Source organism: Phocoena phocoena, chromosome 2 (assembly GCF_963924675.1).
Source record: "Phocoena phocoena chromosome 2, mPhoPho1.1, whole genome shotgun sequence".
In the NCBI taxonomy this organism is placed as follows: domain Eukaryota; kingdom Metazoa; phylum Chordata; class Mammalia; order Artiodactyla; family Phocoenidae; genus Phocoena; species Phocoena phocoena.
Genome location: NC_089220.1, coordinates 177639275 through 177711363, shown reverse-complemented (window position 1 = coordinate 177711363; position 72089 = coordinate 177639275). Strand labels below are relative to the sequence as shown.

The 72089-nt window shown below is 38.4% G+C and overlaps 1 protein-coding gene across 3 annotated transcripts; it reads left to right on the top strand.

The window, feature by feature from the left end:
- The first annotated feature begins 26091 nt into the window (after positions 1-26091).
- RAB18 (RAB18, member RAS oncogene family) lies at positions 26092-57272 on the top strand. 3 transcript variants are annotated; one of them, XM_065871463.1, is made up of 7 exons: positions 26092-26339; positions 30551-30606; positions 46847-46908; positions 50804-50876; positions 52199-52317; positions 52391-52457; positions 55968-57272. In XM_065871463.1, exons 1-7 carry the CDS (start codon positions 26272-26274, stop codon positions 56141-56143), a joined length of 621 nt encoding a protein of 206 aa, XP_065727535.1. In that variant the 5' UTR covers positions 26092-26271; the 3' UTR covers positions 56144-57272. The 3 variants fall into 3 exon arrangements, with proteins under 3 accessions (XP_065727535.1, XP_065727536.1, XP_065727537.1); XM_065871464.1 differs by lacking the exon at positions 52391-52457 and having other exon boundaries at positions 26272-26339; positions 55968-56367; XM_065871465.1 differs by lacking the exons at positions 50804-50876; positions 52199-52317 and having other exon boundaries at positions 26272-26339; positions 55968-56367.
- The last annotated feature ends 14817 nt before the right edge of the window (positions 57273-72089 follow it).

Sequence of the window (72089 nt, the reverse complement as noted above, 5' to 3'; positions counted from 1 at the left end):
TATTCAAGTGACTCTCACAAAAAATTTTAAAACATTAGCTGTTTGGGCTTCCCTGGTGGCGCAGTGGTTCAGAGTCCGCCTGCCGGTGCAGGGGACACGGGTTCGTGCCCCGGTCCGGGAAGATGCCACATGCCGTGGAGCAGCTGGGCCCGTGAGCCATGGCCGCTGGGCCTGCGCGTCGGAGCCTGTGCTCCACAACGGGAGAGGCCACAACAGTGAGAGGCCCGCGTACGGCGAAAAAAAAAAAAAAAATTAGCTGTTAAAATGATTACTTCAATTCTCCATTTATTAATGTAATGCTGACATATCATTTATAGAAAAAATTATTTATACTCCAGTTTTTATTTCTCTGGTTAAATATTTTTATTATTAATATTATAAAGCATATTTAATGCTCATACATCCTGAGAATGTGCATAATACAGTCTGCTTAAATTAAATTCTATTTTTTTGTGTGTCTCAAAATGAAAATTTATCATTAATAAGCAAAATCAATACTTTAGTTATTGAATCTAGGTGGAAGGTGTATGGACATTCCCTGTAAAATTCTTTCAACTTTCCTGTATATATGAAAATTTAAGTCATAAAAAGTTGTCAGAAAACAGGCTAGACTTACCTGATGTGACCTCTCTAACTTTCTCATCAAAATACCCGAGAAGATACACAAAAGGGCAACAGCTGGAAAAGGTGCTGGAAAGGGGGGAAAAAAGCTGTTTACAAAACTGAAACGCAAGTACACTGACAATTATTGTGTCACTGGGGGTGGTCTAAGGGACACATTCTGGGGCTCCATGTGCTGTGAATTCTACACTAAAGCAGCAGGGATAACAGCAATAAGGAAAAACACATTGATTCTCCTCAATGGCCTGCCTAGAACAAGGGATTCTCTTGGACAGAAACACCAAAGAGGCATTCAGCCGCTGGGCTTCTGTGTATGAGCTCTGTTGTAAGCTGGTCAGAGCGACGCCCCTTCTCCACTTACCCACTCCCAGCCCTGCCAAACCTCTCTTTTCTTTCCGTATCTATCTAGACTTCTGATAGATAAAACTTCTGGCACACTGCTGGCAGGGAGTGATCTGTTTCAATATAAAATGGTTTTTTTTTAAAGAGTATAGTCAAGAGGAAAGAGATAAAGAGCCCCAAGAACAACATTTGTAGGGGTAGGCTTTCCCAAATGTCACCTGAGAGCTGGAGACGGTGGCCACCTCTTTACTGCAGGTGGAGAGCCCACATTCTGGGTGGAGAAGCCCCCCTTCCTTTAGGGCAGAGTATTGGTGACAGTGACATGGGTTTCAAAGCCAAGCTTTTACGCCGAGTGAGTCTAAAGCTACATATTTAGCTTTTGGTCTCTTCATTTGTCCTAAGATTCTTGCTTCCACTTGGTATCATTTCCCTTCAACCTAAAACCTGTTAACGTTTTCTGCAGTGACTGTCTGTTGGCTGTGAGTTCTCTCAGCGTTACTCTGTAATGCCTTTACCTTGCCTTCATTTTTTTTTTTTTTTTTTTTTTTTTTGCGGTACGCGGACTTCTCACTGCTGTGGCCTCTCCCGTTGTGGAGCACAGGCTCCGGACGCACAGGCTCAGCGGCCATGGCTCGCGGGCCCAGTCACTCCGCGGCATGTGGGATCTTCCCGGACCGGGGCGCCAACCCGCGTCCCCTGCATCGGCAGGCGGACTCAACCACTGCGCCACCAGGGAAGCCCCCTTGCCTTCATTTTTGAAGGGTGTTTCCAGTGGACATAATATTTTAGCTTGCCGGTGCTCTTTTTTCCTAATTCTCCTTTCAGGACTTTAAAGATGTGGTTCTAGTGTTTTCTGGTCTTCATTGTTCTGAGAGAATTCAGCCATCATTCTTATCATTGTTTCCCTGAAAGTAAAGATATTCCCCATCTGGGTGCTCTTAAGATCTGCTCTTTGTCTTTGTTTTTTAGCAAAGTTTGACTCTGATGTGTCTAGGAGCAGTTTTCTTTGTGTTTACCCCACTTGGAGTCCACTGAGATTCTTGAATCTGTGGATTGATATCATAATCAATTGAAGAAATTTCTCAACCATTATTTCTTCAAATTTTTCCTGTGTGTCACTCTCTCTCCTCTCCTTGGGCTTCAATTACATGTACAATGTTAGGCTATTATTGTTATTGTCTGGCAGAACTCAGATTCCATCTCTTTTTAACCTCTTTAGTTTAGTTTTGGACCATTTTAACTGACTTGTGTACAAGCTCAATGATTGTTTTCTCTGCTGTGTCCAGTCTGCTAAGTTCACTGAATGATTCCCATACCTGTTATATATTTTCTATTTGTTTCTTTTTTACAGCTTCCGGCTCTCTGTGGATTTTGCCCATCTACTTGTGCAGTGTGCATTTTCTACCCACTAGTGCCTTTAACATATTTATTGTAGTTACATAAAGTCCTTGTCTGATAAGCCCAACATCCGGGTCTTCTCTGGATCTGCTTTTATTGACTGTTTCCTTGTTTTCAACCCTAGCTCATATTTTCTTGCTTCTTTAAATATGTCATAATTTTTGCAATTAGATGAGATATTGTGTAGAAAAGATAAATGGAGAGGAAATTAAATAATATTTATTCCCAGAAAAGTGCATTTCAGTTTTTCAGTCAGGCTCTTGGTGTAGGGGACTGAGCTCATCTAATCTGTAGTTGAGATGAGTGTGGACTTTGTTGCAGGTTTGTTAGATTCAGGTCATCACTAGCTTTAAATTTTTTGAGGGAAGAGCTAGCATTTTCCCTTTAGCAGAGCTTGGGACCCTACAGATCTCTTTATGTTCTATAGACAAGTTACCAACTTGCTAAACCACGGGAGATATCTCTCTGCTTGGGAGATCTCTCTCTAGCTGCCAGCTTTTTGTGTCCATGGGAAATTCTCTTTGCTTTTCAACTATGACCCCAGTCAGGGCCTCACGAGGTCTCTCTGCAGCCTACCCTCAGGCTTTGGAAAGTGCACTCAGTAGGGGATTTCTCTCAGCCCTCTGACATCCCTTAGCCATAGGAAGCTGCCAGGCAATGCCTTGCACTGAATGAAACATTCAGAAGTTTCAGCTCTCCTTACCTGCTCCCAGGCTTTGGATTACCACCTCTGCATATTCAGTGAAAGCCCATGGGATAGAGTTGACAGGTGGGTGCAGACTTGATCTGTGGACAAGGCTCCTTGGGATTCTAAACTGTCATGACAACTCACGTGAGGCATTAATATAATGGGATACAACTAAAGTAGCCTTCAAGGAAATACTTTGCCTTAAGGAATATAATAGAGAAGAAGGAATGCTGAAAACCAGTGAAATAAGGCTCCATCAAAAGAAAATAGAAAAAGCCCATTGAAATAAATCTAATCAAGGAGAAGTAAGGAAATAAAAAAATAATAAAACGGGTAATCAACAGAATAGAGGGGATTTAAAAAGACCAAAGTTGACTCTTTTTAAAAAGATATAAATTTGATAAATTTATGGGAACACCAACTGAAGAAAAGAAGAAAAGTTATCAGTGATCAAGAATGGAGATGAAACACCTCCCAGATGTTACAGAAATGAAATAGATTAAAAGATATTATAAAACAAAACAAAATATACATCATGCCAAAAACATAGGAAAACAATGGACAAATTCCTAAAACAAACAAACAAACCTTAAAACAAACTCAAAAAGGAAGAGAAAACTTTAATAATCATCAAATAAACAATTTTTAAAATCTAAGAAATCATATCAGTCAAATAGCTACAAAACACAATACTCTAGGCCCCTGTGATTTCACTGGCAAGGACTACCAAGAATTAAAGGAAGGAATCACACCAATCTTGCACAAAATGTTCCAGATAATAGGAATAAGAAAAGGGAAGACTTATTTTTGTGAGAGTAGCATAACTTTGATACTAAAGCCTCACATGGGTAATACAGGAAAGCAAAGTCACATGCAAATCAAATTGAGTAACACGTAAAAAGGATAATCCATCATTACCAAGGAGGGTTTATATGAAAGGGACAAATTTAACATTAGAAAATCAATAGGGCTTCCCTGGTGGCGCAGTGGTTGAGAGTCCACCTGCCGATGCGGGGGACACAGGTTCGTGCCCCGGTCCGGGAAGATCCCACATGCCGCGGAGCGGCTGGGCCCGTGAGCCATGGCCGCTGAGCCTGCGCGTCTGGAGCCTGTGCTCCACAACGGGAGAGGCCACAACAGTAAGAGGCCCGCATACCGCAAAAAAAAAAAAAAAAAAATCTATAAATGTAATTAATTGACAAATGAAAGAAATCCTATAATAACCTCAACAGATCCAGAAAAATGTATTTGATAAAATTCATTTCCATTTATGATTCAAAACTCCCAGCAATTGTGGAATAGAAGGAAAATTATTTGTAGACCCAAACACTTTCCATAAGCTTCAGATATAATGGTGAGTCACTGGAAGTTTCCCTTGAGTTCAAGGAAAGACAAGAATGTTCATTATCACCTCTTCAGTTCAGCATTCTAGTAGTGCTCCTAGGCAGAGCAATGAAGCAAGGGAAAGACACAGAAGTCTGATGGTTGGAAAGGAAGAAATAAAATTGGCATAACTCACATGTGACATGGTTGTGTTTGTAGATAAAACAATATAATAAGCGAATAAAATATGAGAGTTAATAAGAGAGTTTAGCAAGGTAGCTCTATTTAAAATCAATACACAAACTCCAATTGTATTTCCATAAAGCAGCAAATTCTTAAAATCATGATTTACAATAGCATCAAACAAAGTCAATTATCTAGGAATAAATCTCACTAAGGATATACAAAACCTTTAGAGGAAGAAATGAAAAAGTTAAGAGACATTTATAGATTTAAATGAATGAAGAGAAATACCATGTTCATGGATTAAAAGATTCAATAATGCAAAAATTTTAATGTTCACAAATTGATTTGTAGATTCAAAACAATCTCAATAATATTTTTTTTCAGTGAAATCTCATGAAAAGTTCCAACAGGTTGTTGTATGTGTGTGTCTGTGAAACTTGACAAGTTGATTCCAAAATTTATACAAAAAAGAAAAAAGCCTAAACTTAAAATGTATATGAAATTTTAAAAGGCCAAAAGTAGCCAAAGTATTCTTGCAGTAGAAGTGTAAGGTGTCAGGATTTCCTCTGCTAGATGTCAGGACCATTTCCAAAGCTCTACTAGTTAAGAAGCCTGCTATTAGTGCAGCAATAGATGAATAGTAATTGAATCAAAATAGAGAGCTCGTGGACAGTCCTATGCATATGTGGACCTTGCTGTATGAAAGTGGTAGGCAGAATAGAAGGAAAGTTCTTTCAATAAAAGTGCTGAGGTAATTGGATATCCATATGGAATAGAATGAAATGAAGCTGAATCTCTAACCTCACATCATATACTAAAATTGAACTCAATCTGATTAAGACCAAAATGGGAAAGGTAAAACTATAGTTTTAGAAGACAGTAAAGGAGACTGTCTTCACTGCCTCAGGAAAGGGAAGAATTTCTTTTTTTGTTGTTATTGTTTAATTTAAAGTTTTTTAATTGACATATAGTTGATTTACAACGTTGTGTTTGTTTTTGGCGTACAGCGAAGTGATATATATAGATATATAATACTCTTTTTCAGATTCTTTTCCATTATAGGTTATTACAAGATATCAAATATAGTTCCCTGTGCTATACAGTAGAACCTTGTTTTTTATCTAGGGAAGAATTTCTTAAACATGAGAAATAACAACAAAGCACCTAAAGTAAAATATTTATAAGTTCAATTATATTGAAATTAAGAATTTCATTAAAATAAAAAATAAAAGAAGTGAAAAACAAGCCACAGTGTGGGAGAAGACTTTTTAAAAACTATACAACTGACCAAGAACTAGTATTCAGAACATTTAGAGAACTTCTACCATGAGAAAAGGACAGAAAGCCCTAAAAATGGACTTATCCCTTTTAAGTATCTAGACACGTGGTATGTGGAGCTCCACTTGTTGGACATGTGAGCTGGGATTGAGCATAGACAGCTTTTTGATAAAAACTTTGAATTTCCAGAAGAGTTGCTAGAATGGTACCCCTCCCTTCCAACTTTGTTTTTCCTTGAACCTCCTGGCTGCAACATGTAAGTTGCTACATGACTGAAAATTGTTTAGTCTCACAATACCAAGAGTTGGCAAGGCTGTGGACCTACAAGAACTCACACGTAGAATGAAGGAGTGTTTAAACCGGTACAACTATTTGGGAGATGGTTTAACGCTATATGGTTAGGGTCAGGATATGCCTACCAGAGATGACTCAGAAATTTCACTCCTAGCTATGTCCTGGACACATATTCAAGGATGTTCACAGCAGTGTTCATAAAATTACCCCGAACTGGAAACAACACAAATGGTCACCACTGAGAGAAAGGAGTAAGAAATTGTGGGATTTTTATGACGTAAAATATTCATAGCAATGAAATTGGATGAATCACAGCTGCACACAATATAGGTGCATCTTATTTTAAAAATTAAGAAAAGAGCAAGACAAAATATATCATCCCACTTAAGAAATTTAAACACAAGCAAAAGTAAACATTATTTATGGATGCATGCATGTACGATAACAATATAACGGAAAGCAGGAGATGATTAGCATAAAAGTCTGGATAAATGGTGTCCTCTCATGGAAAGGAGGGGTTGGGGATAGGAAAGTACACAGGTGGGTTGCTGCTGTGTTAGAACATTTCTGTTTCCCTGCGTGATGGTTGCACTGGCGTATGGTTGTTAACTATTTGTTAAAATATACATGTACATTTTAGATGTAGGTAATAGTTCACAATAAAAATGTGTGTGTATGTGTGTGTGAAAGAGGGAGAGAAAAAGAGAGAGAGAAAGTTATAAGAAAAGCAGTGTATATTTCAAAGATAGACAAGGATTAAAATGCTAAAGAGCTGATGAACTTAAGCAAATCAGTTTCATCCGGTGACATTCTTGTCTCTCTTGATCTGTGCTGAATATTTCTAAGTTCATAGTGACTCTTAAAATAACTGTCTCCCTAGGGCTTCCCTGGTGGTGCAGTGGTTGAGAGTCCGCCTGCCGATGCAGGGAACACAGGTTCGTGCCCCGGTCCGGGAAGATCCCACATGCCGCGGAGCGGCTGGGCCCGTGAGCCATGGCCGCTGAGCCTGCGTGTCCGGATCCTGTGCTCCGCAACGGGAGAGGCCACAACAGTGAGAGGCCCGCGTACCACAAAAAAAAAAAAACCCAAAAACCAAAAAACAAAACTGTCTCCCTGTGTTCTCCTAGAAGCTGTTGACTGGAAAAATAAAAGCACAATCTAAAAGTTGAGAGCTGTTTTATTTGATGGATATTCTGAGGACTTCAAGCCTGGGAGACAGGACTCCCATAGCTCCGAGGGACCACTCTCAAGAGGTAAGGGAAGAGCCAGGATATATAGGAGGTTTTGCAACAAAGACCAGGTAGTTGGAACTTCAAAGGATGACCATTAATTAAAGACAACAAGACATCTCAAGTTAAAATTCAGCACTTTTCTATTTATGGGAAGATGCAAGAGTCTGGGCTCGCTGAAATCATTCCTTTGATGTGCACAATTGTCCTGTGCTCTCTCACGCGGGGGTGGGGGGGGTGAGGGGGGGCGTGCAGCAGGTGACTGCTGGATGGCAGCTTCCTGTTTCCATTCTGAGCTCCCTCGGGGCGCACTGTCATTGGCTGTAATGTGATGGCTGCGATACCCCTTGTTTACTGATATGGCAGGCAACACATTTTTCACGGACAAGGTAGATGATACTAGAACAGAATAGTTCTGTTTTTTCCCCAGCTGAAGCCTCTCTCATTATGGATGTAGTGAATGAATCATATCTATTTACTCGGACTTTTGCTATATCTTTGAAGCTATGAGTCTTCAAAGTACAGTAGCAAAAAGGAGTAACAGGATAACTCTGAGATGTGTTTCTAGAAGTTAGAAAGTACATATTTTTAATTCACGGCCTCTCCACTGCTGCAGGAATACTACATTCTTGGTTTTGTTCTTCATAGTTATAAAGACAACCTATAATTTTGTAGCTATATAAAACAATTCATAACTTTAAATAGCACTAGGAGTTCACTGTGAAACTTTTAACCCCTCTGAAAACAAACAAAAAATAAAAACTAAAACTACCTTTGAACACATGAAGACAAAAGAACCCTCATGAAAATGACTTCCTATAACTGGAACACGTCTGACTCCACATTCTCAGAAAGAAAGAAAGATCTGTACGTTCTCTATGAAAACAATCATATTGAGTAAGAGGAAGTTAAGGGGACTAAATATCCTTTCAGGGCAGAATAAACAGCTAAGAGAGGTAATGAAGGGAATAAGTCTATGCATTCAGGCCATGACATTGCTAATTTAGAACAAGCCATCTTCAAATGTTTAAAATCATCATCCTGAAGGGAAACATATTAAATCACAGGAATATGGTTTAAATTAGAGTAATGGAGTAAAATTAGGCAAGAACAAAGTTATTTATTATTTTATTTAAAGGCTAACTTTAAAAAATCTTTCCAGGATGATTGATTATGATATGAAAATGACTTTTTAGGAAACAAACGATTTTCTCAAAGATTTTTGTAAGGCTGCTCCTTTTCTGGTTTGGAGAACACCAGCGAGTTAACATATATTTGGCTCTGGTGAAGGATTTCTGCACCCTGCAGGCCCTGCTCTGCCAACCTGGTACCTCTAGTTTTCCTTCACAACTAGGATAAGCAAATCAAATCAAGAGAACTGAAAGGAAAGGACCATAAGGTTAAACTTTAAATTTTTGTGTACAGAAGTCTAGAGTAAGAGCTGGAAGATCTAGACACTTAAGAGCTGCATGATTTAGAATAAGACACTCAAACTTTATAGGTCTGTTACTTTGATCTGTAAGCTAGGGATAAAATTACTTACCTTGCCTACATCATTGGACTGTTAAAAGGATCCAATAAATAAAGTGTTGTGAAGATACAAAGTAAAGGAGAGGGCCATTATTACTCTAGGACAACCCGTGATGCTTGTTCCAGCACACTTCCTACGAACCTTTTCCCTGACCCAGCTCTGGTCTTGCTGTTGGACCGCCAAGCTCTGTCACTGAGCCGGGGACGGGGCAGAAGCAGTAGTGGTCTCGAAACCACACTCTTAGGATGGGATTCGAATCCAGTTGCACCTCGTGTGGGACTTGAACCCGCAATCCTGGCTTAGGAGGGGCCTCAAACCCACAGTCTTCTGATTGAAACCTCACACCTGGTCTCAGGACTTGTTGAAGCTCAGGTTCTTTGTGTCTTCACGAAGAAAGAATTCATCGAGAGGCAAAGTGATTGAGAGGTAAGAAGTGGATTTAATAGTATAGGATGCTTGTGAGAGATACAAGTGGGCAGGCAAGAGGGTGCTGCCCCAAGAGCTGGGTGAACTACATTTTTATAATCAAGGAAAAGTGGGGAGGGGTAGAAGACCGCCTTCTTCCTCATTCTGGGAGTCTTCAGTCATTAGCTCCTCCTAAATGTTGGGCAGAGGAGTTTTCCACCCTATATGGCTCAACAAAGACTGTCATGGCACTATGGAAATGAGCAAAAAGGTGTAACTTATACTAAAATATGGTAAACAATCTCAGGTTTCAGTATAATGTCACCTTTCCCCTATATTTCTGCTCTTAATGCACATAGAAAAAAGCCCCTTCTCAAGGATCAGTAACTTGCAGACTTCAGTGGGCTGGATGTAGGTCTCCTTCCACCATTGTTTTATTGCTTGAGGGCATGTCTCCTGCTTCTACTGCATGGTTTTGTTGCCAAGCAAGCCTGCTTTCTTGAGTGACCATTATACAGGGTCTCCCATGCTTCTCTCTCTACTTACGATTCACTAGTGGGATTAACACAATTTAATCACCTACTTTGTCCCTTTACTCTGTCCCTGTCAGCCTGGACAATGGGAGGTGAAGAAGCTACACAGAGCGGTCCTAATGGCTACGCCCTCTGTTATAGTCATAGCCAGGAAGAACATTCCTGACAACTATTCTGTAATAGAAATGTTTCTGAACAACTTTTTTCTACCTTAGAGTCGTCTCATGCTGATCTCTAAAATGAAGATTTGAATTGGTATGAAGGACAGCTCTTATTCTGAAGCGATCACCTTCTCTACCAAGAAGAGCTCCATCCTCGCTGTTGAATCATGAAATGAGTGGAGGATGGTGGAATTTGGTTTACTAAGTATTGTTTGAGATAGGCAGCACTGTTCAGGTCTACAAAAAGGTGACACTCTACAAAATAAAATATATCTTTTAGTGGGTCGTGAAGAAGAATGTCTAATGGCAGTGTTTTCTAGACTTTTCTGGGCACAACACAAGCTTTGAATTGATATTACAGGTGCATAATTTATGTGTCTAAATACATAATCATAGGGGTCAATTTAGAAAGGAATTTTCCCATTCATTATGAGAGTTCACAGGCTAAGGAAGGAATGCATTAAGTTTAAGGAATGCTAATATGTATGTGGGCATCAACAAAGTTGAAACCAAGACTAACCAGACTCACTTGCCTTACCACAAAAACAGGGTTTCTCAACAGTGGTGTTATCCACATTTTGAGCCAGATATTTCTTTGTTGTAGGACACCGTCCTGTGCATTGCAGGATGTTTAGCAGCATCCCTGGCCTCCACTCACTAGATACCAGTAGCACCTCTCCCACTTATGACAACCAAAAATGCCTCCAGACACTGCCAAAGTCTGCTGGGGTGCAAAACCAATCCTGATTGAAAATCACTGTACTAAAACCATTAATTTAATTTACTGCATAAAAATACTGTTTCTGGGCTTTTCTGGTGGCGCAGTGGTTGAGAGTCCACCTGCCGATGCAGGGGACGCGAGTTCGTGCCCTGGTCTGGGAGGATCCCACATGCCGCGGAGCGGCTGGGCCCGTGGGCCATGGCCACTGAGCCTGCACATCCGGAACCTGTGCTCCGCAACGGGAGAGGCCACAACAGTGAGAGGCCTGCGTACCGCAAAAAAAAAAAAAAAAAAAATACTGTTTCCACTTCTGGAAATTTTCTCTTAAAAAGTAATATGCTTTTCAAATAATCAACACATTTTAGTTCCCACTAATTTTACCAACAATGTTTTTATGGCTTTATGAGTTACAAAGTAGTTCTACATACAATATTATGGAAGTGAAAGAAGGAAAGGAGGTAATATTTATTGAGTATTTACTACATGCCATTTGCTAAAGGACTTGCTTCAAATACATTCTTCTATTTAGATCTTGCGTAATGTCTACAGGAGAGTTATTTCCCTCCATCTATAGATGAGGAAACAAACTTACAGCTGTTCAGTATCTTTCCCAAGAAATCTAGCTTTTACCATCTCGACTTCCAGTTTTAACTGCTCTTGTCCCACATAACAGCTGCCAGTGAGACACTGATCTTTTATACTTGGAAGTAAAAATAGCAACTATAATCTATGTGTCAGAATTAGTTATCTCCTTAGGGGCCCAGGTCATTTTTTATGGGGTGTCACACTTTTCCATTTTACAATTTAAGATTCTGGCCCCAAAGCACCAAGTTGCAGGCATGTAGCATCATTAAAAGAAAATTCAATGCAGTGTTCTGCACCAGGCCAGTTAAAATAACCAAATCAACCCGCACTCTCTCTGGGTTGGTAAGTTACATTACCCTTCCATGCGGCTGGTTTGTAATATTAAACGGCAGGTGTAGCTAGGGTAGCAGATGCTAGTGGGGATTTGCAACAGTGGAGGGAGTTTTCATTGCAGCCACATGAACAATTGGGCATTAAATATTAGATACCTCTTATCTTAAAAGTCCTTTGCCCACTGCATCTCAGAATTCATCCCATTCTTTCTGGTCATCTTTTCCCCAGGCTTCAATCTGTCATCACACAGGTTAATCAGTCCTATCCCTCAGGTTTCCCCTCTTATTCCCTGATTCTCTAGGTCCCTTCACCTTTGGCTCTCCCCTAAATTAGATTCCCTTCATTTACAGAGCAATTAGCTTTCCACTCTCTCAGGTTGGGGTCCACCTCTGCGTATTCAAAGATGCATCTATCATTTTGCCAAACGAAAATCCATCTCCTCAGGAGCTCACCCCTGTGCAGCTCTGAAGAACTGGCAGACCTTGCAGTTTCTGTCTTTCCTATGTTCCCACTCCACCCGCATTTTCCTCATCCCAAGCTCTGTGAGTGGAAGAGTTCAACACAGACATTTGTTTTCCCATTGATAAGAATTATCTAGCCACCCTGAAACACATCATGAGAGGAAGCAGTGGTTAGTCGGTTTTTTATTTTTTTAATACTTTGTATTGAAGTATAAAATACATACTGAAAAAAGCACACAATTTATACGTGTACATCTCTATTAATTCTTATAAGCTGAACACTCCTGTGTAACCAACATCCAGAACAAGAAACAGAACATCACAAGCTTTCCAGAAACCTCTTTGTTCCCTCTAGCAGTTAGGGTAATATTTTCTAATGACAGGGTTTGTATAAGCCAGCATATGTTCTCTAACCAAGAGCACTGCAGTGAGTAACTTGGTTTTATTGCTGTGTTGCATTCGATCAGAAGTTCACCACATGAAGCAGAATTGTTCACATTATTTGTACACAAGTCATTGAACATGTAGTGATTGTTTTAATATTGTGGTTTAAAGGTTCAAGAGGAGAGAGAAACCTCCCAGGTCCTCTTCCTGGTATTTCCTAGAGCCCGTGAGCCCTCCTTAGGTGAGGTTCTCTCCTAGTCACCCAAGAACTCCCAAATTTCTTTGTGTTCCATGGGTATTATCTATTCTGATAAGTGATTACAGCTCTCCCAGCAGAGCTCACACTAATTCCATGTGAAGCTATTGCTCCCAGAATCACCAACACCACCACTTTACACTGTCTCAATGCACACAAGACCTTGAACTCAGAGAATTCTCTACCCCAGTGGATCTCATCCCTGGTAGCATGTGAGAATTATCTGAAGAATTACAACCCTCCCCGAACCACGAAAACAAATAAAAAATATGCCCACCCTAAACCAATACATCAGAATCTCCTGAGGGGTAAGTAAGGTCCAGCATTGATAGTTTAAAAGTTCCATGTGTTTCTAGAGGGTTGAAAAGCATTGCAACTTCCCAACCTCTCCTTGGAGCTCCCTCCCATTTCAGTTTTAGGCATCTCAGAAACTCCAATAATGTTCTGAATGTGTCCAAAAATACAGCCCAGGGCTTCCCTGGTGGCGCAGTGGTTGAGAGTCCGCCTGCCGATGCAGGGAACACGGGCTCGTGCCCCGGTCCGGGAAGATCCCACATGCCACGGAGCGGCTGGGACCGTGAGCCATGGCCGCTGAGCCTGCGCGTCCGGAGCCTGTGCTCCGCAACGGGAGAGGCCACGACAGTGAGAGGCCCGCGTACCGAAAAAAAAAAAAAGAATGATGAATACATAGCTTTATGGAATTTAGAATACAGCACTTTAAGTGAACTAGAGCTACATCTCATAACACAGTTAAATCTCCAAAACATAACATGGAATGAAAATGTCAAGCTGAAGAAGTGTCTGTATAATTTGATAAAATTATGAAGTTTAAAAATATGTTAAAAAGTTTAAGGATAGATAGATAGGTAGTAAAAATATAATGTCATGTATGGACATGATAAACCCTGAATTTATGACAGTAATTGTCTCTGGGTTGAGAGGAGGGATCAGGGAGAAGCACACAGGGTATCTCAAATCTGTCTTTAATGTTTAATGCTTTCTTTTAAAAATGTCTAAAGTATGGATGCTTAACAGATTTGATAAAACTGGGTTTCGTTGCATTATTCACTACTCTGATCTATATGTTTAAAATATTGCCTAATTTTCTTTAAAAGGGGAAACTTCTGGCTTACATAACAGAAAGATCTGTGCGTAACTGGTTCAATCAGGTTGATCAGGAGCTCTCTGGCTCCACATCTTGGCCCTACTTTCTTCCTCTGGGTTCTGGGTTCTATTCCATGCAGGTTCCTTATCCATGATAGCTACAGGGCTCCCAATAGCTCCACTCCCATGTTCTAACCTCTCAGCAGCTCTTGTAAAATGCAATTCTCTCTTCTGACAATTTCAATAAGAGTGTTAGAATTTCATCCCATTGAATCATGTGTCCATCCATGAATTAAATCACTTTGACTAGGGGACTGAGCTGATGAGCCAGGCCTTGGCCGTGTGCCTCTTCCTAAAATTAGTGATATGGAGATCGTTTCCCAAATGACACTGAGGGAGGCATTTCCCGAGGAAATTAGGAGAGTGCTAGCAAGATGAAGGGGAAGTAGAAGAAACAGCAGATGTCTACCACAATAAGCCCTTCCACAAAGAATTGCCTGTATGTACACTCTACCTGTGATCATCTTAGAGCAATGCTGTTGTGCTCTTTCGTCTCTAAGTGAAAGTAAATCAGTCTCACTTAGGAATATATTTATATATGCCAACTCATAAATGAAATGCCAGAAAATATCATTGAACAGTATATAAATAAACCAGTATATAAATTCACCAAAATCAGTCAAGATTTATCTTGGCATAGAATAATATAACAAAATCCATTATTATATTACATTAATAAGTTATAACAAACAATAGGTGAAACTCTATAGGTAGTCCCATTAAAATTAAGAACTAGAAAAAAGTGATGCACATTATTATTTAATATTTTTTTCCGAAATGCTAGTCAGTGCAATAAGACACAAAGCAGATATAAAAATATCATAAATAGAAGGTGGGAGAATTTTTCTAGCAATAAAAGACCAAAACTAACAAAAGTGGACAGATTCAGTCCAGTTTATCAACAAGGAGAACCTGATCTAAAGGACAAGGGACACAAACCTGCTCTGGAACGAGGCCAGTGGGAGCATAGATACAGAGCCAGGTTGTTCTCAGAATTACCTCTGAACTAGCGAAAACCAAGAACAAGACCCAGCCTCCAGGAAATAGGTCTGGCAGGGATGAAGTGGGAAGCAGTTTCCAGCCAGCTGGCTAGATGTCCAGAAGACACTGACACCCTGGCATTGACAGTAGGGAAGACCTGTGCTCTCAAGAGCTCCAGGTAGACAAGAGTCAGGTAGGGGCCCAGACTTGCCATGTTCTGTATTTGTCAGTGCCTCTTGGTATACTGGAACTATAGACATACTTAACACAAGCACACTGAGGTGAGAGCAAAGGGCAAGAGGCTTTGATGTGCTGGGCTGGCAGCCTATTCCTAAATAGACACTCCTTTGACACTGCAACTGGGTTGAGAAGTTATATTCTCGTGGGACAAGTCCTGACATCTTCCATGTGTATCAAGGATGTGAATTGCAGGTAGGAAGTGATATTGTGTGGGTTTTAGAGTCAATTACAGCACAAGGCCCTCTTCCCAGTCTGAGCTTTCCCGTCCCCGTGGGCCTTGAGACAGCACTGTTTGTGTCAAGCAACAAAGCCTCTTCTGGCTACTCCAGCTCTTGACCTTGACCTTTCTTATCCTAGGGTGAAATCCCACCCACGGAGCCAAGAGGGCAGGCCAGCTACCTCCTCCAGAGACTTTCCCTCTCACCCATCTCTCCCAAGTCCCTGGGGCCTTAGTAAAACAGCCACACAAGGGAACAACTCCTCCTGGACTGCAAACCCAGGCTCCTGTGCATATCGGCAGAGGCTGGCGATGTCTGGAAGGCGGGGGTTGTTGGAGCCTCTGCTCAGCCGGGGCAAATGGGCTCAGGCCGGGGGAGGAGAGGGATACTGTACGGCTCTTCTCACCAGGAGCACCCAAGCTGTAGCCACAAAGGCCTCTGACGCTCGGACACAATTAGCCCCATATAAGCCATGAGTCACAACACTCGTGTTGTGCCTGTTCAGAGCATGTGAATTCTGCCAGCAGCACTCCTAGTCTTCTCTGCACTGATGCTGAGAGAAACAGCAAAAAGGTGCAGAAAAATCAAAGGTCCAAATTTGATCTTTTTTCTCCCTTGCTGTCCTGTCCCTTTCTGGGGCTGCTGCTGTGGGCATGTTGCAGACAGCACAGACTCCAGAAGCCCTCCCATCACACCTGCAGGCCACTTTTTAATTACAATCCCTACCTCCATACTGGGCTTGCTCATAGGTCATCCCAAGCTTCAGGTCTTAAAAATATTCCCTTAGATGTACCTTTATGAGCTGATCATATCTTCTCAATATGCCAGAAAGACTTAATACTAGAAGTTGGATCCATAAAGAAAAGGACAATGTCTGAAGCCTGAGAAAAAATGACTATTTTTTTTCGAGGGATTTAAGGATAATAGTGCATATGAGGCCCCCTCCTCCCTACCTCAGCCCTTCGTACTGGGACATTGGGGAGGGAGTTGTGCCAGGTGGAGAGAACTCAGCAAGGATTCTGAGCAGTGTGGCTGACAGGGTCTTAGTGCTCCAGCCAGGCACCAGGCCTGAACCTCTGAGGTGGGAGAGCCAAGTTCAGGACATTGGACCACAAGAAACCTCCCAGCCCCATGTAATATCAATTGGCGAGAGCTCTCCTAGAGATCTCCGTCTCAATGCTAAGACCCAGTTCCACTCAACAGCCAGTGAGCTCCGGTGCTGGACACCCTATGCCCAACACCTAGCAAGACAGGAACACAACCCCACCCATTAGCAGAGAGGCTGCCTAAAATCATAATAATGTCACAGACACCCCAAAACATACCACCAGACACGGTCCTGCCCACCAGAAAGACAAGATCCAGCCTCAACCACCAGAACACAGGCACCAGTCCCCTCCACCAGGAAGCCTACACAACCCACTGAACCAACCTTACCCACTGGGGGCAGATGCCAAAAACAACAGGAACTACAAACCTGTAGCCTGTGAAAAGGAGACCCCAACACAGTAAGTTAAGCAAAATGAGAAGACAGAGAAACACACAGCAGATGAAGGAGCAAGGTAAGAACCTATCAGACCAAACAAATGAAGAGGAAATAGGCAGTCTACCTGAAAAAGAATTCAGCGTAATGATAGTAAAGGTGATCCAAAAACTTGGAAATAGAATGGGGAAAATACAAGAAACGTTTAACAAGAACCTAGAAGAACTAAAGAGCAAACAAACATTGATGAACAACACAAAAAGTGAACTTAAAAATTCTCTCGAAGGAATCAATAGCAGAATAACTGAGGCAGAAGAATGGATAAGTGATCTGGAAGATAAAATAGTGGAAATAACTACTGCAGAGCAGAATAAAGAAAAAAGAATGGAAAGAATTGAGGACAGTGTCAGAGACCTCTGCGACAACATTAAACACACCAACATTCGAATTATAGGGGTCCCAGAAGAAGAACAGAAAAAGAAAGGGTCTGAGAAAATATTTGAAGACATTATAGTTGAAAACTTCCCTAACATGGGAAAGGAAATAGTCAGTCAAGCCCAGGAAGTGCAGAGAGTCCCATACAGGATAAATCCAAGCAGAAACACACAAAGATACATATTAATCACACTATCAAAAATTAAATACAAAGAAAAGATATGAAAAGCAGCAAGGGAAAAGCAACAAATAACATACAAGGGAACACCCATAAGGTTAACAGCTGATCTTTCATCAGAAACTCTGCAAGCCAGAAGGGAGTGGCAGGACATATTTAAAGTGATGAAAGGGAAGAACCTACAACCAAGATGACTCTACCCAGCAAGGATCTCATTCAGATTCGATGGAGAAATTAAAACCTTTACAGACAAGCAAAAGTTAAAAGAATTCAGTACCACCAAACCAGCTTTATAACAAATGCTAAAGGAACTTCTCTAGGCAGGAAACACAAGAGAAGGAAAAGACCTACAATAACAAACCCAAAACAATTAAGAAAATGTTAAAAGGAATATACGTATCGATAATTACCTTAAATGTAAATGGATTAACTGCTCCAACCAAAAGACATAGACTGGCTGAACGGATACAAAAACAAGACCTGTATGTATGCTGTGCACAAGAGACCCACTTCAGACCTAGAGACACATACAGACTGAAAGTGAGGGGATGGAAAAAGATATTCCATGCAAATGGAAATCAAAAGAAAGATGGAGTAGCAATTCTCATATCAGACAAACTAGACTTTAAAATAAAGACTATTACAAGAGACAGAGAAGGACACTACATAATGATCAAGGGATCAATCCAAGAAGAAGATACAACAATTGTAAATATTTATGCACCCAATATAGGAGCATCTCAATATATAAGGCAAATGCTAACAGCCATAAAAGGGGAAATTGACAGAAACACAATAATAGTAGGGGATTTTAACACCCACTTTCACCAATGGACAGATCATCCAAAATGAAAATAAATAAGGAAACACAAGCTTTAAATGACACATTAAACAAGATGGACTTAATTTGATATTTATAGGCCATTCCATCCAAAAACAACAGAATACACTTCTTTCTCATGTGCTCATGGAACATTCTCCAGGATAGAGCATATCTTGGGTCACAAATCAAGCCTTGGTAAATTTAAGAAAACTGAAATCATATCAAGTATCTTTTCCGACCACAACACTATGAGACTAGATATCAATTACAGGAAGAAAAACTGTAAAAAATACAAACACATGGAGGCTAAACTATATGCTACTAAATAACCAAGAGATCACTGAAGAAATCAAAGAGGAAATAAAACAATAACTAGAAACAAATGACAATGAAAACATGACAACCCAGAACCTATGGGATGCAGCAAAAGTAGTTCTAAGGGGGAAGTTTATAGCAATACAATCCTACCTCAAGAAACAAGAAAAATCTCAAATAAACAACCTAACCTTACACCTAAAGCAATTAGAGAAAGAAGAAGAAGAACAACAACAAAAACACCCCAGAGTTAGTGTAAGGAAAAAAATCATAAAGATCAGATCAGAAATAAGTGAAAAAGAAACAAAGGAAACAATAGCAAAGATCAATAAAACTAAAAGCTGGTTCTTTGAGAAGATATACAAAATTGATAAACCATTAGGCAGACTCATCACGAAAAAAAGGGAGAAGACTCAAATCAACAGACTTACAAATGAAAAAGGAGAAGTAACAACTGACACTGCAGAAATACAAAGGATCATGAGAGATTATTACAAGCAACTCTATGCCAATAAAATGGACAACCTGGAAGAAACAGACAAATTCTTAGAAAAGCACTACCTTCTGAGACTGAACCAGGAAGAAATAGAAAATATAAACAGACCAATCACAAGCACTGAAGTGGAAACTGTGATTAAAAATCTTCCAACAAACAAAAGCCCAGAACCAGATGGCTTCACAGGCAAATTCTATCAAACATTTAGATAAGCGCTAACACCTATCCTTCTCAAACTCTTCCAAAATATAGCAGAGAGAGGAACACTCCCAAACTCATTCTACTAGGCCACCATCACCCTGATACCAAACCCAGACACAGATGTCACAAAAAGAGAAAACTACAGGCCAATATCACAGATGAATATAGATGCAAAAATCCTCAACAAAATACTAGCAAACAGAATCCAACAGCACATTATAAGGATCATACACATGATCAAGAGGGGTTTATCCCAGGAATACAAGGATTCTTCAGTATATGCAAATTAATCAATGTGATACACCATATTAAAAAATTGAAGGGTAAGAAACATATGATAATCTCAATAGATGCAGAAAAAGTTTTCGACAAAATTCAACCCCCCCCCATTTATGATAAAAACTCTCCAGAAAGTAGGCATAGAGGGAACTTACCTCAACATAATAAAGGCCATATATGACAAACCCACAGCCAACATCGTTCTCAATGGTGAAAAACTGAAACCATTTCCTCTAAGATCAGAAAGAAGACAAGGTTGCCCACTCTCATCACTATTATTCAACATAGTTTTGGAAGTTTTAGCCACTGCAATCAAAGAAGAAAAAGAAATAAAAGGAATTCAAATCAGAAAAGAAGAAGTAAAGCTGTCACTGTTTGCAGATGACATTATACTATACATAGAGAATCCTAAAGATGCTTCCAGAAAACTACTGGAGCTAATCAATGAATTTGGTAAAGTAGCAGGATACAAAATTATTGCGCAGAAATCTCTTGTATTCCTATACACTAATGATGAAAAATCTGAAAGAGAAATTAAGGAAACACTCCCATTTACCATTGCAACAAAAAGAATATAATACCTAGGAATAAACCTACCCAAGGAGACAAACGACCTGTATGCAGAAAACTATAAGACACTGATGAAAGAAATTAAAGATGATACAAATAGATGGAGAGATATACCATGCTCTTGGATTGGAAGAATCAACATTGTGAAAATGACTATACTACCTGAAGCAATCTACAGATTCAGTGCAACCCCTATCAAACTACCAAGGGCATTTTTCACAGACTAGAACAAAAAATTTCACATTTTGTATGGAAACACAAAAGACCCCGAATAGCCAAAGCAACCTTGAGAAAGAAAAATGGAGCTGGAAGAATCAGACTCCCTGACTTCAGACGATACTACAAAGGTACAATAATCAAGACAGTATGGTACTGGCACAAAACAGAAATATAGATCAGTGGAACAGGATAGAAAGCCCAGAGATAAACCAACATACATATGGTCACCTTATCTTTGATAAAGGAGGCAAGAATATACAATGGAGAAAAGACAGCTTCTTCAATAAGTGGTGCTGGGAAAACTGGACAGCTACATGTAAAAGAATGAAATTAGAACACTTCCTAACATCATACACAAAAATAAGCTCAAAATGGATTAGAGACCTAAATGAAAGGCCAGACACTATAAAACTCTTAGAGGAAAGCATAGGAAGAACACTCTTCGACATAAATCACAGCAAGATCCTTTTTGACCCACCTCCTAGAGAAATGGAAATAAAAATAAAAATAAACAAATGGGACCTAATGAAACTTAAAAGCTTTTGCACAGCAAAGGAAACCATAAACAAGACGAAAAGACTATCTTCAGAATGGGAGAAAATATTTGCAAACAAAACAACTGACAAAGAATTAATCTCCAAAATATACAAGCAGCGCATGCAGCTCAATATCAAAACAACAAACAGCCCAATCCAAAAATGGGCAGAAGACCTAAATAGACATTTCTCCAAAGAAGACATACAGACTGCCAACAAAGACATGAAAGGATGCTCAACATCACTAATCATTAGAGAAATGCAAATCAAAACTACAGTAAGGTATCACCTCACACCTGTCAGAATGGCCATCATCAAAAAATCTACAAACAATAAATGCTGGAGAGGGTGTGGAGAAAAGGGAACCCTCTTGCACTGTTGGTGGGAATGTAAATTGGTATAGCCACTATGGAGAACAGTATGGAGGTTCCTTAAAAAACTAAAAATAGAATTACCATATGACCCAGCTATCCCACTACTGGGCATATACCTTGAGAAAACCATAATTCAAAAAGAGTCATGTACTGCAATGTTCACTGCAGCACTATTTACAACAGCCAGGACATGGAAGCAATGTCAGTGTCCATTGACAGATGAATGGATAAAGAAGATGTGGCACATATATACAATGGAATATTACTCAGCCATAAAAAGAAACGAAATTGAGTTATTTGTGTGAGGTGGATGGACCTAGAGTCTGTCATACAGCGTGAAGTAAGTCAGAAAGAGAAAAACAAATACCATATTCTAACACATATATATGGAATCTAAAAGAAAAAAATGGTTCTGAAGAACCTAGGGGCAGGACACGGATAAAGACGCAGACATGCAGAACGGACTTGAGGACACGGGTAGGGGGAAGGGTCAGCTGGGACGAAGTGAGAGAGTGGTGTGGACATATATACACTACCAAGGGTAAAATAGCTAGCTAGTGGGAAGCAGCTGCATAGCACAGGGAGATCAGCTCAGTGCTTTGTGACCACCTAGAGGAGTGGGGTAGCGAGGGTGGGAGGGAGACTCAGGAGGGAGGGGATATGGGGATATATGTATACGTATTGCTGATTCACTGTTATACAGCAGAAACTAACACGACATTGTAAAGCAATTATCCTCCCATAAAGATGTTAAAAACAAAACAAAACAGTGCATATGGGAAACAGATCCCCCAGGCCAGACTGTTGGCCAGGAATGTCATCTTCCTGATACTTCTGTTTTGGTGTCTTGCTATCTGGCCTGAATTTCAGAAGCACAGCTCTAAAAGGGTTCTGAAAAATTTTGCCTCCAAGGTGTACCTTCACATAAAATTCAACATGGTTAAAATGTAACCCATTTTCATCACCATTTCTGTCAAAAGTTTGCCTGCTTATTGGTCGCACTGAGACTTACAATAGTAGAGAAATTCTTGATACTTTTCTCACCGTTTTCTTCTCCTCATCCTTCACTGGGCGTGGGGCAATTGTTCCTTGCGTCGTTTGTATATATGCCTCCATTTCCAGTCCCCAACCCCCATCACCACCACATTCAGGTCTTCCCCTAATTTCCTATGAGGTCTCCATGCTGTGGACTAAAAACAAAATGCACAACCTAAAAGTTGAGAATTATATTTTATTTGGTTGACTTAACAGAGGAGTTAAGCCAGGGATACAGTCTCTCAGATAGCTCTGAGGGACTGTTCCAAAGAGGTAAGCAAAGAGCCAGCATATATATGAGTTTTTGGAAAAAAACATAAAACAGGTGGTCAAACATCAAAAGATTACTGCTAATTAAAGAAATAGACATCTCAATTTAATGGATTTAGCATTTTTCCTATGCACGGGAAGATGCAGGAGTCTGGGCTTATTGAAATCATTCCTTTGATATGCATCTTCACTGTCTAGTGCCAGTATCCTATTCTTTCCAATTTTGAGTCCCCTCAGGGTACACCTCTGGGTGCGGCTGCAGTAGCTGACAGCTTGGTGGTGGCAACATCCTTTGTTTACTGATATGGCAGGTGACATTCTTTGTCCACAATGTCTTTACTCCTGTCTGTTCCCTAATTCTTCCTGTACATAGCCAGATTCATCCATCTAAAAGGTTATATTTTACATAGAGTCCTGATGCCTTTGTTTATGCTAGATTCATTCTGCCTGAAGCGGTACCCCCTTTCTTGCACTTGTCTAAACTGTACCCCTTTTCAAGTCCTGCTTCCTTCCTGAAGCCTTTTCTGGTGGCCCTAAGCTTCAGTGATCAATTACTCTTGTCTGAATTTCCGGAGCATTTATTTTCTGTGTCACCTATTTAGCACAAAAAATACTCTCTTGCCTTACCTGTGCCTGATGCTTGCTTCCTTTCTCGCAATACCTGGTAATGGTTGTGCATTAAGAATTACCGAGGTTTTTCTTCCCCTAATGTTCAAGACAGAGATTCAAGAGACACTCCAACCCATATAAGCAACAAATAAAAAAGAAGACCTCACTGTTCCAAATTTCTGAAGTTGATTTGAGGTTTTTATATTTACAAATATTTTTTGAGCACCTACTCTACGCTTGGCATTACACTGCATGCTGGAGACAGAACAGTGAACAGTACACTAATCAATTCTGCTTTCAAGAAGCACACATTCTGGTAGGAGAACAAGCAATTATAATACTGTGGGGTACATACCACAATAGACGCATAGGACACTATCGGAACACAATGTAATGCTGACCTGGGAGGCCTGAGAAATCATTCCAGAGAAATAGATCCAAAAACTGGAACATGGAGTATGAGTAGGAGCTGCCTAAGCAAAAGTGTGTGTATGTGCAGGGATGGGACTGGGGGCAGAGGAAAGAAGAGGACTCCAGGCGGAAGGGATGACAAGGTCCTGGAGACTGGCAAACACGGCTCACTGGAAATATGAAAGGAGTTTAATTTGACCAGAACACAGAGTGCAAGGCGTGAGATAGCAAGAGATGAGGTTGGAGGGATAACCAGGGCCTATGATAAAATAATAAATACTTAGAAGGGCAGTGAGCAACAAAAAGAAGGTGGGATGACTGGACTGGGTCTGCACTTCAGCAGTGCCACTTTGACTGCAGAGTAGAGAAGAGCCTGAGGGGAGAGAAGAATGAAGGCAGGAAGGCCAGCGGCGCAGCTAACAGGGCAGGTGATCCAGCAAGAAACTGAGGTGCTGACCTGACATTAGCAGTGATGATAGAAGTGAAGAAAGTGGATACATTTCAGGATGCTTAAGGGATGTGGGTAGTGAGGCTGAGGAAGGTGAGTGGCTGTTAATGTCATTCCTTAAAAAGGAAATCAGGAGGAAAAGCTAGTATAGAGGAGAAGACGATGACGTCAGCATGATTCATGTTTAGCTTGGTTTTCTGCACCTGGACAGACCCACGTGGAGACGTCTTGCCAGCTGTGCCATGCAACAGTTCTCAAAATTTTTGGTTGTACAGATTATTGTACACTGTTACAAATTATTGAGGACTTGAAAGAGCTGATGACTATTCATATTTACTATTCAAATTAGAACTGAGAAAATTTTAAACATATGTATTAAACCATCTTAAAACATAATAAACCTATTACTAGTTAGTATAAATGTTTATGAAAATAATTATTTTAAAACAAAAAATTAGTGAAAAAGTGGCACTGTTTTACGTTTTGGAAAATCTTTTTAATGTCTGGCTTAATAGAAAATAGCTGAATTCTAAGATCTGGTTCTGCCTTCAATCTGTTTTGCTATCACACTGTATATAGCCTCTGGAAAACTCCACTGTAGTATCAAAGAGCCAGAGTGAAAAAAGTAAACAGCATCTTGAATAACTGTGAACATAGTTTGATCTGTGTTCGTCCCTGAAGGGGATCTCTAGGGATCTGGGGACTACACTTTTAGAATCACTGCCCCAGAGCAGGAGAACTTGACAATATTGTGAGTCTCACTAATAAGCTCTTGATGTCATGGCTAAAAGTAGGCTGGATAGTCTTGATTGAGGTTTCAAGTGCTATTTTGAGAGGTTGAGGTTGCCTGGTTGACATCACCTTCCAAAGTTAGGAATGGAAGAATGTTCATTCAATTAATTCATTTAACAAATATTTATTTAGCACATATTATATGTCAGGAACTACTCTAGACACAGAGGGTAGAACGAACAAAACAAAACAAAATCCTTGCCTTCATGAAGCTTCCCTTTTCTTTGGGGAAGATTAGACAGTGAACAAAGTAGTAGAGTATATATTGGAGGGCAGTAAGTGCATGCAGAAAAACAATGGAAAGAGGTATAGGGAATGTTGGAAGGATTTGCAGATTTCGAGTAGTGTGTACAGGGAAGCCTTCATTAAGAAGGAAACATTAGAGCAAAGACCTGAAGGAGGAGAAGGGTATCGGCGGGTGGGATACCATTTGGGTATCTAACACAAGAGCTTTTCTGGGTATTTAAAAAGATTATTTCCTTAATTTATTTTAACTTTTATTAACATGTATTCTTTAATTAAATATCTATTGTATCTGGCATTAGCTGCAGGTAAAAGAAAATAAGATGGGAGGCTAATGTTTAGTGTCTGCCACGTACCAGGCACTTTGTTAGTTACTATACATGAGGTTTGACGCCCTCACTAAGATTTATAGCTTGCCAAGAAGACAAAGCATGTACATACATTCCTGCAGTTGTGGTGTAGCAGCTCTTATGAGTAACAGTTAGCTTGAGTTGCACCACCAGAGATCTGTATGCACCTGATCTATGTGAGGTTTACATCTCTCTGAATATGAAGTGAGGTGTGAAGGGTATTTGTCAAACAGCCAGGAAGTTAATAATACCAGATCACACCTTTTATAGAGCACTTGAGTTTACAAAGTACCATCAGAAATTAACTCATTTAATCTTCATAATAATTCTAAGACGCCGGTCTTGTTGTTAGAAGTATAATTGTGCCAACTGAGGGGAACAGGCTCAGAAGTCTAGGTAATGCAAAGCGGTTATACGGTGGCTGGGACCTAAAACTAAGATAATCTGCCTTCGCGCACAAGACTGTTGCCACTGCAATGCAGCTGTTTTGAGCAGCTATTGAAATCAAAGAGAACCATACTCCCCTGACTCAGTCCTCTTCCGAGTACGTGCACCAAGGAAGGAGGTTAAATGAGGGCTGGAGAAGGGGAAGAGGCTGCGAACCGGGTGAAATCACACCCGGCGCTCTCCCTCTGCGCTTGCGCAAGGGAGGAGTTGCCCTCCCCGGAAGGACACCTGGGACTTGGGTTTGCGCCGACGCAGAGCTACCTCCAGGCGGAACCCGGGCGTGCGGGGCTCCTGCAACCTAAACACCCGGTGTGAAAGGAAGGTGGCCCCGGCGGCGCGGGGCGCATGCGCGGCGGCTCCCCCCGGGGAAGGGCTGAGAGGCGGAGCGGGGCGGCCAGCTGTGAGCCGAGCGGAGCAGGGTCAGGATGGACGAAGACGTGCTGACCACCCTGAAGATCCTCATCATCGGCGAGAGTGGCGTGGGCAAGTCCAGGTGAGGCGGCTCTGCGAGCCGTGACGAGGGTGACAGGGCCCTTTCCGTCTCGGTGGCCGCTGTCCCCTGGGCCGCGGCGGGAACGGTAAACGGCGACGGCCGGGCGCGGCCCGAGCTGGGGCGGCCTCCGCCCGCGGCCTCCGGGCCTTCTCGCTGCGCGGCCCCGCGGCTCCGCCACCCCGCCGCCCGGTCCACGGCCTCTGCCAGGCCCGGCTCCCTGGATCGCTTCGCCTCCTGTCGCACCCAGAGGAAAACAGTTCCGGGGCCGCCGCCCGCCCGGCGGTTTGCTGTAGAGGAGCCTAGGGCGCGGCGGGCGGGCTTGGGCCCGAGTTCGGCCGAGGGCTAGGCCTCTGGGCCCCGGGGCCAGGCTCCCTGCACCCCGCGAGTTGAGAGGTGTAGCTCTACCGCTGGGGTTTCGGCCGGCCTGCCTCGTAATACGTCAAGTTCTGCACGGGAAGTTTCGCGACGCCGTAGGTCGCATTCCTGGCCTATTATGGTGCACCCCTCAACCGCTTTTTTTTCTTTTTTCTTTTTTTTTAAATGAGTCAGCTGTGAAAGAACTCTTCAGTCTTCTGATTGCTTAAATAATTCACTTTAGCCTGAGAAGGTAGAGCTTAAGCTGTGGGCCGCTTTTCAAAATCAAGTGTGATTGTTACTTGTCATTGTGCCGCATCATATAGAGGTAAAAGAACACATTAGCATGTGTCTCTTCTTTCTTGGGGGAAAATAACTGACAGTAGTTAGAGTTGAGTACAAGGGAAGACGTGGAGCCTGGAGCGTATCGCAAGAGGGCTGTGATTTCATCCACATCCTGGAACAAAGTTCTCCAGGTGAAGGTATCCTCGCCCTATGATTACGAGCTCCTTGTATTCTACGCTGCTTTGATCTTCAAATAATATACAAATTCCAGGAGCTGCAAGCAATTTCATATTTTAGCTGTACCTCCTGATAAACTTATCTTTCACATTAACTTCGTGAAGTCTTACTTTTTTTTAAAAAAATACTTGAGGGCTTCCCTGGGGGCGCAGTGGTTGAGAGTCCGCCGGTCAATGCAGGGCACACGGGTTCGTGCCCCGGTCCGGGAAGATCCCACATGCCGTGGAGCGGCTGGGCCCGTGAGCCATGGCCGCTGAGCCTGCGCGTCCGGAGCCTGTGCTCCGCAACGGGAGAGGCCACAACAGTGAGAGGCCCGCGTACCGCAAAAAAAAAAAAAGAAAGAAAAAGAAATAAAATACTTGAGTATTTGAAACCTTACTCTGTAAATATATTCTGAAACTTTATGTGTTTTTAAAGCATGACAGTACATTTTCATAGTTTCTCTCATTTAATGTACTCTGTATGTTAGAGTGAGGGATTTGTACCTAAGAAGGAATAAATTAATGAAACACTGTGGGCTAAAAAGATAGTATGATTTATGTGTGTGTGTGTTACTTAAAGGGCTGAATAAAATCATTTTCATGATCACCATCTATTGTATTTGAGGGTTAAAAAGCTAGGTAATATATAAACATTGTCTTAATAGGAATTCCTTGGCCTTGTGACCATTTGCTTCTTGAGATGTGACCCTCATTTAGGTTAAGACATATGAAATTGCTGATTTTGAAGTTAGGAATGGTTGAATGTCCTTTCATGTGGTTCAGCCCCAAACATGGTTGATTGGCACCTTTTCTAAATGTGTTAGATGGGTGATTACTTGAAAGCTAACTGCAGTGCAGTGTTCACATAACTGAAGTTCTTCCTCTAGAGTAAAATCTGTTAAGTGGATTTACTGGTTCCCTTGGTTCCCTCCCCTCAAACAAATTTATTTGGATCTAATGTGCTCCAGATTTTTTCTCAATAGTTAGTGGTGAATTATCAACTACTCACTGCAAAATTTTAACACCTTTACCTCTTTCAAGAAAGGATTGCATTTAAGGAGAAAGTTGGCTTATTTTTCTGGCTAGATACACATTTGTGGTGTATGTCATATGCTATGGAAAAAACTTTGAACACTTTCTGGATAAGATGAGAATAAATGACTTTAGAAGCCTATCTTTTTAAGGTAAGTATAAAAACACTTGTCATGGATATAATCTTACAGGGTTGTTCTAACCAATGGTTTCTATTTCTTTATAAATCTAGAGTTAGTGGAAGTGATGTATCACTTGTGTTGTTGAGAAATCATTGCACAACAAAGGACATCTTAACTAATTCAAACTAGTGGGTTATTTTTCCAGTTTATTCCGTACTTGGAGTGTAATGAGCATGTGTGAGAGGAGCCAGGAGATGAGAGTGATGAAACTGGTGCTGCCACTTGTGTGACCTTTGTCACTCAGACACTCCAGGCCTTCATTTCTTTGTTCGAAAAGTGAGGTTGGGTAGAAATCTCTCAGACCCTATCAAGTGTTAAATGTGTAATGGTCTTTGATTCCGTGACTAGCCATAGGGAAGTGAAGAAGTAGCCAGGTGTTTCAGAAACTGGGAGGGATTATAGAGACCTTCTGTTATTTAAGTTGCTGTCCCTCCTGTGCCCCTTATATCCCATCCTTTTTGACCAATTTCATTTGTAAATTGAGAAATGCGTGTTACTTATAATCGCACTGATTAATTACAGATTTGGTCTCCAAGTGGATTGGTGGTCTCCTTCCATCTATAGCTCTGCATGGAGAGTATTTTGCTCCTTTAACTTTGAAAATATGAAGGCTTAAACGTACATCCTTTAGAGCAGTGGCTCTTAATCATTTTCGGGTTGTGGGTTCCTGTCAAATCTAATAGAGAAATAGACTCCCTGCCTAGAAAAATGTACACATAGAATTTAGAATACATTTCGAGCTAATAGTTTACCCCTGGCTAAGATCTGCTGCCTTATACTCGAAGTCTGTATTAAAATTTGTTGCTTTACACCCTTGTCTTTCCTGACAAAATACCATTAATGACAAGCAAAGAAAAACTGCTGGCTCAGTGTCTGCCACATTGTCGATGTTTAATAAATAATAGCCAATACCATTGTTATTATTTATGTTATTATGGTGTTATTATTACTACTCAACAAGATTCTACGTTTTTGTAATAATATTTTCTTTGGTGACTGAGTATAGATACACAACCTTTCTATTCTTAAATTGTGAGTAACTGAAATTTTCAGCGAAATCTTCACCTTTGTTGATTTGAAGTTTAATGCTGGGCAGAGAAGAAAATTCTTATGAGTAGTGTTTTAAGATTCTTATTAGTGCTGTCACCTAATTCATGTTGGAGGTAAGTAAAATGAGTTATAGTCAAGAGTGTTCAATGTTAAGTAGAAAAATCTACAATATGATTCTTTTTACTTTGCTTTTGTGGTGCTGGTTTTATGATCAACAAAAAGCAAAACCAGGAAACGGAGAGTTAATCCTTCAAATAGAATTAATGACACTGTGTTCGGGAACTACCAAGAGGCCGTTACGTTTTGCAACCCTGTGGGCAAAAAAAAAAATCTTAAGCAGCAATAATTATAATCTATAGAAATATTCATACATTTTTTTGCTGCAATTCAGACATGGGATAGCGATTGTCTTGATTTTATTAATGCAAATAGGTCAATAGAATGGTCTCGTCCTACTTAGGAGATAACGTGAGGGGCAGTTGATTAATTTTATAAATCTAGGGCTTTAACAAAAGCTTAGATTTTATTTTTGAAGAGCTAATAACTGACACTTCTGCCTTATGTTAAAATAATTCTGGGAGACAAAATCTTGGAGTACTTTTTATTGTATCTCTTTCCACTTGGGTAATAGTCTTAACTACTTGTTTCAAAATGCTAGACTTCACACCTTTCTGTTTTTACCTGAATTCAGAGTGAATTATGCATTAGATTTTTTAAAAAATTAATTTGTTGCATTCCAAAAGACTTACTTTTCCCCTTTTTGTCCATGTCAGTTAACTAAGTGTCAAATGTTTGCTAATATCGTTTTCTCAGAAGGACATACCAATACAGTTATAAAAAAGCAAAAACACAGTCGTTTTCACACGTGGGGAATTGAGCAGGGGAGCATAGGGAATATATTTTCTAGTAAAAACTACTTTGCTTTTGGGACTCTTTAATTGCCATTCCAATAATTTAATTCCTCTGTGTATACCTGCCCTGAGGCTTATCTGCATCTAACTAGTGATGAAATAAAACAATCAGGAAGATTTATCAAGTGATTAGAAAGAAAAGCCAAATTACTAATCTGTCTTTTTAACATCTCTTTTAGCCTGCTCTTGAGGTTCACAGATGATACTTTTGATCCAGAGCTTGCAGCAACAATAGGTAAGCCTATGTTTAAAAATTTAGTAGAAATGCCAAATATTTTCTTGCTTCAGGCTGTTTCATCTAACTCCCCCTACCCATCCTCTCACCACCCCATTGCTTCCATGTCTGTCAAAATCTTATTTGTCTTTCAAGTCTTAACTTTGGTAGTCATTAAATTTCTGAAGCCTTTGTAGATCTCACCAAGCAAAAGAAGGTCCTTTTCTGTTGTCTCGTGGTACTTTGTTAACACTGCGGATATTACGATTATCTGTATACACATTCCTGTGCTATGGGTTGTCTGTTATTTAGCAGCATACAGTCATTTGAATGTTTATTGCATGCCAGGCACTGTCCTAAGAGGTGGGTTATAATGTTCAATAATGCAGACTTGGTCTCTGTCATAATGGACCTAGCAGTATCACCCAGCAGTAGTATGTTAATTTTGTATTTTTAGCACTCAGTACAGTATCTGGCATGTATTCTGGCAGCATATTTATTGATATTAGTTATTAAAGACTGTTAGAAGCAGTAATACATAACTGCCTTTTAAAAATGAAATTTAGATTGCCTGAAAGTGGTTTGTCACACCAGCTTATTAGGATATATAAGACAGAGCTAAATATTCTGGTGTCACATGTTTAGGGAGTAGGTGACAATGTAAAGGAACAAGAGACAGCTTGCAGCAGTAGGAAGAGCTGAGTCAGAGCAGGATAATAGTCTTGGCTCTGCCTTGAACGTTGTCATCTTGAGCAAATCATTCACTTCCTTGTCTTCTGTAAGTTGAGGAATTTTGGTGAGAATACATTTTTTTTCCAGCTCTAAAATTTCATGATCTGATGAGTAGAATGTAGTAAAGATGATCCTTGTGTTATTATTAGGCAAAATAAAGAGTTTCTATTAACTGGGTTGATTTTTTTTTCCTTTTTATTGTTAAATAATTTCATACTTAGAGAAAAGTTGTAAAAATAGTTCAAAGAATTCCTGTATATCTTAATCAAATTCCCCAAATGTTAACATTTATCACATATGCCTTATCATTCACTGTCTACATACACATACACAGTATTCTTGCTTTTTTCAAATTGTTTGAGAGAAAATTGCAGAGTGTCTTCAGTGTCTTTAACCTCTAAGTACTCTAATGTGTATTTTCTAGATGAACATGGATACAGTTCTCCTGTATACAGACAGATTTCATCAGTTGTCCCACTAATGTCTTATATACCAAAGAAAAAGAATTGTTTCTGGTCCAGAATCCAGTCCAGCATCACATATTGAATTTTTTTTTTTTTTTTTTTTTTGCGGTACTCGGGCCTCTCACTGTTGTGGCCTCTCCCGTTGCGGAGCACAGGCTCCGGACGTGCAGGCCCAGTGGCCATGGCTCATGGGCCCAGCCGCTCCACGGCATGTGGGACCTTCCCAGACTGGGGCACGAACTCGTGTCCTTGCACCGGCAGGCGGACTCTCAACCGCTGTGCCACCAGGGAAGCCCACATATTGAATTTTGTTGTCATTTTTCCTGAGTCTCTTAATCTGAACAGTTCTTCACTCTTTCTATGTCTTTCATGGCCTTGACATTTTTGAAGAGCACATACAGGCCAGTTATTGTAGAATATCCTTCAATTGCATTTGTCTGTGTGTCTTCATGGTTAGATTCAGGCTATGCATTTTGGTCAGGAATTCCTCAGAAGTGCTTGTCAGAGCATGGTGTATATTTGTGCCATTACTGTGATGGGACTTGGTTCCTTAAGATGATGTACACCAAGTCTCTCCACTGTAAACTGTCATCCTGTCATTCCAACTATGGCGGTTGTCCAGCTGTGGTTTTTCAAATTCCATCCTTCCATTTCCATTTCTTATTTAGAATTCTGTAAAGAAGAGTTCTTTGTTTCTTTCTATCAGTATGAGCTCACAGTGCCTCTAAATGTTTAATAAGGCATTACTTAGCTTTTGAATGACATGTTAACATTGACAGATTTACTGTTATGTGTGTAAAAGGGAATCATTTAAAACACTAGTAATTCAAAATCTATTTAATTTGGTTTTGGTATATCATTTGCTCCTTTAAAAAATCAGTTATTAATAAAACTTGATTTTGTTCAGAACATACCTGTTATTGGATAAGCGAGGAGTAGAAGAATAATAACTGGCAGGAAAATAAACTTGCCTAGAGTTAAAATTTTCCTAAGGGAGTGATCTTATATATACTATAAATTATCTGTCTTCATTTCAAACCCAAATGTAACTGGGGACTTGCAGATTGACAGATCATTCGTTGTCTTTATTACTAAAAAGGCTTTGCTTTAAAAGCAAATACTAAGATTGTAGCATACTGATGAGAATATACATAATTTGTTCCCCCAATGGGCCTTGGGTCTTGAAAAGTATCTTTTACATTTCGGCATCAGATAATTTTCTGCCCTAGGTTATAACCAATATACATGAGTTTTTGAAATAAAAATAATTAGCCCAGTTGTTAATGGCCATATGAAAATTAGTATTTACCTCCCAGTATAATAGTAAGGAAAGCACACCTTCATCTTTCAGTAATACAGTGAGACACTCAAGTTCCTGTCTTGTATGAAATACTCTATTAAGGTAGTTATCGGATTTGGGGCTTGAAGATGGTACTATAGAGTTGGCATTTTCATCTTCTGCTTTCTGGCAATTGACTAATAACAAAGAGAGGGAGAAACCAAAACCCCAACCCCGTAGACCACTATACTAGAAGGCAGCTAAAACACCAAGCCACAAAATAGGTAGAATGGCTGCCAAGAGCAGTGGGGACCAGACAGGCCGCCTGTAGGAGAAAGTAGGCGATGCCAGGGCTGCAGAGCTCGGAGCCAGCAAGAGGTGCTTCATGAGGTTGAGAGGCCCACTGTGAGATGCAAAACCTATATCCCTTGTTTGTAAAAGCAAAATGGCTTCTTAAGCTAATGGCAGGAGTTGCCCTGCATCTGGTTTGGTTTTAAGAAGTTGGGAAGGTGAAGCCAAACAAGGAGTCATACAAACCAGCCATTTTTGCATTTTGTCTGTCTCTGTAGCAGTAAGGGAGGAGATAGATGCCTTTGAAAAACCTCTAGGTTGCCTATCTCCTCTGAATGTTGAGAAATAAAAAACTAACTGATTCTCATGTAAAACCCTGAATCAAGACAAAATTTTTCCAGTGCGGAACTGATCCACTATGGCTTTCTGCATGAACCTCCTGCAAATAGCTTGTCCAGGAAAACCTCACCACTTTCAACTATGACTTAGTAAAAAAGAATCCAGCTCAAGGCCACTACCACCATTCAAGAATCGAAAAGGAAGAAAGGAATGGAAAAACAAAGGACAGTTGAAGAATCCTCACCAGAAAAAAATATTGCTGTAAAGAAGATGAAAATAATGACCAAACATTTTGCCATGAATTTAAAAGGCTTAATGGAAATATTTATCAGTGAGAGCACAAAACAGTGATATAAGAGGTCGGGGAAGAGATAGTTCGACTACATGAGAAAATGCAGTGTGAGCTGATTGAGTGGAAAGAAAGAAAAGATAAGAAAATAAAACCATCACTGAAATGAAGGTGAGATTGGAAGGATCACAAGGGACAGTAGAAACTGGGAAACACAATAAAGAACACAGAAGCTAGGAATGGAAAAGTGGGTAGAATTTACCAAAATGAATAAGAATATTAAAACAAATTAGAGTGAGAAAATGATAGATATGGAAATCAGAAAAGGAGATTTTACATAGTATGTTTGAGTCTTAAAAGAAGAAACATAATGAAACACAACCAATATTTAATGATATATAATCCGAGGTAACGTATCTGACATAGAAATAAACACACAGACAAAATTGTAAGAATATTTTGACCAGGTTTTTGTTTGTTACATGGGAATATTTGGGGGGGAAATAATAAGCATTAGATTTCTCTTTTTGCTATGGTCAGGCCATAAGATGGTGCTTAATCAGGTCTTTACCTGAGGTATTTAATCAACTGCATAGATACAATTGGTTGAAATTTAAGCATGGATATAGAAAGTAGTTACATTAACTTTATATAGTATGATTAAATAGGCAAAATTTGCTTTTTATTTTTGTTTTTTTAATTTACCCTATTTTAGGTAAGCTTTGAATACAAAAAGAGCACTTTAAGTAAAAATTTTCAAATACAAAAATTAGAAAATTTAAAACTGGCTCTCTACTTAAGACAGGCTCACAAACTATTTCTTAATCTTTAAGACTTACAATTGTTACAATATGTGAAAGTGTTTTTTGAGGGTTGATACATTTCAACTAAAGTTAGACAAATTTTGCTTGTTGTTGGTTGACTTTAGATCAGTGATTCTTATCACTCCCTTGGTAAGTTTTTAGAAATACCCATGACTGTTTGGCTTCTAAGGGCAGTTGTCAGATTTCATACACAAGTTACCTTATAGTTTGGGCTTACTTAACAGAAAGATAATTTAATTAAAATGCAAAGTAGTTTATACATCTTGTTTAATGTTTAATGTTTATAATCTTGTTAATACTTGGGAATATGAGATAATTCAGAAAGTAAAATAGAACTATTTCATAATATTTCATTCAATTAAACATGTTAAAGTAATAAAAATGGCTCTGACATTTCTTTATTTAGAATAATGACAAATGGTCTTGATCATATATAGATTGTTTCTTTCTTCCATTCTACTTAGAGGCTTTATTAGGAAAGGTTGTGATGTTTTTTATATGCCTTTTCAGCACTGACTAATGGTTGATAGACCTTTTTATACTGAAATGTCCTTGCTTTCCTAGATAAGCCTTCACTCATTTTGTTTGATGTATTTCTGGATTCTGTTGACTAATTTAGAATTTTTACATCTATTTTTATATGTAAGATGGACTCTCCTTTTTTGTATTTTTAAAAAATCAGAATTTGGTATTAAAGTTGTATTAGTTTATACAATGAAGGAGCTTTCTGTCTTTTTAAACTGTCCTTATTTGCTTAAATACTACTGGAATTATCTGTTCTATGAAGGTTATATTTCATCTGAGTCAGTCTGATCCAGCTTCTTCCTCACTGTTACAACCTCTTCAGGTTCTCTGTTTCTTAGGACAGTCTTAGGAGTGCAGCTAGGAAGGAAAATCCCAACTCACTTGTTAAGATAGTTGCATGTAGTATCTTTTTTTTTTTTGGCCAGTACACAGGATCTTAGTTCTTGGTTCCCGAGCAGGGGTGGAGCCCATTCCCCCTGCAGTGGGAGCACCAGGCCACCAGGGAAGTCCCTGTCATATTCGTTTAAACTCTTCATTATCTGTGTTCATGTTCTCTCATTTCTAAACTTGTACATTTTTTTGGTCTGTCTTTTCCTTAAGGAATGTATCTATTTTATTGTTTGAGGAATTGCTTTATTTTTCCCCTCTTTCTCCTTCCTACTTTTATTTTGATTTATTTTGTTAGTTTCTTAAGATGAGTATTAAGTTCCCTTCTTTTTAGTCTTTATTCTTTAATAAAGATGTCCTCTAAGAACAAGTTTTACTCTGTCCCATAGGTTGTGATAGGCTGTTTGTTTTTCATTGCTCTCTACATAGTTTAAATTTTCAGTTTTGCTTTCCTCTTTGAATATTTGAAATCTTTGATTTAGGAATGTGTTTCCTAATTTCCAGGCTTTTTTTTGGTCATTTTATTTCTTATTTATTGGATAATGACTTCCATTTGGAGTAAAGCCACCCACCCCTCTGCCAGCCTCATGTCCATCAGCAAGAGTCAGGTTAGCCTCAGAATTTAGCCTACTTCTGACAAGACCTTCCTCCACACTCCTCTTTCCCCTCCAGATGTTCTTATCTTGCTACTGCTAGCCGCCATAAGACCAACAGGCACCATAACCATTTTTCCCTCTAAGTAGTCTCCACGGAAAGCCCTGGTGTCTCTTCATTTCCCAGACTCGGATCTTTGTAACCTTGTTCACCGTCTTTCCTCTCCTCCAGTGCTCACTCCTTCTCAGCTCTGTCTTCTGGGGGAGCAGAGCACTTAGCACATTTCATTGTTAATACTTTTTAGGTTGTTTGTAAACTGAGACTTGGGGATCTAGGTCCTCCTAATCTTGTTCTCCTTGGATCCTTAAAGGTTTTATCGTATCTGTCTTGATGCCCCCTCTCCTGTTATCCTCTACCCCCTCCCCCAAAATAACTAAATAGCAGATAAACCAGGAATTTTTATATTCTTTCATGAGAAGGGGGAAATTGACTTAAAGAGATTAATTAATAAGCTCTTGGCTATCGAGACCTTAGTAAGAGGGCTGAGACTAAATCCAGCCTCCTGACTTGGTATTCTTTTAATTACAGCACAGAAATACAACTCAGCAATGAAAAAGATCAAACACAGATTTGAACAGAATGTCAGAAATGCTAAACATAAGAGGGAAGCAGCAAAATTAGATTTATCAGTTAATTAAATGTAAATGGGTCCAATTCTCCTAATAATTCACATTGCCAGATTGGAGTTGAAAAGTACTTAAAAGAAATATGGAAAGGTTGAAATAAAGGGATGCACCAGTATAGAAGCAGAGGTGGTAATATAACATGATTTAAGGTAGAATTCAGGGCTAATGCACTGGACAAAATCAAATAGGATATTATGTAATGATGAAAAGCCAAATTAATTAACAAAACAGCTATAATAGTCATAAACAAGTAGGCACCAAACACAGAAATGATATATAAAAGCAAATCTGTTTAAAACACAAGAGAAGAATTTGATGAAAATACATTTATATTAGGAGATTTGTTATATCTCTTTCATAATTAGATAGATCCAAAAGATACAGATAAAGTCATGGGAAATAGAATAACACAGTCAAGAAATATTTTGAATGAAGAACTAATTATTTTAAAAGCCCATGGAACAGTTTTACAACATCAATCTTTACTTCGGCAGCAAAATAAATTGGAAAGAAGCAGAAATTTTACATGTCCTCTGATAATTTATTCTTTCAGAAAGTATTTTTGATCTATTATGTTCCAAGTAGATAGCAATATTTTTTTAATTATGATATAGTAAAATTGACTTCTTTGGGGATATAGAGTTCTTTGAATTTAATATGTGTTATAACAAATGTATATGGTTATGTAATCGCTACCACAATCAGGATACCAAACAGTTCCAACATCCAAAAGAGTTCCCATAGTGCCATCTTTTTTCAGGCACACTTTTTCCCCGTCTCTATTCCCTGGCAGCCACTGCTAGGTCTTTATCACTATAGTTTTGTGTTTTTGAGAATGTCCTATAGATGGAATAGCGTGTGTAACCTCCAACCTGAGTTTTTTCACTTAGCATGATGCCTTTGAACTGCCTCTGAGTTTTTGTGTGTCAGTAGTTTGTTCCTTTTTATTGGTGGGTTGTATTCCATTTCGGAGCTGGTTAAGTCGTCTGCCCATTGTAGGACATTTGGGTTGTTTCCAGTTTTTGGTGATAATAAATAGACGTGTTAAAAACATTTAAGTACAGGATTTTACATGAAAATTAATTTTTATTTCTCTAGAGTAATTACCCAATAATGGAATTGCTGGATCATATGGTAAATGCATATTTAACTTTGGAAAACAGTCGTCCATTTTTTTATAAAGTGGTTGTGTCATTTTACATTCCCACTAGCAGTATATATATATATGTGTGTGTGTATATATATATATATATATATATATATATTTTTTTTTTTTTTTTGCGATACGCGGGCCTCTCACTGTTGTGGCCTCTGCCATCGCGGAGCACAGGCTCCAGACGCGCAGGCTCAGGGGCCATGGCTCACAGGCCCGGCCGCTCCTTGGCATGTGGGATCTTCCCAGACCAGGGCACGAACCCGTGTCCCCTGCATCGGCCGGCAGACTCTCAACCACTGCGCCACCAGGGAAGCCCCTTTCTTGTTTTTCTGTAGCCCCATCCATTATACTTAGTATGGTCAGACTTTTACATCGTAATCATTCTAATAGGTGTGTACTAGTAATCTCATTGTGATTTACTTTGCATTCTCTAATGACTTATGATGTTGAGCATCTTTTAAAGTTCTTATTTGCTATCCATATGTATATATTTTGTGTGTGTGTGTGAAGTGTCCACGTCTTGTTCAGTTTTTAATTGGTTTTTTTCTTATGGTTGAGCTTTGAGTTCTTTATATATTCTGCATATAAGTCCATTATTAGATGAAATATGCTTTGTAAATGTGTTTTTCTTAGTCTGTGGCTCCTCTTGTCATTCTCTAAACAGGTTATTTCTAAAAGCAGAAGTTGTTTATTGTGATGAAATCCAACTTACCAATTTTTTTCTTTTATGGATGATGATTTCAGTGTTATATTTTGTGCTCAACAGATGATTGCAATGATTTTCCTCTAGAAGTTTTATAGTTTTGTATTTCACACTACGTGTATGGCTCATTTTTAAAAATTTTTCACTTATAATGTTCTTTTTTAAAAAAAATTCTATTGGAGTATATTTGATTTACAAAGTTGTGTTAGTTTCAGGTATATAGCATAATGATTCAGTTATACATATACTTACATTCATTCTTTTTCAAATTCTTTTCCCATGTAGGTTATTACAGAATATTGAGTAGAGTTCCCTGTGCTATACAGTTGGTCCTTGTTGGTTATCTATTTTATATATAGTAGTGTGTATATGTTAACTCCAAGCTCCTAATTCATCCTTCCCCACTCTATGTTTCCCCATTGGTAACCATAAGTTTGTTTTTGAAATCTGTAAGTCTGTTTCTGTTTTGTAAATAAATTCATTTGTATCATTTTTTAAAAATGAGATTTCACATATATGAGTGATATGATATTCGTCTTTCTCTGTCTGACTTACTTCACTTAGTATGATAATCTCTAGGTCCATCCATGTTGCTGCAGATGGCATTATTTCGTTCTTTTTTATGGCCAAGTAATATTCCATTGTATATATCTACTACATCTTCTTTATCTGTTCCGCTGTTGATGGACATTTAGGTTGCTTCCATGTCTTGGCTATTGTAAATAGTGCTGAAGTGAACCTTGGGGTGCATGTATCTTTTCAAATTATGGTTTTCTCCAGATATATGCCCAGGAGTGGCACTGCTGGATCATGTGGTATTTCTATTTTTAGTTTTTTAAGGAACCTCCATACTGGTGAGCTTTCCCATTCATAATTTTCTTGTTTCTAGCTGTGGCCTTTTCTTTTCTGCCTAGAGAAGTTCCTTTAGAATTTTTTGTAAAGCTGGTTTTGTGGTGCTGAATTCTCTGACCCTTTGCTTGTCTGTAAAGCTTTTGATTTCTCCATCAAATCTGAACAAGAGCCTTGCTCAGTAGAGTATTCTTGGTTGTAGGTTTTTTCCCTTTCATCACTTTAAGTATATCATGCCACTCCCTTCTGGCCTGCAGAGTTTCTGCTGAAAAATCAGCTGATAACCTTATGGGGATTCTTTTGTATATTAATTCACGCTTTTCCCTTGTTGCCTTTAGTATTTTTTCTTTCTGTTTAATTTTTGTTAGTTTGATTAATATGTGTCTCAGCAAGTTCCTCCTTGGGTTTATCTTGTATGGGACTCTCTTTGCTTCCTGGACTTGAGTGTTTCCTTTCTCATGTTAGGGAAATTTTCAGCTATAATCTCTTCAATTATTTTCTCAGGCCCTTTCTCTCTCTTCTCCTTCTGGGACCCCTATAATGCAAATGTCGGTGGGTTTAATGTTGTCCCAGAGGTCTCTAAGACTGTCCTCATTTCTTTTCTTTCTTTTTTCTTTTTTATGTTCCACAGCAGTGATTTCCACTGCTTTATCTTCCAGTTCTCTTGTTGTTCTTCTGCCTCATTTTTTCTGCTATGGATTCCTTCTAATGTATTTTTCATTTCAGTTATTGTATGGTTCATCTCTGTTTGTTCTTTAAATCTTCTAGCTCTTTGTTAAACATTTCTTATATCTTCTTGGTCTGTGCCTCCATTCTTTTTCTGTGATCTTGGATCATCTTTATTATTGTTACTCTAAATTCTTCTTCAGGTAGATTGCCTATCTCCACTTCATTTAATAGTCCTTCAGGTTTTTATATTGTTCCTTTGAAACATATTTCTCTGCCACCTCATTTTGTCTGACTTTCTGTGTTTGTGGTCTCCATTCTGCAAGCTTCAGGATCGTAGCTCTGCTTGCTTTTGGTGTCTGCCCCTGATGGGTGAGGCTGGTCATGGGGTTTGTGCAGGCTTCCTGGTGGGAGGGACTGGTGCCTGTCCACTGGTGGGTGGAGCTGGGTTTTGTCCCTCTGGTGGGCAGGGCCGTGTCAAGAGGGTGTGTTTAGAGGTGGCTGTGGGCTCAGTATGACTTTAGACGGCCGTCTGCTGATGGGTGGGGCTGTATTCCTGTCTTTCCAGTTGTTTGGTCTGAGGTGTTCCAGCACGGGAGCCTGTAGGCAGTTGGGTGGAGCTGGGTCTTGGGGTCGAGCTGGACATCTCCAAGAGAGAACACACCAATTAATATTCCCTGTGCACAGGAATTCTCTGGTGGTCCAGCATCCTGGACTCAGTGCTCCCACCCCAGAGGCCCAGGCCTGACCCTATTTCCTGGCTTCTGGGGTCTCCTGAGGTCACAGTGCTGTAGGTGCTGCAGCAAAAACACCTGAGACCTTTAGGTGCAGGTAAAATGCCTCAGAGTGGTTACATACATACCTGTCACATCTTTTGTGAGATTTAGCCCTAAGTATTTTATAGGTTTTTATGTACAATGGTAGTAAATTTTTAAAAAATATTGTTTCTTTTCATTACTATTACATAGAAATAATGTTGATTTTTTAAATGTTTATTTAGTGTCCTCCAACCTTGCTAAACTTGCTTATTTGTTCTAGGTGCTTTTTTAATCCCATGGATTCCATTGGGTTTCTACATTCTTCCTTTCCAATCTGGATGCCTTTTATTTCTTGTTTTATTGCTTTGGCTGAAGATCTCCAGTGCAGTGTTGTGATGAGAGCTGATATCCTTCTTTTGTTCCTGATATTAAGGGGAAAACATTCAGTCTGTACCACTGAGTGTGCTGTTAGTTGTATCTTTTCATAGATGCTGTTTATCAGGTTGAGGAAGTTTCCTTCTATTTCTGGTTTGCTGAGAGGTTTCATTAGGAATGCATGTTGGATTTTGTTAAATTCCTTTTCCACATTTGTTGAGATGTTCATGTGAAGTTTCTTTTTCGGTTTAAAATAGTAAAATCCACATTGATTTTTTTTCTCCCTGTGTTATTATCAACCTTTCATTTCTGAAATAACGTCACTTGGTTGTGCTGTACTGTTCTTTTCACCTATTTGGATGACTTATGGTAAAATTTTGTTTACGATTTTCATCTATATTCATGAGGGATAGTAGTCTGTAGTTTTCTTTAATTATAGTGTCTTTGTCTGGTTTTCCTATCCTTCTAAGAGTTTTAAAGATTTAGTTTTTACATTTACATCTTTGATCCATTTTGGGCTAACTTTTGTATATGGTGTAAGGTTAGGGTCCAACTTCATTCTTTTGCATCTGGATATCTAGTTTTCTGAGCATCATTTGTTGAAAGGACTGGCCTTTTCCTATTGAATGGTCTTGGCTTCCTTGTTGAAAATCAGTTGGCTATATATGTGAGGGTTTATTTCTGGGTTCTCTATTTATTACATTGGTTTCAATGTCTGTACTTAATGCTAGTACCATTGTTTTAATTATTGTAGTTTTGTAGTAAGTTTTGAAGTTTGAGTCCTCCAACTATTCTTTTTTTTCAATATTGTTTTGTTATTTAGTGCCTCTTGTAATTCTATACGAATTTGAGTGTCAGCTTTTCCATTCTGCAAAAAAAGCTATTAGAATTTTTATTGGATTGTGTTGGATCTGTAGATAGCTTTGGGTAGTATTGTCATCTTCACAATATTAAGCCTTCCAACTCATGAACACAGCATGTCTTTCCACTTATTTGTGTCTTCTTTAATTTCTTTCAGCAGTGTTTTGTAGTTTTCAGTGTATAAATATTAAAGCTCCTTGGTTAAATTTAGTCCTGAATACTATTATTATTATTATCATTGTCATCTATTTTAAAAGTATTTTATTCTTTTTGATGCTATTGTAAATGAAATGATATTTAAAATTTTTATTTTTGGATTGTTCATTACTAGGGTATAGAAATGCAACTGAGTTTTGCATGTTGATTTTATATCCTGCAACTTTGCTGAATTCACTTATTAGTTCTAACAATATTTTTGTATGTGTATGGAATATAATCATTAGGATTTTCTACATATAAGAAATGTTGTCTGTGAACAGAGATAATTTTACTTCTTCCTTCCCAATATGGATGCCTTTTATTTCCTTTTCTTGCCTATTTGCTCTGGCTAGGACTTCCAGTACTCTGAGAATAGAAGTGGTGAGAGTATGCATCCTTATCTTGTTCTGATCTGTAGGGAAAAGCTTTCAGTTCTTCACCAATGAGTATGATGTTAGTTACAGGTTTTTCTTATGTATTCACTTGTGTTTTCTTCTGCATTGTCTAATCTGCTGTTAATCCCATCCTGTGTATTTTTTTTTTTAATCTCAGACATTGTCGTTTTCATCTCTAGATGTTTGGTATGGGTTTTTTAAATCTCTCTCATGTCAGCTTAACTTTCTGAACATGTGGTATACAGTGATGTGTTTTTAATATCCTTTTTTGCTAGTTTTAACATCTTTGCTAGTTCTGAGTCAGTTTCTCTTGATTGCTTGTTTTTCTTTTGATAAGGCAGATGATTCCATTGATATGTTCTGGTTTCCCATTCATTGGTATTTCTTTACAGTGTAGTTGATATTACCTTTGGTAAATTTTCATGTCTCACTTATTGCTTGTTTCAAAGGCTTTATTGGTTATATTATCTAGTTTTAACTAACTTAACCTTCATAAAATAGGCATGTGCCTATAAAAAGATTCCTGCAGAGGAACAGAATTGAATATTGTATTAAAAATGCAAGACCAAATGAACAACTAGAGAAAAGTTGAAGTGACAGTTCTTCTGTGATTTTGTTATTTATGATAAGAAATATATGTTTGGTTCCTAGCACTGAACTCCAAAAACCCTTGGATTTCCTTGAGTGATAAGAGTCATTAAAGATGTCTTTTTTTTTTCTTTTCTTTTTTTTTTCTTTCTTGGCTGCACCACGTGGCTTATGGGATCTTAGTTCCCTGACCAGGACTGAATGAACCTGGCACCCAGCAGTGAAAGCACCGAGTCCTAACCACTGGACGACCAGGGAATTCCCAGGAGGTCTTTTGTATTTTCATAACAAGCCTTTTTCAACCACACCTGAGTTTATGTTAATGATGTGACTTCTAGAAAGCCCGTAAGCATAGAGGCTGGTTGCCAGGAGAACCAACCATTTTTGGGTTGGCCCACAAGTTCGTTCAGGTTTTTCTGTAAGATGCTATGGAAAAGCCAAACAAACTTTTTGGCCAACCCAATAATTAGAGGGTTGGAACTTTTCAGCCCTATCTTACCTCCCTCACTTCCAGGGTGTGGAGAGGGGCTGGAGGTTTTGTTTAATCACCAAAGGCAAATGATTTAATCAGTCCAGCCTCCATAAAAAAACCCCAAGGGTTCAGAGAGCTCTGTGTTGGTGAACATGTGGAGGTACTGGAGGGATGGCATGCTTGGAGAGGGCATGAAAATTCTGTGTCTCTTCCCCATACCTTACCCTGTGCCCAGATCTCTTCCCTCTGGCTGTTCCTAGGTTGTATCCTTTTATAATAAAATGATAATCTAGTAAGTAAGTAAGTAAACTGTTTTCTTGAGTTCTTTGAGCTACTATATCAGATTAATCTTATTGAGGAGGGATTATGGGAACGTCTGATTTATAGCCAGTTGGTCAGAAGCACAGGTAACAACGTGGACTTGAGACTGGACTCTGAAATGGGGGTGTGGCAGTCTTGTGGGACTTCGCCCTTACCCTGTGGGATCTATCTCTTAACTTCAGGTAGATCATGTCAGAACTGAATTGAATTGTGGGACACCCAGCTAGTGTCCCTGGAAAGTCAAAGAATTGGTAGTTGTGGGAAAAACCCTACGTATTGGGTCACAGAAGTGTTCAATGTTGTAGAGGAGAAACACAGGAGTGTTTGTTCCTAAACAGTCTGCTTCTATTATGAGCTCCTTGTTTTTCATCCACATGAGGAGGTTGAAAAGATAGTTTAATCAAATGTAGTGAGAAGTTGGCAAAATAAAATTTATCAGAAATATTCCCACTGCTGCCACCAATAAGGCAAATTAACAGCCACTTGCAAAACAGAAGACCCAGACTTGGTGAAGAAGCAGTTTGAGCATCTAAGAGCTAAAGAGATCAATGTCTGCACACAAGATCCACCAGAGGAACCAAGGGAGGATGAATGAGAACTGAAGGTCCTGTGTCCAGGAGAGGTACCCTTTCAGGTTGCCTGTCTCTTGACTTTGATGGTAGGACTCCAGGAGCAGTGTTTCCTGAGGGTGTTATCTGTAGCTTTCAAATCTAACATGTCAGAAGAGTAACTTGGAGACAGTTATTGATATGCAAATTATACGTATGACAGAGAAAGTCATTAGACTGCCAAGAAATATATGCAGGAAATTATAAAAGAGAAAGAGGATATTGGGGGAGGGAAGGAGAACACAAACATTCCGGGAACATTGAGTTTCTTTTCCTGGGTAGACTAGCTGGTAGCAGTCTGCCCTTGAGCAGATTTGTCTTAGGTGTTTAAGAATAGAAAAGTTCTTTCTATCTTCTCTGAAGAACCTTGAGAATTTAACTGTGGAGCATGTGTGACAGGCCGTCTCTCTGCGATGTCTACCAGTGGCCTTCATTTAGTACCTCTACCAAGTCAGAACCATTTCTTCATCTACATTTTCTCAAGTTTGGGTGTCTTTTTTTTAAGCTATATGAGTAAAATGTAAATCATTTCATATTTTTTATAAAAATGGTGTGGCAGATTTCTTTATCTAGACCTGGTGAATACAAGATTACTTAATGTATAGAATTTTTTGTTTGTTTTGCCTCAAAGAAACTACACTTAGGTTTTCCTTGGACTGTGCAATTGGCACTGTCCTTTAACTCGTGGTTGCCTGACATTCTAGGAATGACTTCATCAACTTCTTTATCACCATAGCCCAAGACACCAAACTGTTTTTTTTTAATCTTTGGCATGCAGAAAGACCTGGTGTAATGCATGTTTTGAAATGCGTTTTTATTACCTAATTTGTGTGTGTAATGGATTATCAGAAATCATCCAAGAATTACTAATATATTTCCATATTGGTGACAGGTGTTCTAGGAAGCATTTAGTATTTGAGCATTTACATATATCATCTTAGTTGTGGCTGTTTTGAATTAATTGTGATAAGCTAAAATCTTTTGAAAGTTTCTTTCCAAGTGTCTTGAGTTAATATTTTCCCTCTGGCCAGTGGGATAGACTGCACATTATTTCTGATACTCTTTTCAGACATGTGGGCAGTTACTGTTCATTTAAGCCAGATGGCATGTGTCAAGTCCTTTTCCAGGGCAGGGAGAGGTTTTGGGGGCTGCTGTAGTAGAGCCCAATGTGACTTCTTACGGAACTTGTCTTCTCTTCATATAAATCAGTACATACAGATTTCACTGCTCTTCGAGCACTCTTCTTTAACTTATGACGATTCTTAAAGGATTGGGCATAAACGTTTTTGTGTGTAAATTCTCTTTTTGCAATTGTGCAGTAGCAAGTGATTATTGATAAGGTTATATAAAATGAATACTGTTTTTTAGGATAAAAACAAAAACAAAGAATTCTTAAGGTGAGAAAAGAGGGGCCCTTTTATAATTTTACCAGTCTTGCAAGCTGCCCACAGCCAGAATCTGACTTAGGGTGTTGGCGAGCTGTGGACAACGCTCCTAATAATAGCTTAGGGGGCCCTGGGAGAGTGCCCCAACCCACAGTCAGTCAGAGATCTTCTCTACATCAGCACAGTGAACTCTAGCTCTTGGCTTTTAATGTGCCGGGTCGATCACCACCTTACACCTTACACTTTCATTTTTTTCAATAAAACGTTTGCTTTTTCAAGATGTACAGGTAGGTGAATAAATTTTACAAGCATTTGGTTTTCATTTTTCTCGATTAAATTCTAAGCTGCTAAACTTTAGTGACACTTTTTCTTCTATCTTCACATCCATAACTCTAAGAATTCGGATGTGAATTTGGGCATTTAATAAAGTGGCTTTTCTGTTTCTTCATTTTCTTGGTAATTGATTTAAAATGTATGTTTTACTGGAATTCTTATCAAAATTTTCATTTTTCCAAGGTGTTGACTTTAAGGTGAAAACAATTTCAGTGGATGGAAATAAGGCTAAACTTGCAATATGGGTAAGAATTTTTAAAATGTATTCTGTGTAAATATTAAACTTGTACTTTCTGAAGAAGCAGAAATTGATGTGTGTAGTGTTCTAGAGGTGAATGAGCAATGTGTGTTTAATAACTTGGGAGATTTGATGTTGATTAAAGGATAGCCATAAATAGTTGTATCTTATAATTCTGTAATCAGGCAGAGACTTGTTTTACTTACTCAGATTTTTAAAATATATAATCCCTTCAGAATATTTGAAAACAGAGTATTAAAAAAATCATCGTCTGCCAGAGAGAATCATTGTTACTGAATGTGTTTCTTTAAAGTTTTAAAAAGACAACCTACTCTGAACTAATGCTAAAGACAGTTGTTGTGGAGAAGGGAATGAAGTGATAGAAAAAATGATTTTTCATGTTTGTTAGTGTAAATATCTATAAAATTTGAGCTTGCCAACTTTGGATTTTTAATACTGATGCTGAGTGTTTACTTACTAGCGTCTTTTCATTTGCCTGGTAACCCAGCTGTTCTGATCCGCATTCTCTGCTAACTAGACCTCTTCCTGGTAGTGCTGAATAAGGCAGCACTAGCCGCCGGAACGTCCAGGTTACTCAGTCTGCGTCCGTCTGCTCCTCTTTCCGCCTCTCCTTCCTTCCTTCCTATCTCTGTCTCTCCATCTAAGTATGATTGCTTATATATTAAATATATGACATATAAAATTTATAAAAATATACTCATAAGCTAATTCCCACATATACTATAGTTAAATATCTAAGTATATTTTTATAACATAATAATATTAGGACTGGTCTGCAGTCATCAAATTGAGTCATACTTCAGTGGCTAAGTAGTAAATGCTGGCTGGGTGGGTGTCAATTACAGATTGAAACAGCAAGTGTTCATGCATTGTATGATCTCATTCATGTTAATGGCATTCTCAATGGCACACTATTTCTAACACACACTTTATTCCAAATGACTGTGTGTCTTATGTTTTTTTGTCAGTTTTTTTCTAAGATACAATGCTTTACATGATTGGTAGCCTGTTTGTCCCTTCCCCAAAATATGTTTAATATCAATCAGTACAGTAATGTCTAACAAGAAACAATTTGGAAAATGTTGGACTAGACCATAGTAAAATATATATTGAAGTTTAAGAATGCTCCCTTCTTTGCAAACTGAAGCGGAGCCTGATTTTCCATGTTTTTCTTGTTTGATTTATTACCTCTTCTGCCCTTGCTCCTGCTGTGACATATACAATTTAGAATAGGATCTGAGGCTTGATGGTTGCTGTGAGATCTTACTTTCATACAAGAGGTTTTTTGTTTGTTTGTTTTTAATTTACTTTCTAGTTCCTGCTCAATAAAAAGGTTGGCAGCTATTACTGAAGTGACATCTTTATCATAGGCTTATAAATATTTTTTAAATAAGAGAGGCTTCTCCTGACTGCAAGGATAATATAGTTTCATTCTAAAAAGTATAATCAAAATAGCATGAAATTAATAGAGAAGAAAGTTCATCTTTAACCGATGTCTGCATTTTAGTGAACATCCTATAAAATATGTCAGACACGTGCACATCCTTACACGTGTTGTATATGCAACTTTCTGAAAGAAAGGATTCACCTGCTTGTCACCCTCCCCCCAACACACTATGTACATTGTTCTGTGTCAATAAATATAGAAGTACATCAGTTTAAATGACCATCTTAAGATATTTACACAGTTAATAGTTTTTCACAAAGATCAGAAGTGCTGTGATGAGCATACTAATTTTTACATCTGTGTGTACTTGTCCAGTTACTTTACAGTGTATACTTAGAAGCTGAATTACTGTCTGAAAGAATATGAAGACTTAACATTGGGGTATAGGAAAAAGGTCTTCTGTACTATATATTGTTAATCTTTCTCATTTTTGCCTTTCTGAGTAATAATTTTTCACTTATATTTGCATTTCTTTTGATTAGTGAGCTTTTTTCTTGCATATTTATTGATTATATTTTAATGAATTTTCTTATATGCTTTGCCCTTTTTATATTAGTGTTCATCTTTTTCATGATTAAAGTCTTTACATAATAAAAATACTAGCTTTTGTCATATGCCACATTTTTTCTACTCTGTCTTTAAAATCTTATTTAAGAGGAGTATACATTAATGTTCTTGTGTGTGTGTGTAATACTAACTCTGTCATGCTGCAGATTTTTCCCCCTAGTTTGTCATTTACTTTCAAATCTTGTTGAGGATGAGTGTGGGGGGGGCAGGGAGAGAGCATGGTGTTGGGGAGGCGGAGGGGTTCAGTATTTACATGATTAAATCAGTTATTTTCTTCATGCATCTGGGTGTCATGTCATATTTAGGAAGGCCTTCTCACTCAGGATTAGAAATATATGAATCTACTTCATGTAAATAAAATCAGCTCCTCTCCCACTTGGATGCTCCTTCTAGGATTATTCAAATAGAATAGAGTCAGGCCCAGCCCTGCCTCCTGTGCCCCCGAAAGTGCGGCACACACATCATGACCTACTTGGCACCCACCTCTGAGGTGGTTCTTCTCTACATCCTTCCCTCACTTCTACTCCCCACATTCTGTCATTTAGCCTTTCTAGATCCTTTCCAGCTTTGTCCGTTTCTGTCTTTAATAATCCTCTCTTCTCCCATCAGAAAATAAAACCACATATGATAAGCTCTGCTTCCTTTATCTTACAAAGATGTTGTTACATACTGCAAATGCCTGTTTTGAAGGCAAGCAAAGATCTAACTTCTGACTATTTAAACATACAAATTATATAGTTGTTATAAATTCTGACCCATCTGAGCTTCTGCTTGCCCCGTAGCTGAACTCACACTTACAGCCATGCGACTGGCGGTTGTTGGCATTTGATGTACGTCTTTCCTTTTCTTCAGGTTATTTTACATTAGCAGACTGCAAACTTTTTCTTAAAAGACTGGAAGATATTTAGTTCAACCCCAAGGTGGGCCGTACAGCAGTACATAAGTGAATGGGCCTGGCTGTGTTCCAGGAAAACTTTATTTAATAAAAACATATAATGAAACAGGTGGTGGGCTGAGGCAGCAGTTTTCCAACTGTTGCTTTGCTTAATCTTAGGTAGACTTGAGCCACAGTCCGAGGATGGTAGAAAGAAGACAGAAGGAACCAGGCCCAGAAGAAGAGACTTGCTAATTAGTTTACTCCTTTTTTTTTTTTCAACAAAAGTTGAGCAACTATTCTATGGCAGGAATTTCTCTGGGCTCTGGAGTTAACCTGGTGATTGAGCAGATGTGGTCCCTTCCTTGTGAAATTTACATTTCCTAGCTTGTGTACGTCTTATATTCATTACCCCTAGTATGAGTCAGAAATGTAATAAGGAGTGGTTTGGTTTGAATGCATTTTCCTGAAAGAAGATACATAGAAAACATTTTTAAAAGTACAACCTAAAAATTGCCTACTTAAAATAAAACACCCCTGTAATTCTCTTTAAATCATTGGTTCTCAACCTTGATTCTATGTCAGAATCACCTGGTGGGAAGAGTATTAAAACTTCTGTCATACCCTAGTTAAGTCAGAATCTTCATGGGTTCAAGCTAGGCGTCTGTATTTTTCATCTCCCAGGAAATTTTATTGTGCCACCGGAGTTGAGAGCAGTGGCTTTCAATGAAATGGGTTTCATGTGTGATAAAAATCTTAAATTCAAAATTGTAGAAAACCTATACTTTGTTACATTTTTTCTAGAGATGAGGCAGTATTTGTTAGTTTTTATGTTACACTTGTCAGTAAAAAAAAATGTCTTATTTAAATTTTAAGTTTTAAATGAGCTTGATATTTTAATAATGCTGTTCAACTTGCTGCTCTTAAATTAGTATGTTGAAGGTTTTTATTTATACTTTGTTTTGTTTAATAATAATTGATTGCCACTTTTAGGATACTGCTGGTCAAGAAAGGTTCAGAACATTAACTCCCAGCTATTATAGAGGTGCACAGGGTGTTATATTAGGTAAGGTTTTACTTTAATATACCGTTTAAAAAATATTGTTTTATTACTGGGGAATTTCTAATTTTCCTTGTTTGTGAAGGTCAATAAGTTTTTGTTTCATTTTTCTTTAGGGCTACTTTTATGTGACTTGAAGTTACATTAACTTCATGTAATATTAATGAATATTTAAACTTCTAAAATTTTGTTTCAGCCCTTTGTCTAGCAATTAAAAAATAAAGATCAGACACATGTACTAAGGAGTGGTTTGGATTTATGCATTTTCCTGAAAGAAGATACACAGAAAACATTTTTAAAAGTACAACCTAAAAATCGCTTACCTAAAATAAAACACCCCTATAATTTATCTGGTTTAAAAGCGCGTGTTGCTGAGGACATAATTGAGGACCAGTCCTCCTGTCATTGGTCTGTCTTAGAGTATTACCAGAAACCAATCTTCAGTCAGCAGCTTACAAATATTTACTGCCAGATTATAAAAGAAGGAGAGTGTTGGTTGCTTAGCGGAATCTGTTTTCTTAGTTTTGAAAAATAGCACAGAGCACTTAGTACTATTGATTTATAATCGCACAGAACTTAAAAGCCAAGTGTGGATTTTCAATGTAATTTATTGAAAAGTGCTTGTTCTTAATATTCCTGAGAAACTGTTTAAAATGAATATTGATCAATTGTAGGGAGAAATCTCTTCTTATATATCATGACTTGTGAGGCTTTGGTTTCATTTCTGTTAATTTGACAGTGACTCTCATAGTTTTGGTTCAGCATCTCCTAAGTTTAGAAAACACTTTAAATTAATAAGCTCTTTATTTAGTAAAATGCAGAGTGATGGGAGATGAAAGTGAAAACAGAGGAAGACGATCAGGATTCCACCCACTAACTTTACATATTTTTTCAAATTTTCAAATTCTGGTCCTTGTGAGAAATAAAATAACAGGGTCATAGATGCTGAAATTTATGTAAAATTTTTTGGTATTTTGCCACAGATTTGAATCTAAACACCTTTTGGTTTTCAGACAAACTTTTTTTATTGTTATAAATGGAGACACAGCTGTTGTTTTGCTTAATTTTCAGTTATCACATAGGATATAATTTCATTTCTCTCACAACATATGTAAATAAAGTTGAAGTATGTATGTAAATGCATATTTTTTTTAAAAAATACACTTGTTTCTTCCATCTGGATCACTAGGCACTGATTTTTAAGCATTGAAGGCTTAAAAAACAGACTTGTCTGTATAGTAATGTCAGTTCCTAGTACATATCAGAAACGTAATGCCATTGTTTCTTACTTTTGATATATATTTAATAACTGATTCTTTTTATTTCAGTTTATGATGTTACAAGAAGAGACACCTTTGTTAAACTGGATAATTGGTTAAATGAGTTGGAAACGTACTGCACGAGAAATGACATAGTAAACATGCTAGTTGGAAATAAAATTGATAAGGTGAGAAGTCAGACACTTGGCAGTTTGGCTCTATATTTTGGTAGCTTTTCTTAATCTTTGATTTATCTTTTAGGAAAATCGTGAAGTTGACAGAAATGAAGGCCTGAAGTTTGCACGGAAGCATTCCATGTTATTTATAGGTAGGTGTGTGAATCTTTATCTTTTCATTATTAATGAAGAGTTTTTAAATGGAGTTTCTGTTACATTGTTCTCTTTATGAACCATAAAATGTGTGTATATAGCTCATGGTTGTCTTGTGCTATAAAACTAACCAACTGTAGAACCAGGTTCCTTATTTTTCTTTCTGTGAAAAAGAATAGGATCTCACATCATGTGAAGCCTTACAGAACACAGTCACACCATTCCTCTCCTTCAGGAAAGCCAGGAACCCAGCCCTGCAGTCGCACCTGCTGGTTCATGTGCTGGCAGCAGTGGCACCACCTGAGAGCTTGTTAGAAATGCTTCATTTCAGACCCTAGCCCAGTTTTTCTGAATTAGAATCTGCATTTGAGAAAGATGTTCATGTGATCTGTATGCACGTTAATATGTGAGAAGCACGGTAGAGCAAGTGTTGGCAAATACAGCACGGGCCAGATGTGGCCCCACTGTTTGTATGGGAACACACCATGCCCGCTCATCTGCGTTGCAGTCTGTGGCTGCCTTTGTGCTTCATGGCAGAGTTGTCATTACAGTGGAGGCAGTATGGCGTCAAAGCCTAAAATATTTACTCTCTAGCCACTTACAGAAGATGTTTGTTGGCCCCTTGTCTGGCATAGTGGACTGGCTCTACCAGTGGGAGCTTTTAAAAGTTACACTCTCTGGGCCTTACTTATCACGGGTCTGAAACAGAGCCTCGAAGGCAGTTTATAAGAAACACCCTAGTTAATTCTGACGTGAAGCCAGCCTTAGGAATTACTGTTTTAGCTATTCCACTGTATTAGAACCCAGTAGGAATCAGGAAATGGAAATGGGAGAACATCACATATAAAGAGAAGTGGGGTGGTGTAAGTGGAAGGTGTAGGGAATTTTAGACAGGGATTGAGTAGTATCTCTACTGCTTACTTGCTAGGTGTCTTTCATTTCTATATGTTAGTTTGTTCAATTAATATTTATTGAACACTGAGGATACAACAGTGAACAAAATGGTCCAACTTCCTGTCCTCAGGGAGTTTACATTCCAGGCTGGGAAACAGACTCATATAAGTAGTGCTATGCAGGAAATAAAACATAGTAAGGGGAGAGGGAATGACCAGGGTGGGAGGTAGTACGGAAAAGTTCTTTGAGAGAGTGCCATTTGAGCAAGAATTAGTGGTATGAAGATCAAGACAGAGAGTGTCTCAGGCTGAGAGAATAACGAGTATTTCCTGAGGGAGGAACCAGCTGTGTCTGAGCAACAGGAAGGAAGCTTGTGCGCTGGAGCAGAGCGTGTGCTGGAGGAAAGGGTGGTGATGATGGGACAAGAGATCTTAAAAGGTCATGTTGGACCTCCTAGGATATGGTAAAGAAATGAATTTTATTCTAAGCAAGGTGGAAAGCAAGGGAGTAGTGCTGTGATTTGATATTCTTTTAAAGAGACTCATTTGTGTAGCAAATGGCCCGTGAGAAGCAGAACCAAGAGGCCGCTAATTCTCTTGCAGGGGCCTAGATGAGGGGTGCTGGTGGCGCTGACTGCGGTGGCAGTCATGGCTGGTGGGAAGTTGGCAGATCCAGGAGACGCTTTGAGGGTAGAGCTGACGGCACATAGGTTGGGTGTGGAGGATAAAGGAAGAGAGCAGTCAGAATAAGTTCGGGTCTCTGGCATGAGCAGCTGGGTGAATGGTGGTGCCATAACTGAGATGTGGAAGTCTGAGATGAGAACAGGTATAGGCAGAGGAATAGGGAACCAAGAGTTCCGCTTAGAATGTAAGACCTGTCTTTCAGACAGCCAGTGGACATCGTAGTCACTGGCATTTAGGTGGCGTTTAAAGTCATGGGACTGGAGCAATCACTACAGGAAAAACTGGATAGAAAAGGGCTGATGATTGAACGCTGGGGCACTCCAGCAATCCGAAGTCAGCAGAAAGAGGAGGTGCCAGCAAGTAAGGCTGCGAAAGATACGCCAGTGAGAAAGGAGGTGCCAGCAAGTAAGGCTGCGAAAGATATCCCACTGAGAGAGGAGGTGCCAGCAAGTAAGGCTGCGAAAGATACACCAGTGAGAGAGGAGGTGCCAGCAAGTTAAGGCTGCGAAAGATACGCCAGTGAGAGAGGAGGTGCCAGCAAGTAAGGCTGCAAAAGATACGCCAGTGAGAGAGGAGTGCCAGCAAGTAAGGCTGTGAAAGATACGCCAGTGAGAGAGGAGGTGCCAGCAAGTAAGGCTGCGAAAGATACGCCAGTGAGAGAGGAGTGCCAGCAAGTAAGGCTGCGAAAGATACGCCAGTGAGAGAGGAGTGCCAGCAAGTAAGGCTGTGAAAGATACGCCAGTGAGAGAGGAGGTGCCGGGAGTGTTCAGTGTCCTGCAGGCCACGTGAACCAAGTGTTTAAAGGAAGAAGGCGGTCGGCCACATCAAATGCTGCAAGGGGTCAAATGAGAAAAGGACGTTGGATTTGACAAGGCACAGGCTTTGGTAGTCTTGAAAAGAATAGTTTCCATGGAGTGGTGGGAACAAAAGTCTAATCAGAGTAGTTTGAAGAAAATTTTGAGATAAAGTGGAAACAACCTATATGGACAACTCTTTGTGACAGTTTTGAGAGAGTAGAGAAACTAGGTGGCTACTGGAGGAGGTGTGGGCTGGAGGGCAGGTTGTTTGGTTGGGCGGGTGGGTGTTTAATGAGACGGACAATAATTTTGGTGGGCTTTGAAAGCTGACTGGTATAATCCAGTAGAGAGGGCACATGATTTTTCAGTGAATGAGAAGGGATGGGATCCCGGGAACTAGACAAAGGGGGGCCTCAGACGGCAGCCGGGATGGTTCACCTGTTGTAACAGGAGTGAAGGCAAAGCCTAAGGATACAGATGTGGGTGGGCTGGGAACCCTGTCAGTGGGATGATCAGTAGTTCTTGCCAGGTTGTTTCGGGTTTTCTCGATATAGAGCTAGATCATCAGCTGAGGTAGAGGAGCTTTAAGATGACGGAATAAATAGTCATCTCAGACTGGAAAAAAAGGTAGTCACTGGGGAAATACAGGATTGGGGAGCAGGGCTAAGTGTCCACATGCGTCTCATGAGCATAAATTTAAAATGGGACTAGTGTTCATGGTTGTATGTCATTTATCCAACCACCTATCGCTGCTGGGTCCCAGGCACAGAGCAACCAGATTGTTTAACTTAGAGCCTAGATTTCCTTATTCTAAAATGGGAATGATACCTGCTTCAGGGGCTAATTTTAAGAACTAAAAAAATTAAGGAAAGAACTTTGGCGTAGTATTTGAGTAGGGCTTTAAAATTTACAACTCTATCACAAAATCTTGGGCTTATATACCGCTAGTCTTATAGATAGAACTTAAATAGCTCAACTTCGAGAGTTGCAGGAAATTCGCTAATCTTAAAGCTGTGGGGAGAGATTTGGCTTTTTATATATCATCAGCTGATATTTCTGCTGTAATAGTTTTCCAGAAAAACGTAGAAATATGATCAGAAGAGAATATACTCTGACATTTTTCCTTGAATTTCAGAGGCAAGTGCAAAAACCTGTGATGGCGTACAGTGTGCTTTTGAGGAACTTGTTGAAAAGATCATTCAGACGCCTGGACTGTGGGAAAGTGAGAACCAGAATAAAGGAGTCAAACTGACACACAGGGAAGAAGGGCAAGGGGGAGGGCCCTGTGGTGGTTACTGCTCTGTGTTATGAACTCTGGGGAGCTCCATCTCTTGCATATTTGATCGGATAACGTCATCTTTCTGTATATAAACTCTTCAACTGCTATTTTAGGGTCCTTGCAGTTTGCACATATTTGTTTTGTATCATGGCAGTAAATACTTGCGAGAAATCCCACTTATCGACTTTTCCAGGTAAAACATGATGGTAAGCATGCATAGTTTGCAATCTGCAGTTTTTTATGTAACATAAAATAGGTGTACCTTTATAAGTACATTTGATTTTATGATTTACATTCATCATGTGATTTTTTAAAAATCCACTTATCTAGTGTATGTTGATACAAGGTCTATTTCTGGTGTCCTTTTCATTTAAATACTCATCAATTACTGAATTAATTGGTATGTAGAACTCCTAGGACCACTGAGAGACATACAGGTATCATCAAACCTGGCAAATTTCCCTTCAGAAATAACAAAGAGCATGATTCCATAACTTTTCTAGGATGTTTGCTGATGGATTCTCTTCTAGTAGTAAGCAAATTTCTCTTTACAGGATGTAGTCCAGGCCAATTTATAATTAAATCTCTGTTTGTTCTGATGATGCTTCTAAAATAGCATCGGTATGTTAAAGAAGTTTGGTCTTACTTTTAATTTAGTTCACAAGTAGCTCAGCTGCGTAACTGGAGTTTTAATTCTGTGATGTGTACATGGGATTCATGACCCTTTGTGCAGCATTTTTGCTTATGTGGTATTTGACAGGATGGCAATAAGGTTTCCCCCCATTTTGTTTTCAGAAGGACAGGAATGGTGTGTTTACATAACTCATGTAGTACTTTGACCACTTTTAGAAACAACACCTTTTTCCATAAATGTTGGTGGTGTTTGTGCAAGCACTTCAGTCGTAGCTTGTGTAATGTTAGTGAATATCTGTATCTTATGACTTCCATAAATGGCTAGTTGATACTCAAAAGCCTACTTCTGTGTTTTGAGGGTTGGGGGAAAACACACTAAATTATAATTTGAGAAAGGCATATTGCTTCCAGATTTTGACGTGTGTGGGAAAATACTGTTGCAATGAAAATCGTGGTAATTTACTGTAACAAGTAGCCAATAGTTTATCAAAACCAACTTGTACAGACTAATAAATCTTTTCCACAGTATTCAGTTTTCTAACCTCTTGCTGTTGTACACTATATTTTTTCACTCATATATTTAATTTACATTGATCTCTGCTATTTTAAGCCTCCAGATAAGTAATTTGTCCTTTCAGGCAGGTTACTCTAATACCCTCAGTAAGAATAATAAGAAATATTAATTTCTAGGCAGTTTGTTCTCTGTATACAGGTGCAAGTGATAAACATTTTTGTGGGTCACCTTTGCAATGTGATAATGGGCTGAAATGTACATCTTCACATAAGAAAACCTTACATTCTACGTGGTTCACACTTGTTAGACTACATTACATTTGATTAAAGGTTTTCTGCATTATGTATGTTTTTACTAAATATGAAACATATACTACTTTAATGTTGGAGAAAGATAGCTAACACATGTACTTAACGACTTGTTGTTACATTAAAACTGTAGATTTGTATATTTATGTAGTTTCTGTATTGACATTTCTGTTTATTGCTTTTTGCTCCTTGAACTATATAATACTCTTTCTGTGCATTGGATTGTCTTGATTTGGTCAGAATTTGGATACATATGAGTCACTTAACTTTTAACAACTAATTTTGTTTGATTTATATTGTAACCTTTATAGTTTTTAAATAAATATAGCCTGCTTTCCCTAGATGCATTTGTGCAGGAAGTATTATACATTTCCCTGTTACTCTCATCAGCTGAGGAAGTCCTGAATACAGTGTTATTCACATTGTCACTATTTTGTTGCAAGCTTCTTGTTTCATAGTGTAGGTTTTCTAAGTGAAGTAGTAGTAATATCTAAAATTAGTCACTTAACAGGATTTTGTCAGTTCTTCATTTCTCAGTCATTTGTAGTAGTTTTAAAGTGCCTTTTGCAGATAGAGAAAATCAGAACAATTAGAATATAGTGTTTTGAGTCTGGGAGTACTGAGATAGACCTAAACAAAAAAAATAACTTCAATTTATATTAACAGTAATAGTTAACATTTATTGAAAGCTTACTGGGTGTCAGGTCCAGTTCTAAGTGCTGGATTATGTCATTAAACCTCACAGCAACCTTAAGAGATTGGTTGGTACTGCCATTATGCCCATTTTAAAGATGAGGATAATGAAACATAGATAGGTTAAGTAACTTCCCAAAGATCACAGAGCTAGTCAGTGATGGAGCTGGGTTCCAGTCAAGGCATTTTCACTCCTGAGTCCGTACTCTTAACCACCGCTCCCTTTGCTACGGCTAGTTTTTGTTTTAACATAGCAGGTTTATCATTCTTTTGTTATGTGTAATAGAAGATTTTCAGGATTTTTGGTTAGAGAGTAAATCCCATTGATGTAAACCAACTGTGTAAATCATTTGACCTAGAAGTTAAGGTAGTAGAGTAGGTGGTCTCTTAGTGAAAATCTTTGACTTACTAAAGGTACAAAATCAGGGGACTTAGGGTACCTTAATTTCCTATTTTTAATTGGATATGGGAAAAGTTATTAAATCTGGGAACAGCCTTTCGGCTCAAAATTGAAATCTAGGGGATGTTTTCATTTCAGGTGCTCAGTTGCCATCTATAAATTCACACTTGGCTTTCTAACTGAATACAGTGAAATTGGACTTGATTTTGATTCATTGTAATTTGCATACTTGAAATATACATGATTACATGATTCTGTTTTAAGTGTGGGATAGCACAAACCTACCTCATATCTATAATGTCTTTAAATACAGTTTAATATATATTTTTTCTAACTGATTTTCAAGTGAACTGGGATAATCCTCCAGATCCAATAGCTTGTAGGTCTTTTCAGTATTCAAGCACTATGCTTCTATATTTTGGGGTCTATTTCATCAGTCATACTTACGAAGTTTTTGCGTCCTTCATTTATTTTCCCTTGTTAGAGATAGGAATAAAAGCATTTAATCAGTTTTAGAAGATATACTAGTTCTGACCCCAGCTATGCTGAGGGTAATCAACTATAGATTTCATCTTGGGTTTTGTCTGGAAATGTTGAAGGAAGAGAACAGAAAGAAATAAGCTGAGTCAACACTTGGAGCTAAGGAATATAGATTTACCCAGGAATCTCCATTTTTATTTTTTATTATCATTTTTAATGGGACTATCTATCAGGTTGGAGGAAAAGAAACATGCTCAACTTCTGTTACATTATGGGCTTTAAATTTTACTGTTTGTTGCTAGCTTTTTGTTTCATATTTAGGAATCAGTAACATTTCTGATAGTGGTATAAAGTTTGCTTCAGTGCCTCTTAGTTACAACTGTTTTGTCACAAACGTTTCCAATAGTACTGTGAGCTTCTGTTCTCACAGGAGCTGCCCCCTCACCATCTCTCTCTCACACACAAAAGCAATGTTTCTTTTTCTTTTATTAACCTGATAAACAATAAACTATGTAATTTTATTTGTATTTCTTTGATTACTAGTGTGGTTGGGCACTTTTAATATTTTATTGGATATTTGTATTATTTTCTTTTATTCCTTGTTCCTGTTATGTTGTGCTTGCCCATCTGGCATCCACCACCCACTTTTTCTTTGGATAACTGCCCTCCATCATCACACATGCAGTTTGGATGGGATTGTCACACCTTCAGCTCTGGAGCTGACGTGGTTATCTTTAACCAGTGCCACTTCCCCCCAAGTCCCCACAGTAAATGGTTCAGATGAGGCTACTTAGTTATAAGATGTTTGCTGAGGCTTCCTCAGGAACTGCAGAAGATGACACTTTCTTGGAGATAATGTGGTGTGATAATTCTGAACTTGCTGCAGCCAGCTTTTCTATTTAAAGGAGCCAGCCCGAGGGCGGCACTAAGAAAATAAAAGTGTGTCCAAGTTGGACCCTTGATGCAATCTGGAGCCCCTGGATCAAACTGGACCTGAAGTTAGTTACACTTCTGGACTTTTCACTTATGTGAGCCAATAAATTCCCTTTTGGTTTAAGCCAGTTTGAGTTGGATTTTTTTTCTTGTAACCAAATGTATGCTCTGTGAGTGTATGTGGTCTTTGTAGGGGCTCTTTGTACATTGAATTAGTATGTTGATGACTGTCACTTGAAAAACCATTATTCTTAAGTAACTTAATATTTTAGTGAGGTTATTTCATATATTTATTTGTGGATATATACATATATATAATTTTAAGGACTCCTTATTTTATAGGGTCTCATGTTTTTTGGTTTAATTTCCTCTGTCATCCCAACACTCGCTCTTCCCCTTTCCCACCTGAGATAATCATTGTTACAACCTGGCATGTATACCCTTTCTGCATTTCTCCATGCCTCTTTAATCGTATGCAAGTATGTATATATACATTATTTTACTCTTGTTATTTTACAAGAATGAGATTGTCTGTATAATCATCTCTGCATGTTGCTGTTCTTACCTAACAATAGACTGAAAATACCTCTAAGCCAACTTGAATGCATCTATTATCTATTTCAATGATTGTACAATATTTATTAATATTCCATGGTATGGATTATCACAGTTTATTTAACCATTCTTCTAGGAATGGGCACTTATATTGTTTCCATTTTGGCCTTTGCAGATGGTGCTGCAATAAGTATCCTTGTACACATATCGTTTTGTTTCTATGGGATAGATATTTAAGGGTTGGATCTATGGGCCAAAGAAAGTGTATATATTTTTCTAGTTTTGATAGATCTTATAAATTGCTTTCCAAAAATCTGTAACAGGGCTTCCCTGGTGGCGCAGTGGTTGAGAGTCCGCCTGCCGATGCAGGGGACACGGGTTCGTGCCCCAGTCCGGGAGGATCCCGCATGCCGCAGAGCGGCTGGGCCTGTGAGCCATGGCCGCTGAGCCTGCGCATTGCAAGAGGCCACAACAGTGAGAGGCCCGCGTACCGCAAAAAAAAAAAAAAAAAAAAACTGTAACAATTTACATTTCTACTAGCAATAGGTAAGGGTATTGTTTTTCCCCCTGCATTCCCCATCCGCAGTAGGAGGTGTTCACAAAATTTAATTTTTGCCACTTTGATGTACATTAGTTTGCATTTTCTGCAGAGCATTTTTTCATGTTTGTAGGCTATTTGGAGTTACTCTTTTTTGAAATGATTATTCATTTGTCAGTTTTTCTGTTCAATTTTTTTCCTGGCTTTATTATGTTATACGAGCTCTTTGTATAGTACAGATACTAACCCATATATATGTAAGTTTTAAGCATTTTTTTCTAACCCAGTGTTTGTTTTTCAGTTTGTTTATGCTATGTTTTTTCTTACAATTTATTTTTTAATATTTTATACCTTTTGGGTTCCTCGGCTCTTAGACTGTACATGCAATCTCCTTAACCTCTTCTGAGACTTTTGTTTTACTTTTTTCTTTTTAAATCCTTAATAACTTAGAATTCACTTTTGCTTATGACACAAAGTAGGGAGCCATCTTATTTTTCATATGGGTAGCCAGTTGTGTCAGTACTACACATTAAATAAACTTTCTTTACCCCACTGAACTGAAATACCAATCTTGCCCTAGATAAAATTCCCATAAGTACTGGAATCTACTTTGGCCTTCTATTTTGGGCTCTCTTCACCTTAGAAGGTTATGGATTTCAGTGCAATTGGTTTTCTTTAGTCCTGTGTGTTTCATTTATGTTTTAAAAACATTCTTAGAAGGGCTCTGTGGGTTCCATCAGACTGTAGCAGAGGCCTGGCAAAACAAAGGTTTTGATGTTAGTGGCTCTATAATATGTTCATGGCTGATAAGGAAGTCCTTTCTCACTGTTTTCAATTTGGTTTTTTACATATGATTCTTTCACTTTATCCTTTGCCCATTTTTCCTTTTTGTGGTTCCTTTTTTTAATAGAGGTCTTTTATAAAATGTGATATGGATACTAGTCTTTTGTCACTAATATATATTCCTGAAGTCTTGTCACAATTAGTGGTTTGTCTTTTGAATTTCTTTGAAATAGTGCATAATTAAAATTTTTAAACTCAGAATTTAATCATTTCAGTCCGTTTGTAAAAACTAGAATTCTAATGGGAATCACCTGATAAATATTTCTATGTTAATTATGAGAAAACATAATTTAATGGTAAGACTTGCCATTAGGAAATGAGATATCTTTCTGTCTATTCAGATTTTATACTGTTTTTATATTTATAGTTTTCTTTACATAGGTCCTGAACCTTCTTTTTCAAAACTATTCCTAAGAACTCGTGTGTGTGTGTGTGTGTGTGTGTGTGTGTGTGTGTGTGTGTGTGTGTAGAGTTGGTCTTCTCATTTCAGAATCTATGAACTTGTTGCTAATAAGGAAAAGCTGTTGACTTTTCTGTCTATCCAGCTGACTAATCAATTTGGTACTTTGGTTTAAAATAAGGTTTCTTGGGACATCCCTGGTGGTGCAGCGGTTAAGAATCCACCTGCCAGTGCAGGGGACATGGGTTCGAGCCCTGGTCCGGGAGGATCCCACATGCCATAGAGCAACTAAGCCCGTGAGCCACAACTACTGAGCCTGCGCTCTAGAGCCCACGAGCCACAGCTACTGAAGCCCGTGTGCCTAGAGCCCATGCTCCACAGCAAGAGAAGCCACTGCAATGAGAGAAGCCTGCGCACCGCAAGGAAGAGTAGCACCCATTCACTGCAACTAGAGAAAGCCCAGGCACAGCAAGAAAGACCCAACGTAACCAAAAATTAATTAATTAATTAAAAAAATAAAATAAGGTTTCTTTGTTTTCTAGGTAAAATAGAAAAAATATAATTTGTAATTTTAATACATATATTTATTCAGAGGAAATTACAGCCATCTGTTTTGTTTCTAATATCATTTTGAATCTTTTTTTGACAAAGTGTTTGGAGGGAGCCCGCCATTTCACAACTGCTGTTAGGGTCTGCGGCCTTCCAAAGAGGCAACTAACATGCAGCTAGCTCCTCGACCAGCCCTCCCAGCCTCTCCAAGGCCAGGGGTCTTCTTAGAATTCCACAGGCCGAGCTCTCCCTAGGATCCACCGCTTTCTGCTTTTTTCTTATGTAGTCATAGTGAGACTTGGCTATTGTTTCTGTTGGTGCTAACCTCATGTTTTGCAAGATTCATAAAATTGAGGAGTCTATCTTTTTCTACATGCTGGAATACTTAATTTTAAAAATGGGTATTGCCTGTTTGTTGTAAGTTTCCTAGGCTTGGTTCTCAGTTTCTTCAACTTGAAAATGGGATAATAATAGTCTCAGTACTTTGTAGGGTTGTTCTGGGCATTAAATGAATTAGGGAGTATAAAGCTTGACAGAGTACACTTCAATAAGCTTAGCTATTATTAGCATATCATGATTATTGGTCTTCTTAGTTTTTCTATTCTTAAGTCAGTTTTTATAATTCACATAGAGAAAACAGTGGAGTTTTTTTTCTTTTGAGATTTAAAGTTTTTCTGGAACAAAATTGGGTATACTCATTTGAAAATTATTTTTCTAAGGTTATAGTTTCTCATTCCATATGTGTATATGTGAATTTTCCTTTTTTCTTCTGCAAGCAGTTTGTCTCTTTGGTCTTTTCAACAGGCAAAAACTAGCATAGAAGAGTGAACTGGAACTAAATGATACAGTGATTTCTAAGGAGAGCCAATAAGTGCAAATGAGGATGCTGCCAGGTTCCCTGCGTTGTGAAGACCTAGATGCTGACAGCCAACCCCACGTCAGGCTCTAAGGCATCCTGCGTGTCCCAGCCTCTGAAGTCTGCACCTGCCACCGTGTCAGGAAATAGGACAGCCTCCTGGCCACGAGGCAGTTGTCCTCTTGAGATTCACGTACCTTTAGCCATATTTCCTTCACTAGGAATTTTAAGCTCCTTAAATATTCCTGTGTGTCACACTCATACCACCTTTTTTCGGTTAGAAACACAAACAACATCTAAGTCTTCTCTAAAACAACACTAATAAATCTTGCAGTGCTGGATAGAGAATATAAATAACCATGTACATTAATAAACATGTCTGTTTACACATACCTCTTGCACAGTTCACTTTTCATTAATAGAAATACGAATAAATCACTCTTTACAAAATGACTTCAGAGTTATAATACCAGTAGATCTACCAAGCATGAACCTGCTAAGAAAACGTCAAAATTCACTTGCATTCTTTTTAACCTTAAGGTGTTTATCTCACTGCGGATGTATAGTCAAGTGTTCAAATTACTTGAATACATATTTTTCTATGTGGTCTTATTATCTATTTGATATAAGTTCATTTGTTCCTGCGTATATTCGATTTTAGGGTTACTTTTTTCATCCCTTTTAATTTAGTCTTGAATAATTAAAACATTTCACATGGCTCAAAAGTCAATACCATATAAAAAGCTAAATCAGACAAGTCACGTTCCCAAACCTGTTGACCCCATTGTGATCTTGCCTTCCCCATATGTAGTCGTTATCAATAGGTTCTGGTTTATTCCTCCTATGTTTGTTTTTGCAAAAATTATGCGATATTCTTTTTTTCCATTTCTTATACAAAAGGTAGCATGCTGTAGACACTCTTGAATCTTGCTTTTTTACTTAACAGTGTAACCTGAAAAATCACTCCATGTATCCTCAGTTTGTAGCGTTCTTCCTCTTTCTTTTTTTTTATGGTTGTAAGTCCTCCATTGTCCTGGGTTGCACAGTTTATTCAACCAGTTGCCTGTGAATGGGCAGTGAATAACCGTATGTGTTGTTTCGTATCTGTGGAGGATAAGTTCCTAAGGCAATTTAAAAAATCTTTATTGAAGTATATTTTACATAAAATAAATTCACCCATTTTAGGACTGTAATTTGATGGGTTTTAATAAATACATACACTTGTGAAACCGCTATCACAAGATCTGGAACCTTCCTATTACCAGGACATCCAAAAGTTCTCTTGTGTACAATGTTTGGTCCCCTTCTTCCTCCCATCTCCACTGTGCCTGACACTGCCTGGGGCTTCCTCTGTGACCCCCGGCAGAATGGCTCTGGCCTCTATTGTATTCTCCACCTGCGAATTCTAGACCTACAGTTTCTCCTCTTTTATCCAATAGAGCCATCCACCTTTTCTCCATTTTGCATAAATCTAGAATCATAATGTTCCTCACTGCTAAGAAGATTTGTTCTTCAATTTCTTTAATATACTTTTAACATGTTTTTGGGAGGACATACAAACTCACGTGCTTGGGTGTACCCTCCTAAGCTGGAGCCATTTTTTTAATTGAAGTATATTTACTGTACATTATTATATAAATTACAGTTGTACAATATAGTAATTCACAATTTTTAAAGGTTATGCTCCATATATAATTATTATAAAATATTGGCTATATTCCCCATATTGTATAGTATATCCTCATAGCTTATTTTATACCTAATAGTATGTACCTTGTAATACCCTACCCTTATACTGCCCCCCCCCCCACTTTTCTCTCCCCACTGGTAACCACTAGTTTGTTCTGTATATCTGTGAGTCTGCTGCTTTTTTGTTATATTCCACATATAAATGAACAGCCATTGTTAACTAGCAAGGTCAACAAGAAATTGTTGATGGGGGGAAATTGTAGAACCAAAGGATGGGTGTTCCCAGTAGGGTCAAATATTTTGGAATGGATATATCAAGGCAAGTGAGCTAGAAAGACAGGCAACAGTGGAGAGATGCTTGATAATGAGATTCTGGGAGTAGATCACAGTTACAAACATGTATGAGTGCCTGATGTGGGGTGAAGAAGCCAAAGTACTAGACGGGTCATGGATGTTTCTTCAATCAATAGATACACAGTTGAATTAGTTCTAGACTCTATTCTGTTCCACAAATGTAGTCCAAATAATGATTTGATTTGCAATATATTTATAAATTGTTTTCCCCCTTGCAATTTTTTTTTAACATCTTATCTCAGCAATCATTTTATCCAGTTACAAAATAAAGTTCTTTGGAATTCTGACAGGAGCCTCGTTATATTTATGTATTAACTTACAAGCTGACATTTTAAAAAGTCTTCCCATCCAGAAACATGGCATACCTTTCCATTTACTGAGTTCTTGCTTTATGTCTTTCAATAAAATTTTAGAATCTCCTCCATATAAACCCCCTAGCTATATTTGTTAATATATTCCTAGGCATTTTATTCTTACTATAGTGTATCATGGGTTTTTTTCTTATTTCTTGTTCTCTGTAATAAAGAAAAATTAGTTTATATGTTTCTTATAAACATCTTAATGAATTTATTAATACTAATCTCTTTAGTGTTTCTTATCTAGATTCATAATAATATGTGTGAGTAAAGATAATTTTATCTGATCCTGATTTTATGGCAATAGTTTCAGTATTTTGCATTTTAATGTACTATTTGCTTTTTTCTTTATTTCAATAAATAGCCTAATTAGAATATTGGTTTACATTCATACTTTTAATATTTGAATTCAGTCTTATTAGGAATGGCAGCTGAATTTTTTCAATTTTATTTTATTTTTTGCCACCTATTGATACAAGCAAATGGTTTCATTGTTTTGTTTAATGTAGGAATCATGTTGAAGACTTCTTGTTGCAAAACCATCCTTACATACTAGGAATATATCTTACTTGTCTGAATTGTATTTTTTAAAAATATTCTACTGGATTCAACTTCCTCACGTTTGTAGCTCTTGCATCTATAAGCTGTCTCAAGGGAATCTTGCAAATTGATCTGTCCTCAGCACCAAGAAAAGGGCAGCTCATGCATACAATTGTGTTTCCCCCCTCCACCCTGTAGACTTCTGGTGTCTTTTATAGGAGTGAATTCAGTGAGCACAAGCTGTGTGGCCATCCAGGGAGGCCCTAGCTAGAAAAGTGGCCTATAGTAGATGAGTTTACCATAAATTTTCAAATTTATTGCCATATATAAATAGACGAATATATAAGGTCTCCTAATTTCTTCTGTAGTTGGGGTTTTACCTTGTTTCTTATCCCCTAACTGTGTATTGTCATTTTCTCTCTTGTATGGTCTGACTTGTTGGGGTTTAATATGTTTTATTTGTATTTTCAAAGAACAAGATTTTATTTTATCAATATTTTAAATTCTACTTAATAATTTTATCCTTTATTTTAAAAAAAACCTTTTTATTTTGGCATAATTATAGATTTGCAAGAAGTTGCAAAGATAGTACAGAGAGGTCCCATGCACCCTTCACCCAGTTTCCCCCAGTGGTTACATCCTACATGACTATAATATCAAAACCAGGTGATTGACGTTGGTCCAATAGGTGTGTGTATTCCTACATTTTATCACATATGTAGATTAGTGTAACCTCCACCATATTTATGATACAGAACAGTTCCACACACAAAGCTCTCTCCTGTTCTATCCTCTTATAGTCATGCCTCCCCTTTCCCCCATCATCCCTAACCCCCAGCAACCAGTGTGTTCTCCACTATATAATTTTGTCATTTCGAGAACGCTCCTGGGTTTGCCAAGAAGTTCATTTGGTTTTCTGTATGATGGCTCTAGTAGTACTTGGCTGTCTTTAACTTCATTTGAAACAATTTTGTTAGATTGCATTGTGACAGCTGTCATAGCGTGCATTAAAAAAAAACATCAAAATTGGTGGATTTTTGTGTAGCAATTTTAATATTGAAGATGCAAGAAAACAACATTTTTGGCATATTACGCTTTATTATTTCAAGAAAGGTAAAAACCCAACTGAAACACACACAAAAAAGATTTGTGCAATGTATGAAGAAGGTGCTGTGACTGATCAAACGTGTCAAGTGGTTTGCGAAGTTTCGCGCTGGAGATTTCCCACTGGAGGATGCTCCATGGGCGGATAGACCAGCTGAAGTTGGCAGTGATCAAATCGAGATGTTAATTGAGAACAATCAACGTTATAACACAGAAGATCGCCAACATACTCAAAATATCCAAATCAAGTGTTGAAAATCATTTGCACCAGCTTGGTTATGTTAATCACTTTGATATTTGGGTTCCACATAAATTAAGCAAAAAAAACCTTCTTGATCATATTTCCCCATGGAATTCTCTACTTAAACGTAACGAAAATGTTCCATTTTTAAAACAAATTATGACAGGTGATGAAAAGTGGTTACTGTACAATAATGTGGAATGGAAGAGATCGTAGGGCAAGTGAAATGAACCACCACCAACCACACCAAAGGCCAGTCTTCATCCAAAGAAGGTGATGCTGTGTATATGGTGGGATTGGAAGGGAGTCCTCTATTATGAGCTCCTTCCGGAAAACCAAACAATTCATTCCAACAAGTACTGCTCCCAATTAGACCAACTGAAAGTGGCACTCGATGGAAAGTGTCCAGAATTAGTCAACAGAAAATGCATAATCTTCCATCAGGATATCATAAGACCACATATTTCTTTGACGACCAGGCAAAAACTGCTACAGCTTAGCTGGGAAGTTCTGATTCATCTGCCGTATTCACCAGACATTGCACCTTTGGATTTCCATTTATTCTTTACAAAGTTCTCTTAATGGAAAAACTTTCAATTCCCTGGAAGACTGTAAAAGGCACCTGGAAGAGTTCTTTGCTCAAAAAGATAAAAAGTTCTGGGAGGATGGAATTATGAAGTTGCCTGAGAAATGGCAGAAGGTAGTGGAACAAAAGGGTGAATACGTTGGTCAATAAAGTTCTTGGTGAAAATGAAAAATGTGTCTTTTATTTTTACTTTAAAACTGAAGGAACTTTTTGGCCAACCCAACATGTAACTAGAATCATACAGTATGTGACCTTTTAAGATTAGCTTTTTCTCACTCAGCACAATGCCCTTCAGATGCATCCAAGTTGTTGCATGTATCAACAGTTCTTTTATTTTTATTGCTAAGTAGTAATTAATAATATGGCTGTACACGGTTCATTTACTCATTCACCTATTATAGGGCATTTTAATTGTCCGATTTGGGGCTTTACAAATAAAGCTGCTATGCAAAATTTGTGTGGGCTATGAAAAATATGTGTGATGCCCAGAAGGGCTGGGCATCATTAAGGATGATGACCCAGACCCCCAAGGAGTGTGGGGGGCTGGGTCATCATCCTTGATTCTTAATTCTCCAGCTTTCTTTTGATTTATTATAATTTTATAAAGTGTTCTTTAGTTGCATACTTATTTATTGTCAGTGTTTTTTAGTAATAGAAACATTTAAATATTCTCTACTGTATATAGTTTAGCTATGTTCCAGATATTTTGATATCAAATATTCTTTTATTTGTAATGTATTTTAATTATATGTTTGAGTAGGAAACTATTCAGAGTGTCTTAATTTCATATGGTAAGGACTTTGTTTTTTTCTCTTTAGGTTAGTTTTTCTTCTTGTAAACTTCTAGCTTACAATTCAGTTATGGTTAGAGAATGTGGAACATAAAATCTCTGTACTTTTGGGGATTCTTTAAGGTTTTCTTGGTGGCCAAGAATTTTATTTTTATTACTGTTTGGTTTGTTCATATTTTATCATTACTTATTTTAGATTTGCAGTTCTATAGCCCAGGGCAACCAAGGGCAAGAGCAGTTTACCTGGCACACTGTTGCAGTGTGTGGGGTTGCTGAGTTCAGAGCATTTAAATTTCCCAAGTAGAGGAGAGCTATGATGTGATTGAAAAGGACTAGTATGCAAGTTGGGGAAGATGGCACCAAGAAGAGAGATAATTACAGAAAGAAAAAAAAACGCTATTATTTACCATCTCCTAGGTGCCAGTTCCTGTGCTTGGCTTTCACTCATTAATCATTAAACTTCAAATGCATTCACCACACGGTACTGCATGGAATACATTATGTAAAGACACATGTGTTAAAGATGTCTCTAAGAGTGGTAGAAAAAAATTATTAAATTGTCACAACAATCCAGTGAGCAGGTGTGACAGTTTTTATTTTACAGAGAAGGAAATAGAAACTCAGAAAAATTAAGTAACTTTTCCAAGGTCACACAGCTAATAAATAATAGAGTTGGAATTTTGATTCATTTTTTAAAATGCTTCATGGATATTAGAAATTTAATACACATCATTTATAGAGAACAAAGTTTGTTTGTTTGTTTGTTTTTTGCGGTACGCGGCCCTCACTGTTGTGGCCTCTCCCGTCGCGGAGCATAGGCTTCCGACGCGCAGGCTCATTGATCATGGCTCACGGGCCCAGCCACTCCGCGGCATGTGGGATCCTCCCGGACCGGGGCACGAACCCGTGTCCCCTGCATCGGCAGGCGGACTCTCAACCACTGCGCCACCAGGGAAGCCCCATATTTTACTTAACAGATATATTTGTGGGAAGATCCCACATGCCGCGGAGTGGCTAGGCCTGTGAGCCATGGCCGCTGAGCCTGCGCGTCCGGAGCCTGTGCTCCGCAACGGTAGAGGCCACAACAGTGAGAGGCCCGCGTACCGCAAAAAAAAAAAAATAATAATAATGTATCTTTCACATCTTCTATAACATTGTTATTTTGTGTATTTGAGCTGTCAAATTCTGAAAGAGTTAAAGGATATTATCATGATAGATGATTTTATCAAGTTCCTGTAGAGCTACATGTTTTAGCTTTATGTCATTTAGTCCATAAGGAAACAGAATGTACATATTCTTTATGCTTGAATCTTTTATCATTACATAAACGCCCCCTTTATCTTGTTTAATTCATTTGGACCTTCAATTTTGCTTAATCTGATAATATTGCAACCCTGTACTCTTGTTTTTATTTCATTAATTGTTTTCATGTTTTTAAGAGAATATGGGTAATGTATATATGTTATAAAGAATAATATGACGAACACCCATTGACGTTCTACTGTGTGTGTGTATAAAATTTATTTCTGGAGATTTCTTCAATTTCTATACTTGGAGATAAAATCAAAAATAGACTTTTTCCTTTAGATTTTCTCTTCCAACTTTGGAAAAATTTGAAGAATGTGCACAATACAGGATTCAGATTTGTTTTAAAACCATGTTAATGTCTAAGTGCAAGCTCCAAAGAGTACAGCACTGGAGTGGGTCAAAAGTAGGTGAGCAAAGTTAGAAAAGCCTTACTTTTTACACAGATTTGATGGAGAAGAGTTCCTTATTGAAGCATTCAAAGAGGATATGGAAATACCAAAATTCACTTAGTTTCTAAGTGATTAAGATGCAGCTATTGGAAATCCCATTTCAAGCTCCAGTGATAAATATCATTTGTATAAATTACATGTTAGATTCGTCATTTAACTAGATGGGAGGAATCCTTTCACAATGTATATTTATATCAAATCATCATGATATACATTTTAAATGTCTTACAATATCTAATATATTTCCAGTAAAACTGGATAAAAAGAGCTTTTCTTTTTTTCAAGAATGAGTCTTATAAAGGATAAGTATTAGGTTAGTATTTGAAAATAGAGACTGAAGTAAATTCAGTAGTTTCTAAAACTTTATCCTCTTTGAATTTAAATTTAAAAGAAAACCAATCTTATTTTGTGGGTGGATGGAGAAATTTTTATCCACATGGCATCAAATGTTTTGAAAAACTTAGAAATGCAACCAAGGCACAAGTGCTAGTGGAAAAATGATGGCTGTCATCGTGTAAACCAGTGTTAATTTTCTAATTCACATAGAAGTATTTCAAATTGCCTAACAACCTAGAACAAGACAGACAAGTTCCCCACTTTCCTGGAATTTATATTCTATTATAGTAGAACAAGAGAGATAATTTAAAAATTAGATTTTGAGGTCATTTTTTCCCTTGATCAAAATGCACACTATAGCATATTATCCTCCCCTGCAGAAAAAGGCATGTTGCTTTGCTCTGTTACTAAGATATGAAAGTTCCTTGGAAGTGAATTTATTATTGTACTTTAGGTCTTGAGCTTGCCCATTTCTATTGCTAGGATCGCATGGCTTGAGATAAGACCTGAAATTGGGAAGGCA

Excerpts from the sequence above, each read along its gene's own strand:
- RAB18 (XM_065871463.1), top strand. The coding sequence starts at position 26,272 with ATGGACGAAGACGTGCTGACCACCCTGAAGATCCTCATCATCGGCGAG. Across the intron at positions 46,909-50,803 it reads AGGCTAAACTTGCAATATGG|GATACTGCTGGTCAAGAAAG; the intron begins GTAAGAATTTTT and ends TGCCACTTTTAG. Across the intron at positions 50,877-52,198 it reads TGCACAGGGTGTTATATTAG|TTTATGATGTTACAAGAAGA; the intron begins GTAAGGTTTTAC and ends TTTTTATTTCAG.